Source organism: Lissotriton helveticus, chromosome 3_2 (assembly GCF_964261635.1).
Source record: "Lissotriton helveticus chromosome 3_2, aLisHel1.1, whole genome shotgun sequence".
Classification (NCBI taxonomy): domain Eukaryota; kingdom Metazoa; phylum Chordata; class Amphibia; order Caudata; family Salamandridae; genus Lissotriton; species Lissotriton helveticus.
This window is the reverse complement of record NC_136062.1, coordinates 389971646-390043734: the sequence shown is the minus strand read 5'-3', so window position 1 is coordinate 390043734 and position 72089 is coordinate 389971646.

Sequence of the window (72089 nt, the reverse complement as noted above, 5' to 3'; positions counted from 1 at the left end):
GCACCATCCAGCCCTCAACATCTGCTTTGTTGCAGTTCCCGCCGGAACTCAAGCAACAGAGATCAATGAGATCAAGCTTGCCTGCCTTCTTACAGCTCGATCCACAGTCCCTGCAGAGCTGAGAACCGTGGAGGCGACCGGAAGCGTGGGGCACGCCATCTTATAAAGACCATTAGACGCTGATTGTGCAGCCCACGAGTGACCCTCGAAGCTGTACACCAGGGTTTCAGAAGCCCCAACCCTGAGCCACTCTTGCACCGAAGTTCACCCCTCTACACTCGACGAGTGCTGCGTGGGGCCCTTCTGCTTCTTTTGGCTCAATGCATTCGCCCGGTCACTTGCCAGCCGGCTTGTGGCCCCTGTGCCGATGAAACTTGAAATACGACTTGTGATCCTGGTTGCTCCAGATTTGCACCAGCTCCCCTGAAAAGGAGCCCCCACTCTGACCCTCCTGGTCCGAGTGAGAAGCAATCTCCCAGTTCCGCGTGGATTGCTTTTGCCAAGTGTTGTTTGCTCCAATCTTGCAGCCGACAGCGCCGACGGCGAGAACCTACGTGGGACAGATTGTGACCTGCTCCTTGACGTCGCAGATGCCCCAGAGCCCACGTGACAGTGAAGAGAAGCTCCTCGACAACCACCTGATTGCGCCCGACATTGCCTGCTTCCGTCCTGGTTCCACCCTGGTCACTGCTGAGTGACCCAGACTCTGTCCCCTCTGCTTTCAGGTACTTTTCAACTTGGATCCACTCTTGGATCCTACCGGACACTTCTCCTTCACAACGCCTGCAGCCTCTTCAGCTTCAAGCACCAAGAACCTGCGTGACGAAACCCGACGCCACTTCGACCCTATGCACCCGGTACCTGTGGGTGAGGTAACATTGCAACGCCGGTGTTCCCACACTGGTACACACCTCTAAGGCCTGTGTCTAAAGTTTTGTCTTTCTAGGTTCAGCGGAAGTGTCCTTAAACTCTATTTGTGTAACTTTTACGCACCATTGACTAACATTGGTGCATGCATGCACTTTCAGCGCTGCACCCGAATCCCGCGGGCTTTTCCCGACTTCAGCATTGCTTGTCCCGACTGCTCCCAGCGATTCCCTAGGCCCTAGGCCTAACCACTGTTCCATTGGTATCTCTTATACCACTTGTTTAGTATATGGTCTGAGTGGCCCCTCGCCCTCATCCATATTTGTGCAACTTTGTATGTTATACTGTGCTTTTGATTTAACGCTTGTGCCCCTTTATTCATAAAGAATACTGGGGATTGTTTTTAGTAATAAATACATATATTTTTATAATATATACTTGTGTGGTGTCCTTTCATTTGATATTACAGGACTGTGATTGGTAAAACAGCTCGCTTAACACGACCTCTGGAGTTAAGCCTTTAAGGCTGCTTAGTCTATGCTACCATTAAGATAGCTTGTCTACAAGGTTGACTTACAACCAGACACCATAAGGGGTTATTTGGACTGATACAAGGTGGTTTCAGAATTGGAAACATCATATATCAGGCCAACTTCTCACACAGGGTCCCACAGGGCTCGTCTCTGAGCCTGACTTTGCCAAATGTCTATGTTTTCCCATGGCTAATTTGTTAAAATCAGTTTGGTTCTCACCGGTAACCTATGCAGATGACACCCAGATTATTGTGTCAGTTACCAATGATATACAAAACATAACTAAGGGATTCTGCACCTGTATGAGGGCAGTTAGTGAATGGATGAGCAAGAACTGTTTAAAACTAAATTCAACTAAGACTGAAGTCATGCTATTTGGGAATGATGTGTCTTTTTGGTCCCCAACCTGGTGGCCTCAAGAGATGGGAATCCTGCCCAAGCCAAAAAATAAGGTGAACCATCTGGGTGTGATTGCAGACGATTAACTGATCTTTAAAGAACAAGTCAGCACAGTGAATTTCAACTAACTTTTATACTCTAAAAATAATTAAGATGTTTGCTCTTCTGCTCGCTTTTGATTAGTTAAAGACCATGGTTATGCTCTATTTTTGCCAAGACGAGACTATTGTAATGGTCTTTTTCAAGGGCTCTAAAAAAGATCATTGAAAAAACTTCACACAATGTAAATCCCAACAGCAAGGGTGCTCTTTAACATCCCTAGGCCTGAATCCACATTCTTGGCCCTGGAACAACTACAATGCCTTTCTATTGAAAAACGTATCTCCTACAAGGCTTTATGTCTTGCATATAAAGCGTTGCAAGGAACTGGCTCAGATTACCTAAAAAAGAATCTAAAATGGCATATTTCAGGTCGGTCCTTATGCTCTACTTTTAGAAAACATCTGGTATTTCCGTCCTACAAAAGGATGTTTTTGGGTGGCAGAAGCTTTATCAGAAGCACTGCTATTAACAGGAACAGTCTACCCAAATCATTGAAGTCTATCACCAATCTTCTATCTTTTAGAAAAGCTCTATAAATCTGGCTCTTCACCAACTAAAGAATTTATCCTACTGATCACAGACAGCGCCCAGTTGCCACCAGATATATGTTGCGCTTTATGAATGCATTCAATATCAATCAAATTCAGCTTTATTCTATTTTTCATGCAATAAAAATCATAAAAGCACAGTTAAAAAACATTTCCCATTAAATTTCATGATAAAATAAGGAAAACAATCGGTATGGGTCCGAAGACACAGAAACGACATCATTTTAAAAACTTTACATTGTATTCCTATATCTAATAACAGATTTTAAAAATGAGGAGATAGCCACAATAATCTGTTCATTTTCTAAGAATTGTAACCTCAAAAGAGCTGTACTACATTGTCTTAGGCCAATACTCTTCAAAATGGGAATTATTAACCTTTTCCTAGGAAAGGTGTAGTATTTACAGAATAGGATACAGTGCAACATAGATTGGGTTGGAATGTCGTAATATGGACATGGGAGTAAATTTCTCGACCAATCATTAACTTCTGGAAAAGTAATCATTCTAAAAAAAGACCCAAAGCGAAAGCGAGTTAAAAGCATGCGACTAAAACTTCCCTGAACCTGTACCAAATAAGGTTGTATGCCTGGACATCTTTGCATCAGATGGTTATCCATGACTGTTCTTTATTCTCTTTCAGTGAGCCAACGCTAATTGTCTAGATGGTTCCGGCAATTTGTTTTCAGGGTTTTTCTAGGTATTATTTCCAAACACTCTGGAGTGTCAAAATATTCAGGATGGCCAATGTCAAACAACAATTTTTTTATAACTAATCTATGGTATATTAGCCACCCTATCCAGTTTTAAACAATCTGTAATTACATCCCAGTTAAAACCTGTCTCCATGGTAGCCCAGACCTTACGCCAGAGGAAAAAAGGGTTAATTCTAATGATATCGGAAATGAATGGGATACCAACTTCCCTATGGCAGCTAAAAGTAGCAGTGGAGCTAGGAACCACCAGCATATAACGGATAAAGGCTTTTTCACAGTATTGAATTTGTTGGGCATCATATTCAATATTAATATCAATACATTATAGGCATGGCACATCAGACTGGTGACAAAGTAAACACATTGTTACATTTTTGTCTAAGGTTCGAAAAAAATAACACTCATAAATAATCAATCATTTCAATGTTTTAAATGTATTAACTTTGTTCTAAAATTCGCTCCGACTTTTTAAAAAGGTTTTGATACGTATGCAATGATTTTAATTAAGTTTCTAACCTGCTGTGCAATATGTAAAAAAGAAAAAATGTCATAGCCAATATTTCACATAGGCCAAACCTATTCAGACCCCCAAGGATATAGCGGCATGGATTAGCAAATTTAGCGGCACAAAAATGGAAATTTAGCGGCACAAATATGGAAATTTAGCGGCAATTTTGTGGCATTTTATTTGCCCATTTTTCCTACAACAAACACAGATATCTTAATTTTTTGAGTTATATAACAACATGAAGCTATGTACATTTGGTTTATTTACAATGTAGACACTTTGTTTGGCTTCAAGGCTCCATATAGGACATAAACATGTTAATGAATAAATGCCCCAAAAGCAATACTCCCAGGGCCCGCCACACACTGGGCGTGCAGCGTGCCCACCAAGAAACATTTGTAAAAAACGCATTTATACCAGTGTGACCGGGTGTAGGGGTGAGGGGTTAACCTTAGGACCGAGAATAGGCTCTGGGACAGGTCTGATAGGCAACTCCGGTGTTGAAGCAGAAACTGACTGGACAACAGGTCTTGGGAGTAAGGACGGTTTTATTGGTATAGTACGTTTAGGGTTTGGTTGCAATGTTCTCCTGGTCCTAAACGTAAGTCTCTCCCTAGCAAAGTGACTGGGATCCGTCTTTGAATCGTGGTATTCTCCTTCTCCGGGGTCTTTGGTCTTCCGCTCTTGTCCTCAGGGTCTGGTCAAGGTAGCATCTCGTTGTTCCAGAGCCCATAGAAAGGAAGACCAACAGAGAGGGAACCGTTAGTTCTACAGTCTTTGGGGGACTTGCACCTTGGGGCCGTGTGAAGTGGAGAAAGGTCACCAGTGTCGGATTTACTGTTATGTAGTCGGTGACGTGGGGGGGTACAGAAAGTGAGGGTTAATCGCGGGGTAATGAACACAAGAGGAGAGGGGTACGAGGAAACACAAACGGGGTTTGCTATACACTATTTACACGCACGCCGTCTTCCCACCCACACCGCCATACGGTCCCGTACCTGGGATAGCCACGCTCCTCCCCCGGGAGAGTGGCACGGCGGCTCACAGGGTCGTTGGCCTCCTGGCTCTCCGTGGGGTTCGTCTCTTTCGGCCTGCTCTTCGGAATTCCTTCGGTGTCCTTCTTTTCCGACTTCTCCGCTTCTCTTCAACCGCTCTCTGACGCCGCTCCTCGCCTCCTCCTCCTCCGAGGTGATGTCACACGTTTCTGTCTGTACTTCCTGCTCTTTATCCAATCTGGCCTCGCAGACGAATACAGGAGGAGGGGTCACCACCTCCTCAGAGTACGCCCAATTAAAGGCGCCGCGCTCTTCTTTCACGTCGTCCAGTCCTGTATCCCAGGGGTCAGTCTGTAAGGAAGGAGGTATGACAGGATCAGTAATGGGAGACCACCAGTCCTCGGTAGCGCTCCGCCTCGCATCTTTACAACCAGTCAAGCACATTGCAGTCCCCGGTTTTATCTCCCTGACCCCCCTCCCCCATGCAATTTCCGATTATCTATCTGCGTTACCTGCAGGTGAGAGCGGGAGTCCCCGATTCCAGTCCCGGCACCCCCATTGATATCTAAACTCATCTCCGGCTAGTTTCTGTGTTCTTTGCACCTTTGTTACTCAGCTATCCGGGATATTTAGAAATATGTTTTTGCGAGAGCTCCCCACAGGCAATGCCCTGTGCCAAGGCGTGTGTGTGACTCTCTCCCTGCACTACAGTCCCCAGAGGATTTTTCCAGATAGTCTCAAGGGGAGGGGGAGGGAGGGAGCATGCATGTTAATTTAGTTTTATATGCATGCCTGTCTGTTTAGGGAAATGCCAAGAAAGGAGTAGCATATGGGTGGGTAATCCACTTATCCAAAGTAATACACATCTCATGCATTCCTCATTGGACCTTAGCTAGGGTTAATAATAGCCTCTGAGACACATTTTCAGCTAAATGGGCATGTCTGGATTTCAGCTCACGTTTGTTAAAATTGCAGCATTTTTACAAAAGTGCCGATTTTGCGGCAAACCCCAAAATGCTGGAGGGTCTGTACAATGCCTCAGGCATTAAGAGATGCAGTGGTACAGTTAAATATGCTCAACCTATGCGGTCCCCTAACCCCCTGCAGACTACTGATTCACTCCTGCCAAAATCAAGGTATGCCTTCTACTCTCTATCCCCTCACTCACCCTACCACTATGCTTAAGGACCAATACTACAGGTGACCATATAGCTTTTCTGTCCCCACCATCTCCAGTATTCCCCTCATCACCCTTGCCATCTGCAAAAGAGTGCAGTGTCCTTGCCTTCTCTGCCAGGGATCTACTTGAGGAAGGAGGTGCCCCGTCCTTCTACGCCATCTCTTGCTCCAACTAGACAGCCACACCCTACCGGATATCTAAATTGCTTGTGTTGGGGTACATGTGCCCTTCACAAAAGAATTCTGAATTGTCTGTGTGCCTGGAGGCTCCCTTATTCCTGGGCTGTGCATATGGGTTGTGCATACGGGGGCTCCTGTCTCCACTACTCCCTTCTGCTCCTCTCAGTGGTTTCCACCATCCAACTGGGCCCTCCACTGGTCTGCGGTACAGATACACTCCCTCGGAGCACTCTGTTTCCTCAAAAACCAGCCCCAAGGTCCCTCTACAAGTCCAAGAATGTCTGTGCTCATTCCCTCATGAGTTGTGCCCACTACTGACTCAGAAAGATTTACCTCATGAGCCTGCCACTTCCAATGCCCCCTTTTCCTGTCCTTCTCTGGCTGGTGCTGTTGTCCCTCGCTGGCTACAGTGTGCTCCACCTATCTGAGGGGGTGGCACCGTCTGTGAACTTTTTAGGGGGGGGGGTCCGCAATTCCTGGTCCTTACCTTTTAATGAGGCCTCCAGGGTGGCGCAACTGTGCCTCAACCGCAGACAGGTCTAGAGTGGGGCCCTCTTGTTCCCTGCTTGCAGACTCCTTACTGGCCTGCAGCCTCCAAAGAAAGGGGGTGTGGGGGAGATACCAGGATTGTGGCTGCTATGCTCCTGGGGGATGAAACACAGGCACGGTCTATCACAAAAACACTAGATGAAACATCCCTCCCTCCTTGGCCTACCTGTAGGCTTCGGCTGCTCAGTTAAAGGTGTCTCCGGCATGTTTCCCACCCCTTGCAGCGTTGCGAGGGTGGCCTGCATTACAGTAACAAGTAGAGCAGGTTTTGTTTGCAGCACTTTAGACCTGTTTATTGCCAGTTTTCTTCGTTTTCAGGTCTGAGCACTTTTTAAACTCCTCTAAGAATAATCTGCAGCGTAATTCTGTAAATACCCACATGAGGGCGATATACTACTAAGGAAATAGTATCTATTATGGAAGGAAGACCAAGGGATTACGATCAAATTGTTTCCTCACATGTTGCCATCGAGAACACAGAAATAAATCCAGGCATAGATCACATTTTTCAAATTTCGCGGGCCGTTTTGTAAAAATCGCGGCATTTTTACAAAACGTCCGATTTCGCGATTTTTTTGCAAATCGCGAAATCCTCCAGGTCTGCCAATAGGCAGACCTGGAGGGTCTGCCTATTGGCTTACCCATTGCCTTCTTATTTGGCAGTATCATTCTGCACTTGTAAGTGGATGCGTTTTTCAGTTGTCTTTCTACTGGTATGCTCTGCTCTGTTGCTTTCACCACTTCGTTCCGTGTTCGTTCACTTTTACTTTTCATCATGCCCCATTCTACTTCTTGATGCAGCATAACAACACTAGCAGGCCACATGCTTATAGCATTGCTTTTAACAATAAATTAAAAATAGGGGCGGAGCTCGACTAGCGACCAAGATGGCCGCATAGTCTTGGAGCTCCTCCAGCCAAGGGAGCGCCGATGTTGCTAAAAGACTGCAGGAGTAGTATAACTGAAATACAACTCATGCTGTTGGCCACGTGAGGCGATCCTGACCATGTCGACACACTAAAATGATGGGTTGAGGTCCAGATCTCTGTACTGGGGTGAATATTTGACATTGTTCAACATTCGGTCTTCCAATTGTTCTTTTTGCACTGGTCACCCTGAGTGGGACAGGTATACCCAGACGTGGGTCCCGTGCTTTCCATACTACTGGAGTCAAGCTAGCCTGGCTGATGAGGTGTGTAATCCCGAAACTGGTACCAGCATGTTTGTTTCCAGGCCAGAGAGTACCTGGCCTGGCAGTTTGGACTGGACATGGGGAGCAGGGTCAAGACTGATTTACAAATGGCTGGTTAACTGGAATGGCATGGGGAGCAAAAAACACGATGGATTTAGGCCCTTATCTCTGTACCGGGGTGAATATTTGACATTGTTCAGCATTCTGTCAATCAATTGTTGACTCTAGAGCCCGGCAGATCATCGAATAAGGCTGGTCGGACAGGGCCTAACGCAGGCACAAAAGATGAAAAAATAAATAAATGTCACGCCCAAGGGACCATAACCAACATTAAATGTGTTACAATTGGGATAGGCAGTGCACCTGAAAGACAATTCTGAATAAACTTTGATGACAGATTGATTAAAAAGGTAATTGAGGCTGTCAAAGCGGGTGCTGGATGCAGTGGCCATTTGGTGAATTGAGACTATAGCAGGCAGCTAACTGGAGTCAGGTGGTGGAGGAGCTCAGACAAAAAGGCAAGTGAGTCAGGGTGGCTGCATCTGAACAAGCGAAGTGAGTGCATATTGTAGTAGGATCCAGAGAGCAGTACATTAACACAGCCCTTAGGGCATTACCCTTACACCGCCTCAGTAAACTACTCCCAAAGCGAGTCTGGCAGATGGCGGCCCATTGAAAAGGAGACTCTGGTTGGAATGCAGATAGGCGCAATATGTCGACCTCGAATCTGGGTAACTGGGTGTGAGTATCGGCAATGATGCTGAACATCCAGTGATTCTGGGCAAGTAATGTTATTTCCCTATGACTTACAAAAATGAATGTGCTCTCATGTAACGCAACTGGTGCTATGTAAGGCGCTCTGATACCCAATACCTGCGGGTCAAGTTTGCGCTATATAAAACTCCATAATAAAAAAATGGAAGCTTTGGGAATCTGTGGCCTGGAAGCAGTGACAAAATAATTTACAACAAGGGGTGGTGATGGACAGAGTCTCTGAATTAAGCAGAGTACTCTCACCCAGTCAAGAGATCAGGGCTAGATCCAACACCGTTTTTTAGCTCATTGCACCATCCCAGTTTCAGAACCTGGCTGTATGCAAATTAGTCTGTCCCTGGCCCAGTGCATCATGGGAACAGGGCAGACCAGACTACAAAAGCCAATTCTTACACTGGGAAGGAAACAAGCTTCCGGGGACCGGTTTCTGCCATTTCAGGCGTCTTCGGCCCGGCTTGCTTGAATCCTGATGGTGCAATGAGCAAGGGACTCACATCTGAGCATACCCTTCCACGCTTAGGGTGGACAAAATAATTTACAACAAGGGGTGGTGATGGACAGAGTCTCTGAATTAAGCAGAGTACTCTCACCCAGTCAAGAGATCAGGGCTAGATCCAACACCGTTTTTTAGCTCATTGCACCATCCCAGTTTCAGAACCTGGCTGTATGCAAATTAGTCTGTCCCTGGCCCAGTGCATCATGGGAACAGGGCAGACCAGACTACAAAAGCCAATTCTTACACTGGGAAGGAAACAAGCTTCCGGGGACCGGTTTCTGCCATTTCAGGCGTCTTCGGCCCGGCTTGCTTGAATCCTGATGGTGCAATGAGCAAGGGACTCACATCTGAGCATACCCTTCCACGCTTAGGGTGGACAAAATAATTTACAACAAGGGGTGGTGATGGACAGAGTCTCTGAATTAAGCAGAGTACTCTCACCCAGTCAAGAGATCAGGGCTAGATCCAACACCGTTTTTTAGCTCATTGCACCATCCCAGTTTCAGAACCTGGCTGTATGCAAATTAGTCTGTCCCTGGCCCAGTGCATCATGGGAACAGGGCAGACCAGACTACAAAAGCCAATTCTTACACTGGGAAGGAAACAAGCTTCCGGGGACCGGTTTCTGCCATTTCAGGCGTCTTCGGCCCGGCTTGCTTGAATCCTGATGGTGCAATGAGCAAGGGACTCACATCTGAGCATACCCTTCCACGCTTAGGGTGGACAAAATAATTTACAACAAGGGGTGGTGATGGACAGAGTCTCTGAATTAAGCAGAGTACTCTCACCCAGTCAAGAGATCAGGGCTAGATCCAACACCGTTTTTTAGCTCATTGCACCATCCCAGTTTCAGAACCTGGCTGTATGCAAATTAGTCTGTCCCTGGCCCAGTGCATCATGGGAACAGGGCAGACCAGACTACAAAAGCCAATTCTTACACTGGGAAGGAAACAAGCTTCCGGGGACCGGTTTCTGCCATTTCAGGTGTCTTCGGCCCGGCTTGCTTGAATCCTGATGGTGCAATGAGCAAGGGACTCACATCTGAGCATACCCTTCCACGCTTAGGGTGGACAAAATAATTTACAACAAGGGGTGGTGATGGACAGAGTCTCTGAATTAAGCAGAGTACTCTCACCCAGTCAAGAGATCAGGGCTAGATCCAACACCGTTTTTTAGCTCATTGCACCATCCCAGTTTCAGAACCTGGCTGTATGCAAATTAGTCTGTCCCTGGCCCAGTGCATCATGGGAACAGGGCAGACCAGACTACAAAAGCCAATTCTTACACTGGGAAGGAAACAAGCTTCCGGGGACCGGTTTCTGCCATTTCAGGCGTCTTCGGCCCGGCTTGCTTGAATCCTGATGGTGCAATGAGCAAGGGACTCACATCTGAGCATACCCTTCCACGCTTAGGGTGGACAAAATAATTTACAACAAGGGGTGGTGATGGACAGAGTCTCTGAATTAAGCAGAGTACTCTCACCCAGTCAAGAGATCAGGGCTAGATCCAACACCAATTTTTAGCTCATTGCACCATCCCAGTTTCAGAACCTGGCTGTATGCAAATTAGTCTGTCCCTGGCCCAGTGCATCATGGGAACAGGGCAGACCAGACTACAAAAGCCAATTCTTACACTGGGAAGGAAACAAGCTTCCGGGGGCCGGTTTCTGCCATTTCAGGCGTCTTCGGCCCGGCTTGCTTGAATCCTGATGGTGCAATGAGCAAGGGACTCACATCTGAGCATACCCTTCCACGCTTAGGGTGGACAAAATAATTTACAACAAGGGGTGGTGATGGACAGTGGCAACAACTTTAAAAAGAGCATTTGGTTAACATTTAGATACAACAAGCTAATGACTATAGTTCGGCTATATAATTTGTGGCCTCGGTATACATATATTGCGACACAAACACACAGAATAATAACAATGATGGAGAATAACATTCGCACTGCTCCAGTACTCTAGTAAAACCAAATTGTCAGGTGACTTAGATTACCGTTCTCGATGGCAGGAAATTACTCTAATCCAAATGGTAATCCGTCTAAAATGTTAGATTATTTTCTTAATATCCTGATCCAGCTCAACAAATGCTTCTTCCAATTCTTGAAATGCAATTTACCAAACTAACATGGGCAAATGAAAAGAATTGCCTGGAACACTCTGACTCTTCCATAGGAAGGATGAGGGTTTGCAATCTCAGATATGGAACTGTACTATTTATGCACACAAGCACATTTTGTGAACTCCTGGTTTAATCCCCAGTGCTATAGGGGACATCTTGAGGTGGAGAGGTCTGGTATCTCTCTCAGGACCCGATTTCCCAGCAACCCACAAGGGTAGCCTGGAAACACTGGAGCTGGATTTCTCGGCTGGAGAAAGTACAGCGTCTCTCAGAGCGTCAGCTGGAGGATCGGCTTCCTTCGGCACTTGCTGCAGCAGGGCGCGTCAAGCAAGTAGATAGTCGAACTGCTCCAAACCACAGTGTGTTTGTTTGTACAAGTGTGGGCATATTTATACCTTGAAGGCGCAGAGTTTGACGTAAGGTTGGAAATAATAACATGATTAGAGACTCTGGGGCATGTTATCAACAAATAACGATATTTATCGCTATGTAGGCTTAGCAGCAATTTTTTTATCACCGCGCATCACTGGATTTTATCGCTGAGATAACGTTTATCTCAAAAGCAATAAAATTCCCGGCGATAGCGGCAAAATCCATGAATATCGCTGAGAATACAGCGATATTCACGCATTATCGCTAACAGGGTCTTAGCCATTATATCCACCCATTGGATATAATAGCTAAGAACTGGTCTGAGCAGGCGTTAGTTTTTGGAGATATTCGCACTTAGCACTAGTATTTCCAACGCTACGCCTGTGTTGGTAATAGGCGATAGCGAGGTTAGCGACTGCTTTCAGGCGCAAACAGGTTGGGAACACCCATTTTGCATGTCATTAGCGATAAATATCGCTGACATGCAAAGCGGGCCCCAAACCACTCGCTATTGCCTACAAGCTGTTGCTAACGGCTGTTAGCGACAGCTTGCTAATAGGGCGATAGGATTATCGCCGCTTAGCGGCGATAATTTACTATCACCACCCTTGATAATATGCCCCCTAATTCTCTGAAAACTCCATGAGTTCTTGGATAAATTAATATTCATGCAGGGGGAAGTCCTTGACTACTGAAGGCGGGTTCTTCCAAGAAATCGTTGTAGATTTTCGGAACTAGTGGAAGTAGCCAAGCCGTTTTAGGACTACATGAGTTACGTCTTAATATGGTTATGACTTCTATGCCTATATAAGGATACAGTATTTTATACCTATATAAGGGCATGAATCGGGAGAATTACACTAGGGTCCTAAAACGCTATACACCCACTCCACGTATTATGTCTAATATTACTAAATCTATAAGCATAAAAAAACATAACTAAAGCATGTGTTCATAATCCCACCCAAAATACATGAAATGCCTCAAAACATTATACACATACATGAGTATTTGTCTAGCACGATACCGCATGTTCCGGGGAGCCCGTTCCATTGTAGTCTGGGCATCGCTGGTGACTGGACTTGCCATATCGGAGCAGGAGGAACAAAACTAGAATTCTTGCTACGAGTCCCAAAATGAGAGGCAGACCACCGAACACAGAGTGCACGAAATTTTGAAAAATGCAGAATACTGCTACGAATGGTGCTAACAGTCCCAAAATGATCGTCCTAAATACATGTGCGATGCCACTGGTATCAGACATGTTTAAGATTTGACCTAACATTTCTGCGAAATGTACTGGGTAGTTCGTTGTTAATAATGCATGTATCTCTGCGGAAGTCCTTGCAACCTGCAGATCATACGTTTTTCTAGACGAGGTCAGTGGCACAGTTTTTTGTAAAAGAATGGCTTTCATTCTGCTTAAAGTATTAATTCGTATAGAAGAGATTATCAGTGAAGGCCATAATGCCGTCTCCCTGTCTGTCTTGCTCTTTGGATACAATACTTGCATACAACAAGTGACCCTGGCCGACACACTAACCAGATAGGCTTTTCCTGGCAGCATGCCACAACAGCTGTGTTGAGCATAACATAGCTCCCATTGGAAAGCTGCCTGAAAATAGGGTCTATCACAGCCGCTGGAGTACCGTGCATGTGGCAAGAAAGGTTATTTAAAGAACCTTCGCAGGCTCCATGTAAATTAATATCTACACATAGAAGTGTACCGCTTAGTGAGTTTTTACAGTATTTTGTACCAAGAAATACCTCCTTTCCCCAACTCTAATATTTGTGTGTGTATGGTAAATTCCAGGTTCACTTAATGTATCCTTTACCCAACCTTTCATACAGGCCTGCTGGTACATGCCGTAGACAATACTGAAATTGGAAAATCGTTACTAGTATCGTGATGGTGCCATGTATTATCCATTCTACGACAGGCTTCTCAGAAATCGTTAATAGTAATCTTTCCAGTCTTTCGAAGCTTAGCATCGTATAGTCTGCTCCCCTTTGTGCCAAAGTGATTTGTTTATCTGTAAGGTTAAACCCATTAAACAATGATTAGACACCATGGCACGTAGCCTGAACGGAGATTTTGTAACGTCCAGCCTAGCAGCATTATAGAGCGTAATTGGGACTGGCCATGTTGTCACATTAGCAGATCCTGTTCTATTATGTCAATGGCAGAAGATACAATGCTGTCCAAAGAATAAATTCTGGAGGACAGAGTCGTTAATCCATTGTCCACTACTGAGAGTGCTTTTTCTAAATTAATACGATCAATTTCTCGTATTTTTTCTGCAGTTTCCATTTGCGTTATTTTTCAAGCTTCATTGTAAGCTGCGTATATACCAGGGTATATGAAACGTTTTAGACGTTGTTTACGAGGCCCAAGTAAAAAGTCTCGCTAGTCAACGCCTTCTTTAAGTAAAGTCAAGTGTTGTTTAATTTCTGGAAGTGTGGATTTCTGTAGCCAGTCAAGGCATAGTTTTCCTACACTGTATGTTGTTACTATCCCTGGATGTTGTCCCTGGGAATATCTTGGATCTGGCCTATATATTTTGAACCCTTGTGTTTTGTTCATGAATTTATCTTGACAGTAATTCGTGTCTATGGGCCAGTTTAACCATTTTTTACAATCAGGATTAGTTTTGTTGTGTTTTAAAATCTGTTTTACGTCTACCACCTCATCTGCAGTGCCATTACTGTCAGGTGTGGCCTTAGGTATGGACGGTTTGTTTAATTCTGTTATCATTTTTTTTCTTTTTTTTTGTCCTCATTTACCACCGTAGTTCAGGTGAGGCCGCAGGTGGGGTTGCAGCATGCTGTCACAGTTTTATACAACTGGCAGGGATTGGATAAGGGGGTCAACCAGATCCCTTAGCAATGGCACCTCCTCCATACACAAGCACCAAGAAACCAATGAAAGATAAAGATAAGGTGGAAATTACAGCCAGATGGAACCGGGCTTACAACCGGAGAAAGGCTCTACAAGTGACCTAAACCACAGTAGCATAATCATCGGACCCGGAAAAAACAAAAACAAAAAAAAAACCCGGATATCTCAATGCTCCCAGATCAGCAAATGCCAGAATGCCCTTTTACTTTGACTGCCGGACCTAGCCAGGTCTAGTTTGGAGACCTGCAAGACTGAAGCATACCATTCATTAACCCTTTGCATGCTGATGACGGAACCGCTCCGTCATCAGCTGCGGTGGGGCTGTGCTGATGACGGAGCGGTTCCGTCATGGCGCTGCCGCCGCGCCTGCGGGGCGCGATTCCGCGCCTGCGCTGGGCGTTCTATTGAGTGGGCGGGGCCATGACGGAATTGCTCCGTCATCAGCACAGCTCAACCGCGGCTGGTGACGGAGCGGTTCCGTCACCAGCATGCGGCCGCCGCGCAGCCGCCCCGCCCCCTTAGCACTGCGGTGGAATAGCCGCCGCAGTGAAGGGGTTAACCCAGGGAGATAGAGGTTCTTTCCATTTTTTGCAGATCTCCCTTCTGGCCAGCAAGATGGAATAAAACAACAGACTTTTTGCTAGGCTCTGGACTGCATCGAGCATCCCAAAGATCACTAGAGGGAGCTCGAGAACTAGCTGAAAGCCCAGTGATACAGAAAGGGTGTTACTTATTGCATCTCAAAATGGAATAAGACGGGGACATTCAAAAAACATATGGGCATCTGAGGCAGCTACCAGACCGCACTTAGGACAAGCTACAGAGTTCCCCTCAGAGAATTAATTTTGAAAGTTTGAGAGGGGAATAGTACGCTCTATGCAGGGTATAAAGGTGGTTTCTACTGCAGCCATGCAAGCTTTACGATGTCCCATAAAAGCTTGCACGAGGAAGTTCATAGATCTTGCACGTTATGACTGACAAAGAGAGAACCCCATAGTAAGTCTGGTAACAGAAACTCGCCATCCACTTCTTCCAGGATGAGATTATACCATAAAGAGATCTCCTTCCTGGCAGGTGGGTTGCTACTAGGCGGGATATTAGTTGACTGTGGCCACCAAGTGTGTACTTGTTTCCTCGAGAAGATGACGAAATATATGAATGGGACCAACTGGCAATTTGCATATATTTGAATCTGGCTAAATTCGGGCCAATTTTATTTTTAAGATAGTCCCAGGGGAGCAAATCACGTTCCAAAAAAACATCGCCCCAAACTTCTAGCCCTGCCTCTTTTAATGGAATAGCCAAACAGTCGCCCAACTACTCTGGGCTATCAGGGAGGCCCCAAAGAGGTGTCCTACTGCCAAAGTACCCCAACTTTATAGCTTTTGTCAGTTCTGACCAAATTTTGACCACCCCCTGCAAGGTCTTCAATTTAATCTTTTTTAAAAACTTGGGATTTCCAAACTTAAACAAGAAACCTGATTGACTGATTCCTTCCCCTTTAAGCAGAGCCGAATACAAGGTCCCAACCCCAAAGTCAGAGGGCATCTTTAAATGCATTCGCACATGGGACAGTTGAAACGCCCATGCATACATTCGCAGGTCTGGAGGAGCCAGCCCACCTTTCTCCCTGCGTCGTCTCAATTTCTTCCAAGCAATCCTTGGGAGATGCTTGTTCCAAATAAAGGAAGTGATTTCAGCCTGTAATTTTACTATCAAAGAAGGATCAAAATGTAACAGGATGGTATTAAATAAAAAAGAGATTTTAGGTAAAATCCACATTTTAATCAAATTAGTTCTCCCTACTAGAGATAGAGGAAGATGAGCCCATGCTTGCATAAGTTTGAGACAGTCTTTTGCAACAGTGGAAACATTTGCTGGATGTCTTTCACAATGTTAAGACCCAGATAACGCATGCTAGCTCCAGGCTGTATACTAGTGTCTCTCATCATCGTTCCAGACAATCATCTCGGTTTTTGCGGCATTGATCTCGTACCCAGAGACTCTCACAAATTCCAAGGCCGCTTTTAAGACTGCAGGAAGTGCAGTATGAAACTCAGATGTGAAAATGAGGACGTCGTCCACGTACAGGGCCACTTTCCTCTCCTATCCCCTATACATAAAGTATTTGATTTTGGTATCCTTTCTCAACCGTTGAGCAAAGGGTTCGATATGTAAATCGAATAGGAGAGGGGAGAGTGGGCAGCCCTGCTGCATCCCCCTTGAAATGTTGAAGGGGTCTGATAATTCCCCATTTACCAAAACACGGGCAGTGGGGCTCTGATATAAGAGACTGACAGCCCGACGGAATCCCTCACCAACGTTGACCTTGGTCAAGGCTCCTGACAGGTACAACCAGTTTACCCTGTCGAAGGCCTTGGTTGCATCCAACGTCAGAGCGGCAAAAGGGAGAGCCTCGACCGATGCCATGTCGATGGCCCCTATCAGGTCGTAAGTCAGCTCATATAGTTGACGCCCCTTCACAAACCCCTGCTGGTCGTGATGTAGGATGTCAGGAGCCACCAAGGCCAGCTGCTTTGTGAGAACTGTAGCGAAGATTTTATAGTCTACATTTAAGATTGAAATTGGCCTATAGGGCCCACAGGCCGCGGCTGGTTTCCCCGGTTTCAGAATCAGGGTAATTGAGGCACTGTCCCAAGATGCAGGGGGAGGCTGACCCTCCAATAGAATTTGATTGTACAAAATGGTAAGAAAGGACACTGTTTCTTGTTCTAGAACCCTATAGATTTCAGCTGGGAGCCCATCGGGTCCTGCAGCCTTCCACTTCTTACCATTTTGAATGGCTAACCTGAACTCTTGCTCAGATATATCACTATCCAAAAACAATCGCTGCTCCGCAGAGAGTGCCGGGAGTGAAATTCCACTCAACCAACCATATATCAAATCTGGATCGATTTTATTGTCCTCATGATAGATTGTTTGAAAAAACGCTCTAAAGGCCCATCTGATGTCATCATCTGAGGAAAATGTAGAGTTGTTCACAGTAATTGACCCTATATTATTACGAACCAGATCAGTTTTGGTCTTCCAAGCCAATAGCTTCCCTGCCCCCTTGCCATACTGAAAATGGGCTATCTTACTAGCATCCCATTTCTGCTGGATTCTTTGGCTCAATATTAAGCCCAGTTGACCTTTAAAAGCTAGTAGTTGATTATGAAGCAAATTTGGCACGAAGTCAGGCGAAGAAAGATTGGTGTCTATATCGAGTTGTGCTTTTACTATGTCTGCTTCAATAGAAGCAACTTCATCCTTATACTGTTTCCTACGCTATGACACCTTACCAGTGATTAGACCCCTCAAATAAGCCTTAAAGGAGTCCCACACTACTCCATTGGTCGCCTAACCAATGTTCACACTCATAAAATTGTGGACCTCAGCTTTGAGAAACTGGATATCATCTGGGTGTGAAAGTAAAGAGCGGTCGAATGAAATGAAATGACAATGAAAAAAAAAGTGCCAAAATCCTGCCCTAATCTCCTGGGGGAGATCTTAGTGGACCCCACAAGTTCCATGAAAACTGCTGAATGGTCGGACAGATGTAAAGGGAGATAAATAATGCTCCTAATGGAATCTACCAATCTCTGACTGATTAAAATGTAGTCTATTGTAGGCTGATGATGGTACTTATAGTTCCGGAAGGAGATACCCTGTTGCTGTCCTGACCTTACTCTCCAAATGTCTATATACCCATATTGTTTCATTGACCTAATCAAAAAGGTCCTAGTTTTAGATAGAACTAGGGGACGACTATTAGGAGGTTTATCCAAAACAGGATCCAATACTATATTGAAGTCCCCCGCCATGATGGTTGGTTCAGGAAAGGACAGTAGATGCGAGAAGATAGACTCCAAGGTTGCAGGGTCATCATGATTGGGCCCATAATATCCCAAGATTGTAAATTGTGCTCCAGCTATAACAACGGAAGCAATGGCCTATCTACCACCAGGGTCAACCACTTGAGATACTAGCCTAGCTTTTAACTGTTTTTTAAAAATATCAGCCACACCTCTATTATTCGTGGTTTGAGATGTGGATACCGAAAAGTCGATCTACCTGTTCTTTTTAACCAAAGCAAGCATTTCAGTCTGGGTTAAGAGGGTCTCCTGGAGTATAATGACCTGCGCATCCGAATCTCAAAAGTACTGCATAATTTTATCAGCTCTTGGTTTGGTGCGAAGGCCATTAACATTCCAGGAGATATACTTTAAACTACCCATAAGAACTGACCCCGACTCCAGAAAGCCACCCAAAAGACAATGAAAAAAAAGTGCCAAAATCCTGCCCTAACTGAAAGCTTAAATCTCTAAACTTTACCTGCTTAATACCAACCCCCACTAAACACATTTGGAAAATGAGGACATTTTTAAATTTCTGCCCCAACCCTACCCCCAACTTACCCCAGTGCCTCCCCATCACCCCCCCCACCCTCCCCTTGGGAAACCCTTGCTATATCTAACTGGATCAAGTCCAGTAGATGGCACCCCCCACCGAGCCCCCACCGGGTCGCCCACAACTATAACCCAGATGGCTGTGATTTAATACCTTATACAGAGGGGAAAGGATAAAATGAAGCGCCACCATTGTCATTAGAATATTGAAAAGTAAAGCGAACTCTCCCAGAGACTTGACATAGCCTGGGGGGATAAGCGAGAAAATGCTTAGAAGGTAAGGAGACGCTAATACCTTCTCTGATACATTCCACCCCATTATATATATATGTGTATTTTCTTTCCAATTTCAACCTTTATTTTCCCTTTTTTTTTTCCTTTCCATCCCCCTCTTTTTTTTATATATTCTTTCTTTTCTCACTTTCTTTTAATCCTTTTCTCTCCCCCTTAATTTAGCACCAATCATTTCAAGCACGATAAATAGGCCTATAAGACCAATAAAAGCAGTATTAGCATAGAAAAAATAAGATCTTACTCAGAGAAGCCCTTATTGCCAAGGTCTAATAATAGCTCATCTGCTGCTTGCACAGATCTAATGTTAAACATCTTATTATTGTGCATAATTTTACCGCCTCCCAAACTCCCACTGCTTCTCCAAAGTGACTCTGGAAAGTTCAGATCTGATAAGAAAGGTGAAACCTTTCCCAGCCAAGGATTTTTGTTTCAAGGCCAAGTTAAGAATCTGTTCCTTGAGTACGTACTTGTGGAAGTTTACGAGGATCTTACGGGGTTTAGACCTTTGAGGGTTTCGTCTAAAGGGATCTCTGTGAACCCGTTGAATATCAATTGACAGATTGGGAAAACATGGCCGCAGCCGGCTGAGCTGCCGCGGCACTCCTTGCACTGAGTCTCCGCTAGAGACGCCCCGGCTCCATTCTCATGACCGTCCTGTGGCTTTGAGAATCGGACTGTGTAGGGGTTCAATAGAAGGCTCAATCGGTATTATTTGAACCGAGCGTTGAAAATCATTTTTTCGGAAGGAACGCAGAGTTTTCTTTTACCTGCTTGCTACGGAGTCTGTCTTCGGTGTCCATGTTCGAGAGCTGCTGCTGGTGCACTATGTGGGAGCACCCACATTGTGTTTCCCTCCTGTTGCTGTTGCTGACTCTGCAATTTCAAGTCGGCGAATTTTGCCGCTGGAGGTTCGGTTGTGTCTGTGGTCCGCCGCCGCGCTGGAGCTTCGAAGGGGCAGGAAGGCACGTAGCCTCGTGCATGCCTCCTGTTGCTCCACTGTAGCTGGCGCAATCATCGTGACTCCTGTGACCTGGAGCAATGAGGCATTCCGGAGAGACGCTCAATCGATCAAGGCCGCGACGGTGGAGGGGGTAGAGGTAACCAGTGCATCTGTAAGCGGTACGGAGGTTGATTCTGTATGTCTCTCTGCAGCAGTTGTCTCAACAAAAGCTGTATCGACAGCTTCTGGCTCTCCGCACCTATCTCTTCACCAAAATAAATCTAAAGGCAAACGTGGGCACAAAAAAAAGAGGTGCTGGTTAAAACCGTCCCTCCTGTGGTGAGCCCTCAGGTGACCTTGGTAAATAAGAAGCCTTCTTCATTTCTATCCACCGAGGTAAAATCAAAACGCACAAGGTCCTCTAGAGCTACAAAAAACCTCAAAACAGTACTTGGCTTGGGGTCTAAAATCACTCTATCGCTACGCTCTTACTTTAAAGCAGTTCCGCAGGTGCTAGATCTATCAGAGGATCGTGCTATGTCTATCACTGAGGGCGCTGCCACTGTTTTCTCTGCTGCGCTGTCGGCCTCTCCCTCACCAGCACCAGATGGAGATGTTGTTTCAGCACTGTAACTATCATCCACGGAGCACGCACTGTTGCCTTCCATCTCTGGTGAAATGTTTCCTACGTTAAGGGTGTTGTACCTGTGGTACCCGTTGTATCTGCTGTATCTGTTGTACCTGCTGGCCCGGCTGGGGATATAGCTCACCCATCGCTAAGTCCGACTCCTTCGAGGAGTAAACCTTTTGGGGGTTAAGGAGTCTTCCATTGGGTCCTCCAGTGATTCTACTACTATTGAAGAAGGGCCTATGGTGGATGTAGGAGTTTTCAGTGTAGTTGGGGCAGACGCAGGGGTTGTGGCAGTTGTAGGCGCGGAGGGACCGCTTGACCTAGGGGGTTCTCAGCTTGATAATCTTAACATCCCTCTTAATGCTGCTTTAGAGATTACAGACCCCGGCATGGACTCCGGCATTACTGCCGTCTCCCTTCTAGCCATGTTCTCTTCTCTGTCTCTGGACATAAGGAAATGGTCTAATGAGTCATCTGCAAATCAGGCTGAGATTAGGAGTTATTGTGAATCCTTGGACAATAAGATCGATGGCCTTACGTCAAGGACAGGAATATTGGAGGACACAGTAACTGAACTATCAACTCATTTGGATCAAGCTAGAGAAGATATTGTTAAACTCAGGAAGGAGGACTTGGCCCTGAGCGAAAGGATGGAAACGTTTGAAAACAACGCTAGACGCAGCAATATACGTATCCTCAATGTTCCTGAAGGCTCAGAGGGGTCAGACATTAAACAGTTCATTTCTGCCCTTTTGAAGGAATCTCTATGTTTAGATCACTCAACCGAGGAGCTGTCAATTGATATTTAATTATGTTATTTTAGCTAAGCCAAGACATGATGTTCGTTGAACAGTGTCATTTAAAAATATTATTTGTTCTTGAATAATGCATACTCTGAAGATGGCTTCTAACCCTTGCACCTGCCATTCTTTTGTGCCCCAGACAGTTTTTGTCTTAATATTGTCTTTCTAAAAGTTAAACCCTAATGTAGACAGCTGAGCATAAAAGTTCGCAGAATAAAGGGGCATATTATCAAGGGGGTTTATCTCCGCTTTTTTGGCTTTAAAAGCCAAGAAAGCGGAGATAAAATTATCTGCCCTGAGCAGTTCTTAGCCATGTTATCCAATGGGAGGTGGATAACATGGCTAAGAGCATTAGCTCGGTAATGCATGAATATCGCTGACTTTTCAGCGATATTCATGCATTGCGGCTGTTTTTTATTGCATTTGCGATAAAAATCGCCGCAGCTCAGCGGTAAATTTTTGTCTCTAACCAAGCAATAGCGATAATTATCGCTATTGCTTGGTAATGCCCCAAATTTGTTTAGTATTGGTCAACATGTTTTTCATTCCTGTCTTATTTATATTTTTAAATAAAACGTTTCAGGATTTGTGACATTATAACCTGAAAAGTATGGAAACTTCTCATAAAATGTTTTAGAGCTGCCTTTTGGTGGCGTTGGACAATGTTTCCATTGGTTATAAGAAAAAACATTTCTAGGGTTTGCAGATTTATGCAAATAATGGTGACAATAATGATTATAACAATACAGTTCTTCATAACTTGTGGAACCTTCTAGGTGTTCATGTTTTAGAAATTTTAATGACATTTCTAAATCTGACATCATGTTATTAACAGTTTCAAAGTCCCAATCATCAGAAAAAGTGCTTGATGAAACAAAGTCACTTATAGAAACCTTAAACTGGTGTGGAATTTTCAACAATTCCACCGGGCCATAAATGTCATGCTCAGTTGTGTCCCATGCTATACCACCTGGTATAGGAACGGCTGTGATGTTCACTGATGACAGGTCTCTACGCTCACGATGAGATGATTTGTAGGGTTGCAGGAGCAAGTTGATGTTCTTACTTGCTGTGTCCACTGTACTGTATTTTCCATCTATCATTTGTCCCAAACTCAAAACAAGAATGAGCCGTAGCAGCAGAAAAAGTACACCTAATCCAATCCAAAATTCAACCCATGGTGAAACCAGATATGTTTTCTCAAGTTGATGAAGGAGTTCTGTTATTTTTTCTTTAAAAAGTGTTTTGTTTGGCGTTATTTCTGGTTCACTGGGATCCTCAGAAAAATTATCAAGTTGATAAAATAGCCACAGGCAGTTCTGTCAATAGTTGGTGTCGCAACTGGATTTTTTGAGATCACCGGAGTTGCTTCTTCCTTGACATGTTTGTATAGTCAGATGCTACATCATTGTAGACTGGAGTTTCTTGACAAACTGATATTTGGGTATCAAGAGGGACGAGTTCCATGGCTTTGTTGCAAAGTCCTTCTTTTCTCACTGGAGGTTTATCAAAGGTGATAAGTCTTTCAGTTTGAACCTCTTGGATAGTAGCCAGATTTGGTTGTCTGCTACTTCTTGGAAGTCCACTGGGCCTACTACTTATTATCGGCCACATGATGTGGTTTTACCAGGTCGATGGATACTGTTCTGTTCTCCCTTTTTCCAGCAAGCGGCGGTAGTAACACTGATCTTGTTCCAAGGATTGCTAAGACAGGTACTGCTTTTCTATAAGAAGGACCAAATTCCTTCTTTACCGCAATCTTTTCCCTGACTAGATCCCCGAACTTTGGAATCCAGACAGGTCCTGCTGGGACAGGTATTTTTCTTCAGTGGTCGTTGGGCTTTGTGTTGTGTTACTCAGACTACTTCTTGTTTCATTTAAGTCCTGTAAAACAGCCAAACAGTCTTTGATATCAAACGGTTTCTGTTCCACCACTGAAGTTTGACAATCAAGTACCTGGATGAGCATTCTAGAACCAAATAAAAAAATTAATATGGAGTGATTCCCCCCAGAGAATTTCTTGGCAGATTATTAAGACTACGTTGGACACTATTTAGATGTTTGACCCACCCGTCACCCGAACCTAATACCCTAGCTGTTATACATTGCTTTATGTCACGGTTTTTTCTTTCTACTACTGTATTTCCCTCAAGATGGAAGGGACTCGAAAACCGCAATGCAACAGCCTAGCAGGTCATGGCCTCCTTGTAGGCTCGAGAGCTAAACACAGGATCCTGGTCAGAATGTAGCGTGCCGATTGCGTATGTGCCGATAAAGACTCGCAAATCTTTTATAACAGTTCTGGTGTCAGGCGATTTTGTGCAGGAATCCACTGCGACCATGAAATATGTATAGTTACTGTCCCTTTGTATGGGACCACAGTGGTCCAGGTAAACACACACTAGTGGTTTATCTGAAATCAAAATGGGCATCTGCGCTGGTCGTTTCACTGTAGAAACTTTCATTTTTTGTTAGATTTCACATTCTAGAACATAGTTTCTAGTTTGTTTCCTCATGCGCAGCCACCAGTATCTTTAAATAATAATGATACTTTTGTGGAAACTCCTGCGTGTGCAGAGGCGAGTCCTTCATGTACTGCTAATATTAGTCCTAGCCTATGTTCCATGTTTGGGATTGCCCTATCCCCCACTCCAGGGATACGAGCAAAAAGAACATTGTTTGCATCAGTTATATATGAGTACTTTACTGGAAAGCCTTTCCGGAGTGTCTCACCACTGTCTTTTACTGAAGCAGTGACAGCTTGCTTTATTTCGCTGTCTATTTTTGTTTTTGAACGAGTGATTGCAGCTACGGAAACCGTTTGCACAGCTACCTTCGTGGCCTCATCAGCCATTGAATTCCCTTTAACGTGAACGCCATCATGCTGATGACCCAGTGTATGAATCACGTGAGTCTTTTGTAGTTCTTTTTGCAAAAGAACTACTTGTTCCCATAGCAATTTATGCTTAATTCTGCCACCTTTAGCGTCTTTAAAACCGTTTTGAACCCAGTTTTGCAAATATTCGTTGTAAGATTTGCGCAGTAATACGAATCGCACACTATCAGTGTGGGGAATTCGCGATCGGTATTTTCAAGCGCCATCTTGAAAGCCTGAAGTTCAGCTCGCTGAGCTGTACAGTCTTCGAGAGACTGAGTTTTTGTGACCATAGGCCTAAATTTACCTTCGCGCTAGAGACCTTTCACAATCGTGCACGCAGCACTATAGGCTAGTTTACCCACAATTGCGGGTTGTGCTGAGCCGTCTGTATATATTATAGAGCCGTAATGTTCGAGGGACAGAATTTCAGTCAGCAGAGGACATTCTAATTCATATTGTAGGAATTCTTTTGTTTTTAAAAATGGGTCAAAAACGTATTCAACGTTTGTTGCAGCAAGAGAATTTACCCATTGTATCCATCTTGGATGTAAAGCTTTAGCATTTGGAATGCTTGCCTTTGTCACTGCCTCTAAGACAGGTACAGGTGTAACGATTTTAATGCGTTTACCATGTGCTAGGGCTCTATCCTTTGCTACAGCAGTCTGATCCGCCGTCAGAATCTTTTCTGTTGAAGTGAATTTCATTTCAGCTTGTGTGTACAAGTGTGACTTGTATGCTATTGGTACCGTCTCACCTTCATTAATGGTTAGGTATGTGAATCTGCATCTCTCTGGGATGATTCGGATCACTAGGTTACGCACGTTGTCGCGTGTTTGCAACTGTGTTTTTGCTAACATGTCTGTTTGCACTGAACTCAAAATTTCTGTGTGTTTTTGTGTTCAATTAGTAAGTTTGAAATCAGGTTTGATTAGTTCGTAGAGAGGTTTAACCCTTTTTGCGTAATTTAGAACATAAGTTCTTCCAAAATTCAGGAAACCTAGAATTGACTGTACGTTTTTCAGCGTTTTTGGAGGTTGGAGAAGCCCACATTTCTCTAAAAAGTTTGCTGCCAGACTTTTGTCTACACTTGATAACTCATTTCCCAAAAATAGGACGTTGAGGTGGGCAATTTGAGATTTCTTAAAAATGAATTTATAACCTTCAGAAGCGAACCCTAGTATGATGGTGTTCACTCTTTTCAAGTGTACATCCAAATCATCATCTGTAAGATAGATGTCATCGACATATGACAATGCCTCATCATCGTACGTTTGTAGTAACTCTGTTACTCTGGCTGAAAAATTCTCTAGACTATTCTTGAATTCCTGGGGGAGACGGCAAAATTGTCGCTGTGTCCCCATTATTGAGAAAGCGGTCAAATACCTGCTATCCGGTGCAATGTTTGACAAAAGAAACCATTTGAGATATCTAATGTAGTTTTATATTTTTTGCGCAAGATGTTATTCATCAGTGCTGCACTTTGTGCATTTTGTACTGCAAAGGTTTTACAACAAGAGTTTAGATGTCTGTAATCCAAAACTAAACTATATGAATTGTCTGGTTTGGAGACAGGAAACAAAGGATTGTTCATTGATGAGGTGCATGTTTCAATCACCCCTTGATATTCAAGTTGATTTAAAATCTCCCTGACCTGTTTTTTAGCTTCCTGTTTTACAGGATATTGACTTTGCATTGTTGGTTAAGTTTTCAACTGGTGTTTATGGTGAGGGGAATCCTCATCATATCCTACATGATTTTTGTATAAAGATGGGGCCTGGGCTACAGCCCATTTCCTGGCATAGGTGTATTTTTTATGAATTGGAATGTGATTAGGGAAGGCTGGCATAATTATATCTTTGCCATGTGGGCACTCCCTGACAAATTCAGGTAGCCAGTCTTGTTCAGCTAGAAGGATGTCATAACCCTTAGAGAGTTACTCCCCAAAGAGTTCTCTAATTTTTCTTGGTTTGTCCCCGTCCATCCGGAGTGTTACTTCATATAACTTATGTGGTACACTAACCTGGTATCTGCAGTTTCAACTTGGATGCATTCATTTAAGTCCACTGTCTCCAGATGATCCCTCAGGATCTTGCGAGCTATGGTTACCTCTGCTGCGCTGTCCAGCATTCTTTGGGACCACTCCCCGTGCTTGAGTTGTGTCCTCAAGATCCTCGGCATGTCTGATCTTTAGACTTGCTGCCTTCTTTTTGGTGACATAAGTTTTCTTATTTTTTGGAACGTGTTGTTCGTAATTGGACTTCTTTTTGTTCTGTTCGTACTCTTCTTTCAGATTTCTGCAAGGAAGTCTGAAAGGTACAAGAGGAACGTGTATCATTATCTTGATATCTATCAGGTTTTCTCAAGGTTCTTCCAGAAGAACGAGAAGCGGAGCAAGGTGCACGAGTACGCGCAGAACATATACCTGTTCGGAGTAACCGGGAGAAAAGTAAAAATTAAATCCTTGAAACATCCCGAGACCTTGACCTCGAATTATCCACTGGGCTAACACAAGCTAAATACTATGAGATTGAAGTAGATGGGGAACAGTACTCCATGCTGGCTAAATCATCAAAAAGATTATTTTTAAATACAAGCACTCGCCGGAAGAAAATCAAAAGAGTTCTTAAAACATTTTAATTAAGGTGCATATAATCTATTCATAGAATATCATCCCGAACCTGATATAAACTGCACGTTACTATAAGATATCCTCTCATAGCTAAGAGAAGGAATTGAATATATTAAGAAAAGTGACCCCATAAGAATCACTGTCCTGAAGAAGGTGGTCCCATATTCATTGGCCCTTAACACCGAAACGCATCGACGCATATTTTTTGTATAAAGAATCCAAATAAAGCCTGGGAAGCCTCAGATACCCAGGAATTCTGGTACTGGGGGCTCCATATAAAGTACATAGGGCTATTGGATCTGGGTAAGATCTAGTAAGAGCTTTAGAATTGCTTAACGAAGGGGGTAACTAGAATTAACTGTGATTTTGTTATATATTTTTATGTTGAAAATGTTTTTGCATAAATGTTGTTAATGATGAAATGTAATGGATAAACTGTACCTATGACATGTACTGGATTTTATTTTTGATTATTGATGTAGATATTTTCGGAATATTTTCAGAATTTTAAAGTATGAGAGAAGATAAAACTTTCTTTATAAAAATCTTTGTAAACGCTACATTTTAGTTGGCAAATATATTGGGGACAACAATTTGGTTCTTCAATACGGTGGTATGAAAGACTGAGAGAATGATGTGAATAAGGATCTATTGTGGCTTCCAGGGAGCTGAATTTCTCGGCTGGAGAAAGTACAGCGTCTCTCAGTGCGTCAGCTGGAGGGTCGGCTTCCTTTGGCACTTGCTGCAGCAGGGCACATCGAGCAAGTAGATAGTCGAACTGCTCCAAACCACCGTGTGTTTGTTTGGAGAAGTGTGGGCATATTTATACCTTGAAGGTGCCGAGTTTAACGTAAGGTTGGACATAATAACGTCATTAGAGACTTAATTCTCTGAAACCTCCATGAGTTCCTAGATAAATTGATATTCATGCAGTGGAAGGCCTTGACTGCTGAAGGCAGGTTTTTCCAAGAAATCGTTGTAGATTTTCGGAACTAGTGGAAGTAGTCAAGCAGTATTAGGACTACATGAGTTATGTCTTAACATGGTTATGATTTCTATGCCTATATAAGGATATGGTATTTTATACCTATATAAGGGCATGAGTCTGGAAAATTACACCAGGGTCCTAAAACGCTATACAACACCAGCATTTCTACGTCCTCTAGACCTTGTCTTGACCTGAGTTGTGGTTCTTATACTACTTTCTTAGTATATGGATTGTCCCCCCGAGGCCCACTGTGAATTCTGTGTGATTTACCGTTTTTCTTTGAAAAGTGTTGTGTTGTGTTGTGGGCATTGTGTTTAACTCTGGGTATAAGATGTATAAACATGTTAGAGAGCAATATATAAGTAATAAATACTTACTTACTTATTTTTATAAATACTTTCATATGGTTCCTTTTCACTTAATATCTGCTATGAGATTGCAATCTGGTAAATTAAGCTGCTTTACATTCCTTCTGTACTGAGCCTGTAGGCTGTTCTCTACTGCAACTACTTAGCGAGCTTTCTCAGGTTGTCTAAGACCTCTTAAATCATAATAAGGCTTGTATGGACTGGTGCAGGGTGCCCGCTTACATTAGTGGACATTAAATACCAGGACATGTTCTTACAATATCGCTATAACTTTCAGGCTCTGTCCAACAACGGACCAATATACCTTAGCTTTTATGTCCACCACGCCACCCAGTGAGATCCCTGAGATCTTTGGAGGCCGAGCTTCTCAAAATTAGCCAAATCCAATGCTCAAATCTGAATTCCGGTTCTAAAGTCTGTATTGCCGCATTTTCTCTAAGCCATTCAATTGTCTACATGAGGACCTTGTGGATCTTCATAATATCTCATTTGATTCCATTTTACTCAAGTAGCTGAAAATTTGGCTCTGTAAGTAACATACTTTTCTAGGGCTAGCATGTGGTATTTAGCACCACAAAGCATTTCGCTGGGCAGCTGTCGCACTCTACAAATGTTTTATTTATTAATTCATAACTGAATGGATGGATGAATGGGATGAATGGTAAATGGATGGATAGCATAGTGTCCATGGATACACGGGTAAGTGGAAAGATTCATAGAGTGGTGGGTAGATGGATAAAATGTGAAAGATTAATGTACAGGTGGACTGAAGTACTGCAGAAAGGAGGGGTGGATGGAGGGATGTACAGAAATCTGGCATACCTCCTCCTGCCAGCTAGATAGAACTCCACATTGATAAAAAGTGCTATTTGCCTTACTTTTAGTGCTACATCCAGGGCTATAACAAGAGCTATAACAAGCTGGGGCATATTTACAAGAGAATGACGGAGCCCGGCGTTAAGCTAAAATTTCTAGCGCCGCACTCCGTCATTCTGAGAATGCACGGTGCCGCCATATTCACAAGAATGCGGCACACCCCTGTGTTTCCCCTAGCGCCAGTGCTAAATTGGCAGTCTTGCACCAGAGTGCACGGGTGCCTGTGTTGCGTTGAATGATTGTATATGTGTAGTAAGGTATACATTCCTGCACTTAAACAATCAGTAATGGCAAGATGTAACTTCTATGTGTGCTGCTCGTAGCAGTACACACAGAAGTTGCTACTCGTCATTTTTTAATGCGTGTTTATGTGCAGGAAGGGACAACTTCCTGCACATGAATAATCACTAGTGGTGATTTGCTTTTTCTATATGTGCTGCATTCTACAGCACACATATCAACAGTAAAACTGAGGAGAAATTAATTATTTCCAGGACTAGTTTTTTCCCTGGTCTTATTTTTGTTGCTGCCTTCTAATTACGCCACCTTTGTAAATAGGAGGCAGCGTGAAAAAGCAATAGGTGTTGCAGCAGAACGCCCACCACAACACGCATTGCCTGCCCCTTACACCCTAAGTGCTGCGTGAAAGGGGGCCTTATTCACAAGGTGGCATTAAGGCACGTTACGTGGCTTAACGTCGCCTAGAAAAATACGCTGAAGGGCTTATCACCACAGGAATATCATAAAAAGTGGCATTCCTGTGGCGATAAGCCCTTGTAAATATGCCCAGTTGTGCGATGGAAGCTGAATACATTATCAACACTTTCGCTTGTTTAAATCACTTTCTGTGACTTTGCACCGATGCAAGCTTTGCTAACTATGCACCATAGAATCCCATGAACTTCACCTCCCCCAGTCTATCTTCCATAGTGAAATGCATAATCCCTCGACACACACTATAAGCAGGCTCTGTATATGTGCCAGACATCATGAAGCCAGAGGATGCAAGTTAAGAGGTGCTGCGTTGACTTTACATGGGGAAGCTGGTAGGTAATATCCAGTTGGTATGAACTGCCTCAATCTGTAGATCACGGTACCTCCAGTCAATTGGAGCATAGTCTGGGTTGGGCAGGGACTGCAGTCAACCTCATAAGGAGGGGTGGCCTTGGTTGCCCCCCTGAAGCCAGAGCCCACCTCTGATGTCTCAGAGAATTTGAAACTGGAGTACATCCAGAGAGTTTTCATGGTTGTCGAGGTCATAGCAGAAAACCAGAGAGAGTTATCCATAATAATGTAAATGGGCAGCACATCTCCACAAAGTCATGCTATGAGGTACTGTATCAACAGCAATTGTATGTGAAAATGCTGGTCCTGCATGTTTGTCGTGTTTAAAGGTGAAGCATTCAATCCTGGTGCTAAGAAGAATGGTTTTCAAATGCAAAGTAGCGGTAATATTATATCCTTTTATGTACCAATAGAATTCTTCTTTGTCATCATCTGTTTTCATCTTATTAATTTTCAATGTAGCTTTTTGTTTCATTTCCTTTATCATATTCTTGTTTTCCTCTTTTTCTTCCTTTTTCTTCTTTGTACTCCTTCCTAACACGAGTGTCCTGGCTTTGCAAGCATCTGCAAAAATACCCCAGAAATCCCAACAAAGCTCACCGGACCATCGAGGGCCAGATTTACAAAAAACGAATACATCTCTGCATTTTACCAGAGATGCGTCGATTTAATTGTGTCACACAAAAAAATCCTTGTGCCACCATGGATGTGTCTCATAGTGGCACGAGGCATGAAAGATGAGTCACGCATCTGTTGGCGACATGGAACGAATTGCGCGAGTCATGCCGCACGAATGACGCAACTCCAGCAATACTCAGGGATGCCTATTCCTATTGTGGTGAGTCACTTCTTACGCCTGCTTCAAGATGGTGTAAGGTATTGACGCAGTGGCGTCCTAGAAGTGATGCAGTGAAATCTTGCAGATTTCACAGAGTCACTTTTACAAGGCTTTCCTGTGTCGGAAAGCCCACCCTGCAGACCTTACACAGGTATAATGTGACGCAGGGCTTTACAACGTGACCAATCTCCCTTGATGCTTCACGCACTAAATGTGTAGCAACACGGCGCATTGTTTAGGACGCCGCTGCCTCACAAAAGTGATGCAAAGGCGGCATAAAAGTGTTCCAAGGGGATTGTAAATCTGCCCCTCAGGTTTTAAGTGCTTCTTGAACAACTAGAAGTTTATCTCAAATTGTAGCTTATGGTACAGGACATTCTAGTGCTTAGAAGCCAAGCTTGGTAAATATAGCAACTGTAAGAGCTCTGTAGGAAAGTATAAAAGAGACAATACCTTGTTTGTTGAGAGGACCAGCGAAAGTATTGCATAATTTTCATTAAGAGAACGAATGTCCATCACAACGGTTATGGTGTATTTTTGTGACATATAGCAAGACCGCCTTGTATGATCGTGGATTATGCAAAGAAATATAAAGACGCATCTGCCCTGACGATGCTTCAGGCTCGTTGTGTTCATGGCCCTGTAGATGAAGAGAGCACCTTGACAACAATTATCTTCTGCATCAGAACCCAATGAAGATTGCACAAGTGTTTCCTAGGTCACTTGAGTACATGTCTCACCAGTGCATTTTGGAGGATTTGAAGACAAGTCAGTAGGCCCCGATGGAGTACAGTTCCATAGTCTAATCTAGATATTAATAGACCTTATATGTTGCTTTCCGTATCTTATACAGGAGACCTCTGAAAATCTTCTTTAACATCTTCAAGAGCGCTAAAAAAGTTCTTATTAGCTTGCAGACCTGCTGGAACACTGAGAGTTCCAGGTCTACCAGAACACCTAGGTTATTTATTGCAGAAACAAGTGTACCACACCTCAGTCCAATGGCCACAAACCACTGGGTGTGCAATTCATCTGGTGCCTCAAAAAGAGCACTTTGGTTTTATCCAATTGGGTTGGAGGCAAGTGAAGTGTAACTAAGCACAGTGGTGGCTCCTCCTAAAGGGCAGAGGAGTGTTGGCCCACCTGCTGCCAGTGCTGCAGGTAAACTCAAATTAATAAAACGGTAATTACCATTTAATTATACATTTGCCGCTGGCGCGTGCTGATATAGCGTGAGTGTTCGGTCAGGGAGCAGGGCTAATACCTGCGGATTGTAGGATGACTGCTGCCCCTGTTGATGCGGAGTGCACATGTCAGATTGGCTGTCTGTCTGGCGACGGCCAGCCCCACATGCACACTTCAGACCCAGAAATCTCAATGCTGTTAATTAACCAGGGGATCGCTGATAAAGGCCGATTGCCTCGAAATGAGCAAAGGGTTAGCCTGCTCCAGCCAATTCTGGAGCTGTTCTCTTGCTGAGAGCAGCATGAGTGCAGCTCCAGGATTGGTTGGCTTCACGTTGCACTTGGCAAGAAGGAAGACAATCACTTTCCTGCCCTTTATTGCTCGTCGTCACCCTCAGGATCTTGCCGGGAGAGGAGAGACACACTGGATTAAGTGCCAGCAACATATATGGTTAGTATTTCGGCATCACACTACACCGCGCCGTATCTTATTTCAATGTTACAAACCACCGCGGTCTAAGCAGCAACCTTGGCATGCAACACTGAAAGTTGGATAAAGTTTTAGGAATACACATCAGTAGAGACAGAAAGTATACTTTAAGAAGTGTGGAGCACAGAGCAGAGCCCTAAGGAACCTCGCATAACATGTCTACGGCCTGTGATGTATACGCAGCCAAAAGCACCGCCTTAGATTTGTCTGGCAGAAAGTACGCTAGGCACTTAGGCGCTGGATGGGCTCTCTCATACCAATGGCACACAAGCGCCTAGGAGTACAGAATGGGAGGCGGCGTCAACCATGACAGGTCTAGGAAACTAAGACAGCAGCTGCTGCCCTGTCCTGAGTCATTGTAATGTTGTTCAGAATAACCAAAAGGGCAGTTCTAGGTCTGTGATCAGTCATGTACCTCGATCGGGCACCATCTACAAACTGGTGGGACTTCAAATAGTTATAAAGTTCACTAATAACGATTTTGTTCAGTAGTTTTAGAGGCAGAGGTACTAGAGGGATAGACTGGCATTGAGACACTGTCTTCAGGTTTGCCATGGGTTGTTTTTCGAATTGGGCAAACCTTGGCTTGTTTGAGGGCGAAGCAGAATATCCGCAGTTCACCCTTTCGCTGCACCCGTCGGCCAACGGCCGCAGTGAGCACTACCTCCGTAGTGCTGCGCACGTCCCTTAGACGACGCGGCCCAACCCACTCAATCAAACCGCCGCACCACGGTGGAATTGCCGCCGCAGTTAAGCGGCTAAAAAATACAAAAGATCACATAAGACAGCTAGAGCCCCTGCAGAGGTCCTGGCTGCCATCGCAAAACAGCAGGGAGGCAGCAAGCCAAATATGATTAAAGGCATTAGAGCATCTACTCGGTGCTGAATTTGGAGAAAAATAGGTGCTAGGTCTCGTGTCAGGAGGCAACTGCAGCTTACATCTCCCAATGTCCCTGCCAGCGCTGCAAATGACAGTGCCAACACAACGACTAGCCATCACCCTTCTACCAATGTGAGAATCCAGAATATTTTAGGCCATAAAGCTTTAAGAACGCCTTGGGTGGCAGGTTTTAGTCTTTTTAATTAATACTGAATAAAAAACAAATGTTGTTGTGTTCATTTCTAAATTAGACAAACAGCACCATCAATTGGCAGACTGCTATAAGTGCCAGTGTTGATAGTTAAGTGCTGGTGCTGAGGACTGGATACCACTCTCTTAACCCCTTCCATTCTTGTGACGGAACCACTCCGTCATGAGCCACGGGTTGTGTGTGCTCATAACGTAGTGGTTCCGTCATGCCGTGGCTGCACCGCCCATGTGGCACTGATTCCCCATCTGTGCGGGCGAATTCGTGAGTGGGTGATTCATGACGGAACCACTCCGTCATAAGCACAGCCTGCCCGTGGTTCGTGACGGAGTGTTTCCGTCACAAGCATGGCAGCGCTGTGCGACCCCTCTACCCCCAGCGCCACGGTGGAATTAACGCCAAGGGGTTAAACTAAGCATTGCCTCTACTTCAGTAATCAAAGGTGGTGAAAAAAAGCTTTAAGAGAGGCACCATTCGAGGCCGCCAATAAACAGCTCCATATATTTAGACAAGGAGCTAGCTGTTGGCCCTCAAATAGTTTATACATTTTTCATACATTTTCTCCAAAAAGTAACCCAATAGACTGTTGCATAGCTCTTGAGAGGGTGTTATATTTACCAAAATAGATTTAGGATGTAAAAATGTATTAATAATATTGAACATTTCAGGGCAAGAAGGGTTTGCAGCTGATATTTCATTGGCCAGAGAAGTGTGCAGCGCTGCCCTGATCGACCGAAAATATTGTCCCTTCATTGTAATTGAATATCTTTCTCATATTGATTATGAGTGACGTGCCATTGCATTGCAATTGAATTGAGATCTTTAGAGTTCATCTGTGAATCATGGCTACCGTTAAAACACATAATATCTTTTTTAGTGAAAGACTTTCAAGGTTGAGAAGCCTACAAATAAGAGCACCCCTTAAAACAATTGGGTTTTGACCAATAGGTTAAACAGTAGGCACTTGTGTTATCAATTATAGGGAGCCATGAGGAATATTTTTCGTGCCTTATTTCCAGTTGTATGTCGATCGGGGAACCAGAAAACCCTTAAACATGTATCTCCCTCAGGAACATTCACAGTGTGGTCTGCTCCATCTATTTACAGCCCCTATAAAGTAGGAAACTGCAAGGGAAATAACAAAAGCTCTCCAGAAAGCCAAGGGGAACCATGTACTGGTGAATCTTCTCTTCCACGGCAACCCGGGCAGTGGCCCACCAGATCTTCCCAATTGTGGTAGCTCTCCCCTTGCATCAAGAGAGTAGCCAGAAAATTAAAATGCCCACCACTTCGAATCAAATCTTTTATGATGCTAAGCAAACATAGCGAGTCATCACAATCCTCCCAGAAGAGCTCACTTATCTCTTCCATCCAAGCATCTATCCATTCATTCTTTCATCCACCTGTTGATATCCACCAATTCACTATTACAATTTGTCATCCATTCATTCTATTGTCCATCATTCAGTTTTTCACCATTTCGTCCATCCATCCATTCACCCTCCCTTTCACTCATCCATCTATTCTTTCACAAACCTATCCACTCTTTTATCCATCTATCCACTTTTCCTTTCACTCATCTATCCATGCTTTCACTTTTTCATCCAACCGCCCTTTCATACACGCATCCACCCCCCCTTTTCACTCATCAATCTTTTCTTCCACTGATATATCCTTTCTTTCATCCTTCCTTTCACTCATCCATCTATCTTTTTGTTCTTCCAACCACCCCTTTACTCCAATCATCCACCCTTTACTATATCTATCGGCCCAGCCTCCGTTTCACTCAGCCATCCATCCACCCTTTCATACATCCTTACATACATCCTTTCATTCAACCATCCATCTACTCATCCACCTTTTCACTCATCTATCCATCTACCCTTCTACTCATCCATCCATCCATCCACGCGTTACCTCAGCCGTCAATTCCTTCACAGATCCATCTATTATTTCACTCATCCATCCTTTCACTCATTCATCCATCTACTCGTCTACCCTTTCAGTCATCAATCCATTCACCCTTTCACTCACACACCCATGCATCCATTCTTTCACTCACTCACCACCCACCAAACTTTTCACAGTATTTATGAGCCTTTGTCACTGAGTTGAAAACAGAAGAGGCCCAACAAGGAACTCTAACCTCTGTGCAGTTGCTAAAGAGGGAGGATGATTATGTCAATGCATTGCAGTGTTCTACAGCAACTTTTAGTACTGACTAAGTGAGCTGTGAAGTAACAGCTAATCTTGTTAGCTGATGGGTTGGTAAGTTCCTCCTAATTCCACTTAATTATCAGGCTTACGCCACTACTGTTAAGTGAAAAGCAGTTGGCAGTGGCCGAGTGTCAGAATTGGTGGGTAGGAACCTGCTTATGAGACTACACAACCCTAATACTGATGTAATCACTCAAGGGATTAGTAGCCTTTTGTCTGGGTCAGACACAATCATCCCCTGCTTGCAACAGTTGCCCCTGGTTCATGACTCCCTCATCTGAAGCTACCCGGCCCACCAGTACCAGGATACAGCGCCGCTGTGTGAGTAAATTCATCCTGCCAACATACACATCTACGTCCTGCTATCATCTGGAACTGCATCACCCCAAGAGTCAGCCTCAACTGGGCACCACTACCATGCTCTTCACCTATAGAGACCACAAACTGCACAGATAACAATAGTGTCTGGTGCTCTTTGAATGTGGTCGGTGTTCAGCCCATGTTTTCCAAATTTTGCTATGAGCATTCCCAGTATGTTAAGAATTACCTTCACTGTACCAATGCCGAAATTTTGTTATGGGCACACTATTGTGCCAAGAATTACATAAAATATTTCAGTGCCAGAATTTTTCTAATAAGACAGCCCATATACCATGTGAGGTCCTCATGTCATGTCACTATTTCAGAACCAGCATATTTTTTTGCATATTTTCTTTTAGAAGTACTTGTCAGTTTATAAACAATACATAAAAAAGAGAATAAACAATAAATCAAATTATGGTCAAACAGTAAATTACTATGAAATGTTAACTTCTCAGATTTCTAAACACAAAGAAGATAATACAGATATCAAAAAGATACAATATCTGAGATACTCATAAAACCAGGAAAGGAAGAAATAGGAAAGTCGGACAAGGGAGGAGATGATGTAGACGGTAGACAATATGTAGTAAAGCATATGGGATAAATAGTTTGAATGTAGTAGCAATAATATAATACAAATATAATATTTCAAGTGGAGATATTCCTACTAACTCTACAATTTCCAAAAGGTGAACAGTTAGTTCTAATTCAGATAATTCCGTTAATAACTAAAGCATCAATAGTACTAATGATAAGAGCAACAGCATAAATATAAATAATGATGATAAGGAATTAATAAGGATATCAAATGGGAAGTGATTTCCTTATTGTAGTTCCTAATTATGCATTAGTTAGAAAGGGCTACAAAATTGGGATGACAATTCCAATATTGTCCTGCAATCTATTAATGAGTTTTACTCATGATGCCATTTTATACATTTCGATAAGCTATTCATCATGTGTATGACTTCGTGGTGCTCTCCAATGTCTTAGTATACGGCAGCTATGAAAGACCAATATCCCTTCAAAACTGAAAACATTGAATAAAATAAATATTGTATCGTAGTCCTCCTGTGGGCACCTCCAGCAGGTAGAATGGTGTAGTAAACCTGCTGTCTTGAGTTTTTGTGGTGACCAGTACCAGTTATGAAGAATTTTGACGAGAGCAAATTTAATTCTGGCCTCTCTGATTCCCTTATCCATGTTCATATTTAACATCCGACTATTCTGCATCAGAATAAGCTACAGTAATGAACCCTTGTCAGAGCCAGCATTTTATCATAATTTGATTCCCCCAAATAGCCTCTCAGCCTCAATATGCCATGGCTGCTTTCTCTGAGGTAAATCATTACTTCTAGTATGCCAGCACCAGCTTTTCTTGCCATCAGTGTACCCTTGTCAAGAATTACTTGCAGTATTCCAGGGCCAGCATTTTGCTTTAGATGCTCTTCTTTATACCAATAAATACTACCAATAAATACCTGCATTGTTCCATTGCCAGTATTTTGCCATGGGTGCTCATATTGCCAAGACCAGAATTTATCCACAGGGGCACCCATGACAATTATTACCTCTAATATGTCAAGATCTTCATTTTGCCATGGGTGCCCTTCCATATTCCGAGAATTATCTCAAATAAGCAAGAGGCAGCTATATACCATGGCTACCACCATAAGCTCAGTATTATAAGGAGTATGGTATGGGCAGCGGCAGACACACTCAGAAAACACGCAGACAAATACACTCTTTCTCAGTAATATTCACTCCCTTTCACATTCACTCTCTTTCCCCTCCCTAACTCAAACGTACACTCCCATTGATTCATTCTCACTCATACTCACTGTAACGTACGCACAAAAATACCTATGCTGTTTGATTTACACTCTCAAATACACACTAACCTTTTTACACTCACTAACTCTGGGCCCTCGTACAGCTGCACCTGCTGCACCACTGGTAGCTACAGCCCTAACTCACTTCCATTCCTTTTCACAAACTCCAATCACTCACTCCTAAGGCACTCTCACTTGTTCACTCAGCCCCTCACACTTACTTTCATTGATTCATACACTCTGAAAACTCAGATTCTCACTCACTTTCACTCCCAATGGTCATCTCAATCAGACTGACACAGACACACTCTCACTTAATCTGATTCACTCTGAATCACTTACAAACAGTCGTGGCTTGCTCAGAACAGGAATGGTGAGTCAGGGTTGGATTAAAAACAAATAAAGAATTAAAATAATTGACTTTCTACGCCGCGCCACCAATGCCTCTCCTCGGTCCTCTTCAGGTCTTCTACAGCACCAAAAGCACTAAGGCTTTTTGTGCTCTCCCAACCAATCACGACGCTGCAGGAGCAGTGTTGGAATTGGTCTGAGCATCCTGTTTGGACACTCAGACAGTGCCTGGGGAAGCTGGGCATGTTCTCCATGGGGCTGTACAACACAGCTCAATGTCAAACATGCCAAGTGCCCTAGAGGGCTGGCCAAATTGTCATGTGCACTTAGAGGAGTGCATACCACTACTCCCCTGCTCTGGTGTCTCAGAGCCAGCTGTTGAGTAGTCCTGAGAGTCACTTCTGACGTTTCCTCTTGTAGCTGCAATCTCCCAACTCCCTCAAAGATCAGTCAACACAATCAGGATTTCTACTCTGACTGGATTGACTTTTCCTCCAGGGAAAGGGGAAGTGGACAGAGAAAACTCACAACAGATAAATAAACATTGTCTTCTGCTGTTGTACTTTCAGTTGTTTCTCTAGACAGTGCTCCAGGGCGTTGACCAATTCTTTAGGATGCGGTCTCAGTTTTCACGCAACTCTGAAGGTTCAAAAGACAACTATAAATATAATCTCCTACTTCCTCCTATCACAGAGAAAGATTTTAACACTTCTACTACTGACCATTGGTTAAAGTGCCCCTTGTTCGCACTCTTTGATATTTCGCTGCTCAGCCTCAATTTAAGACTCCTTAAGGTGAAAAACATATGTCAGTTTAAACTTCTCCAATACATGTGTTAGTTAGTTAATGAGTTTAGTGAACTGGAACTATTCCTAACATGCAAGACTCATACCTGAGATTTACAGCGATTCTTCTGTTCAATGAATATCTGCAGTTGGATGATAGAAAAAGAAAGACCACAACTTTTCCTAATAAACTACTGCTTTAGAATCTCTAATCAGATAGCTTCTGAAAACTATAGTTTAGACTCTCACTTCTATAACAATTACATTTTCCTATTTACAACATTAAGCTTCACATGAAGCTTTTGCTTTTCACTCTTGCCTTTGCCAAGGCTTGTTTTCTCCACCTTATAGCTATGCCTTGACCCTTAGCGCTCAGTTCCTACAGAGTCACTCAGAAGTTGCAAAATAAGTCTTAACTCGAATTAATCAAGGTTTGCTTTCTTCCTTATGTCTTTTCACTAACTCTGTTGGCTCTTATTAAACTGCTTGCACTTTAAATGGATTTATAGTTCAGGTTCAGGCAAGGTTATTTAGCGCTAAACTCAGCAAATCATTATTTTCCTCGAAGAATTAATCTTACTGTCCTTCTCTGCTGAGTAGACCGACAGGAGACTCGAACCGCCGGATGAAACAGGGAAGACGTCACTTGACTCCAGCAGACGGCAGACTTCAATGAAATTTCTCGGAGGCTCGGCTTCAGAGAAGCCGCGGAAAGAACAGCTGCGAGATGACAGCTCCTTCGGAAAGCTTGACAGGGGGCGGGAAAGTCAGCCGAGGGTTTCTCAGCTCAGGTTGGGGATTTTCAGGAAGTTTAATGATCGCAACACGATCCTACCGAACCAGGCAGAAGCGCTCACCAGGGGGTTCCAACGAGACGAAGCGCCGACCGTTGGAAGGAAGGTCTATTTATAGACCGCGCCATGTCTCGAGAGCAGCGCGAGCCCTCATCTCTTACCAAGCTCAGTCACGAGAGCCTGCACGAGCCTCTCTCGTTTGAGCGCACAATCTGGGGGTGAATACTCAAGAACATACACAAGGCTGATGAATGACAAACAACAAGCATTGGCTAATACAAAACCCCAACAACCAATTACTAACCTTTAAATAAAAAGATACATACTTAAACAACTACAGGGTCATACTTAAGATATTAAAACAGACGGCCACTTGAAAGAAAAAACATTGACTAAACTATAATTACTCTGCATTACGTAAGACGACCAGTAGCACCCCTAACAGTTCCTCCCCCCAAAGGTCGTCTTACGGGCCTAGGTTTGTCAGGATGTAGGGCATGGAAAATCCTAACAAGTCTGGGGGCATGAACATTCTTCTCAGATTCCCAAGAACGCTCAGAAGGATCATAACCCTTCCAATCAACCAGATAAAACAAGGTACCCCGTATTCTCTTGGAATCTAGAATAGCTTTAACCTCGTACTCGACATGATCACCAACAATTACAGGTGGAGGTGGATTATCAGATCGAGTAGAAGGCTCAAAAGGTTTCAAAAGAGAAACATGAAAAACAGGATGAATAGAATATTCTTCAGGCAAAACTAATTTTACAGACACAGGATTCAGAATCTTTTTAATTTGAAAAGGCCCAATAAATCTAGGTTTCAACTTCCTAGGGCCCTCCAGCTGAATGTTTCTAGTAGATAACCACACTAATTGACCCTCCACATAACTAGGAGAAGGTCTACGATGAGAATCCGCAGTCCTTTTCATAGTTAACTTACTTCTAACCCATTGCTTCCTAGCTTTCTCTTGAATATCTAATAGATGTGTCAACCTATCAGTAACTGCAGGCATGGATAATTGTTCATCAGGCAAGAGTATAGGGAGAGATCTTGGATGTTGACCTGTGAGAAAATAAAAAGGAGAACAACCCAAAGCTGAATGAGTGGTATTATTATAAGAAAATTCCGCCCAAGGCAAAACCTCATCCCAAGGACAAGAAGAAGTTGTCAACAAACATCTTAAACCTTGTTCTACATGTTGGTTAACTCTTTCAGTCTGACCATCAGTCTGGGGATGAAAGGAAGAGGACAAGGCTAACTCAATTCCTAATTGCTTACTGAGTTGAGACCAGAACTTTGAAATGAATTGAGGACCTCTGTCAGAAATAATTTTTGAAGGAAGACCATGGAGTTTTACAATATTAGATAAAAATACAGTACTAAATTCAGCTGCGGATGGAATCTTTTGTAACGGAATAAAATGTCCCATTTTAGACAACAAATCCACCACTACAAGAACCGTGGTATAACCATTCGACTTAGGAAGATCAGTAATAAAATCTAAACTGATAGTATGCCAAGGTTGAGGAGGTATTGTCATTGGACGAAGTAAACCCATTGGAGCTACATGCAAGGCCTTTTGACGTGAGCAAACAGGACAGGCTTTTACAAATTGCTGAATTATAGGAATCATTCTTTCCCACCAGAAATGACGCTGACATAAATCCATGGTTTTGTTAATACCTGGATGAGCAGCAATCGCCAAATCATGATTCCATTGCATAACCATATCCTGTAAAGCTCTAGTGGGAATAAACAACTTATCGTTGTGATAAAAAAAACCATCTCTAATAACATTCCCCTTTTTTGACAACCATTCGTGAACATTAAAGACTCTTAATTCTTTCTTAACAGCATCTAAGAAATTTTCAGAATGTATTTCAGCCGCTATCTTTTCCAAGGGCAAAATACTAGGTGGTTCTTTAGCAGAATTAACATTTTTCTCACACACTAATCGTGAGAGTGTGTCAGATAACAACTGCTTGTTACCAGGCCGATACATAATTAAAAAATCAAATTCACTAAAGAATTGGAGCCACCTCATCTGTCTAGGGGTAAAGGCCTTAACAGTGGAATAGAATTGTAAATTCTTATGGTCGGAATATACAGTGATGGTATGTTTAGCCCCCAGGAGATGATGTCTCCACTCCTGAAAAACATCTTTAATGGCTAACAGTTCTCGCTCAGCAATCGTATAATTCTGTTCAGCTAAGAGTAACTTCCTAGAGAAAAAGGCGATAGGGTGCAAATGACCAGTATTTGAATCCTTTTGAAGCAACACACCACCAATAGCTGTCTGCGAAGCATCAGCCTCCACAAAAAATGGCCTATCAGGGTCTGGATGAACCAAAATGGGAGCAGAGGTAAAAGCCTTTTTCAACAAAGAAAATGCTTGATCAGCCTCTTTAGTCCAAAAGAATGATTTCCCTTTTTTCAAAATTTCGGTAATGGGTGTAACAATTTCTGAAAATTTCGAAATGAATCGCCTATAAAAATTAGCAAATCCAAGAATTCTCTGAGTATCTTTTACCGAAGCAGGAATTGGCCAGGTTAAAATAGCTTCAACCTTCTTAGGATCCATATGAATTCCCTCAGGAGATAAACAATAGCCAAGAAATTCCACTTGGGAGGCATTGAAAACACATTTTTCCAACTTAGCATACAAGGAATGATCCCTCAATCTTTGAAGAACTGACTGCACATGTTGCACATGCTCTTCCACATTTTTAGAATAAATTAGGATGTCGTCAATATAAACAATGCAACAGACATCCAACAAATCGTGCAAGACCTCATTAATAAAATATTGAAAAGCCGCCGGAGCATTGCAGAGACCAAACGGCATTACTGTATACTCAAAAAGACCGAATTTCGTACGAAAAGCGGTCTTCCACTCATCACCTTCTTTGACTCTGATCAAATGATATGCTCCTCTAAGATCTAGTTTGGTGTAAATACTAGAGCCTTTAATTTGATTAAGAAGTACAGGAATTAAAGGTAACGGATATCTATTTTTAATGGTTGCCTTATTAACCGCTCTATAATCAATACAAGCCCTCAAATCCCCAGACTTCTTTGCAACGAAGAAAAGAGGAGACGAAACTGGAGATGTAGAATGACGGATAAAACCTAACTCCAAAAGTTCATCCAGATATTTTCTTAAATAAACATTTTCAGGTTCAGTTAAAGCATAAATTCTACTACAAGGTAAAATAGCACCAGGAACTAAGTCAATCCTGCAATCAAAAATTCTATGCGGTGGTAATTTGGTTGCTTCAACCGGATCAAAAACCTTAGAAAAATTCCTATACTCAACTGGAAGCCCATTATCTTCTGAATTTAAAGTAGCACAAAAAAGAGGCATCACTGGATCCTTGGTTTCTTGATAACAGTGCAACTTACAAAACGAAGACTCTAAGGTAACAGTTCTTTTAATCCAATCAATTTTAGGATTGTGTAACTCCAACCACGGAATGCCCAAGATGACTCCAAAACTTGGAGCATCAATTAAATCAAAAACCACCCTCTCAGTATGGCCATTGTCTGCCACCAAAGTTAATGGTTCAGTATTGAATTGAATCATTCCTGAAGACAAAACCGAACCATCAACAGCCCTCACAGATTCAGGTTCCTCCTTGGCAACAAATTTTAGATTCAATCTATGGGCAAATTCTATGTCGAAAAAATTTCCTGTAGCCCCTGAGTCCAAAAGTACAGGAATACTATGTCTTTGAAGAGTAGTTAAAATAAAAACCATCCGAATAGTAAAATGTTTGGGAATTTGCGTAGTTACATTAGTGACAAATTTGGAGATCTTCAAAGAAGATTTACTCGAGGAAACGATCTCGGCTTTCCTCGAGAGTTTTAGTTTTCCGACGGATTCGTTGGAAGAGTCTCAATAGCTAGAATTTTCTTTTTTGCAGGTTTTACAGTACAATCTTTAGCAAAATGCCCAGGCTTGCCACAGTACAAACATAAATTGCCCTTACGCCTCCGTTCTTTTTCTTCAGAGGTTAAAGGACCCTTGAACCCACCCGACAAAACAGGTTCAACAAAAGCACTTTTAACTTCAGATTCTTTTTTCTCAACTCTAACCAGAGGATTTCTAAAATCACTTCTTGTTTTTTCATTCTTACGTTCCCCTAATCTGTGATCAAGTTTAACCACTAAATCCTGAAATTCTTTAAAGTCATTAGGCAAATTGACAATATGTGCAAGAGAATCTTTCAAATCATCTCTTAAACCTCTATAAAACAAAGAAATTCTCTTTTCCTCAGGCCAATGAGTTTCCGTCAAAAGTCTATTGAAAGTAGTAATATAAGAAATAAGATCCTTAGACCCTTGACGAAGACTCAACAACTCATTGTCAGAAGATTGAATTAAGGTGTGCTTGGCAAATAAGTTAGACATGGCTAATTTAAAATTTTGCAGATTATGAAGCAAAGGGTCATTACTATCAACCAAAGGCATAGCCCAATTCGCCGCCACCCCTCCAAGATAAGAAATAATAAATGCTACCTTAGCTGTGTCAGAAGAAAAAATTTGAGGTTTACACATGAAATGCAATTGACACTGACTAAGAAATGTAGCAAATCTGCTATTGTCTCCAGAAAACCTTTCTGGATTAGCCAAAGGAACAGATGTAGGGGTAACGACTGTTACTTGAACTGGCTGATTATCAGACCGGTCCCCTGAAGTACACGGCTGACCAACGTCAGACCCAAATCTGGTTGGGGCTAGAACTGGTTTTCTCTCTCTGGAGGGTTCTCTCCAAACAGAAAACTCCGCCCTAGTCTCATCCAACTCCAGACGAAGCGATTGATTCTCCAATCGCAGATTTTCCATCTCCACTGTCATTTTCTGAACTAACTGCGACAACTGCGAAACATCCATGAGGTTGGTGAGTTGCAGACCCAAGAGGAAACGATTTAAATTAAGGGAATAGTGGCTTCGTCTACTGTTGAGTAGTCCTGAGAGTCACTTCTGACGTTTCCTCTTGTAGCTGCAATCTCCCAACTCCCTCAAAGATCAGTCAACACAATCAGGATTTCTACTCTGACTGGATTGACTTTTCCTCCAGGGAAAGGGGAAGTGGACAGAGAAAACTCACAACAGATAAATAAACATTGTCTTCTGCTGTTGTACTTTCAGTTGTTTCTCTAGACAGTGCTCCAGGGCGTTGACCAATTCTTTAGGATTCGGTCTCAGTTTTCACGCAACTCTGAAGGTTCAAAAGACAACTATAAATATAATCTCCTACTTCCTCCTATCACAGAGAAAGATTTTAACACTTCTACTACTGACCATTGGTTAAAGTGCCCCTTGTTCGCACTCTTTGATATTTCGCTGCTCAGCCTCAATTTAAGACTCCTTAAGGTGAAAAACATATGTCAGTTTAAACTTCTCCAATACATGTGTTAGTTAGTTAATGAGTTTAGTGAACTGGAACTATTCCTAACATGCAAGACTCATACCTGAGATTTACAGCGATTCTTCTGTTCAATGAATATCTGCAGTTGGATGATAGAAAAAGAAAGACCACAACTTTTCCTAATAAACTACTGCTTTAGAATCTCTAATCAGATAGCTTCTGAAAACTATAGTTTAGACTCTCACTTCTATAACAATTACATTTTCCTATTTACAACATTAAGCTTCACATGAAGCTTTTGCTTTTCACTCTTGCCTTTGCCAAGGCTTGTTTTCTCCACCTTATAGCTATGCCTTGACCCTTAGCGCTCAGTTCCTACAGAGTCACTCAGAAGTTGCAAAATAAGTCTTAACTCGAATTAATCAAGGTTTGCTTTCTTCCTTATGTCTTTTCACTAACTCTGTTGGCTCTTATTAAACTGCTTGCACTTTAAATGGATTTATAGTTCAGGTTCAGGCAAGGTTATTTAGCGCTAAACTCAGCAAATCATTATTTTCCTCGAAGAATTAATCTTACTGTCCTTCTCTGCTGAGTAGACCGACAGGAGACTCGAACCGCCGGATGAAACAGGGAAGACGTCACTTGACTCCAGCAGACGGCAGACTTCAATGAAATTTCTCGGAGGCTCGGCTTCAGAGAAGCCGCGGAAAGAACAGCTGCGAGATGACAGCTCCTTCGGAAAGCTTGACAGGGGGCGGGAAAGTCAGCCGAGGGTTTCTCAGCTCAGGTTGGGGATTTTCAGGAAGTTTAATGATCGCAACACGATCCTACCGAACCAGGCAGAAGCGCTCACCAGGGGGTTCCAACGAGACGAAGCGCCGACCGTTGGAAGGAAGGTCTATTTATAGACCGCGCCATGTCTCGAGAGCAGCGCGAGCCCTCATCTCTTACCAAGCTCAGTCACGAGAGCCTGCACGAGCCTCTCTCGTTTGAGCGCACAATCTGGGGGTGAATACTCAAGAACATACACAAGGCTGATGAATGACAAACAACAAGCATTGGCTAATACAAAACCCCAACAACCAATTACTAACCTTTAAATAAAAAGATACATACTTAAACAACTACAGGGTCATACTTAAGATATTAAAACAGACGGCCACTTGAAAGAAAAAACATTGACTAAACTATAATTACTCTGCATTACGTAAGACGACCAGTAGCACCCCTAACACCAGCCACGCCAGACTCCCTCATAGATTAGGAAATTGATGATAATTGATGATAATGTCCTGTTATAATCATTTTCTTTTTTGCACTGCTGAAATAACAGAGGGTTGACACTCCTCTCCCTTGGTAGAGGAGACAACACTTGCTCACAAACACATACAAACACATGTACAGAGTAACAACACTTTTAATTTTACATACCTTGCTCACTCACTCGTCCATCCATGCTTTAACTAATCAATCCATTCTTTCACCCATCTGTTCATCAATTATTTCATCCATCCATTTTTCTCCCATCCATCTACTATTTCATCATTTGATCTCTTCTTTCACTCACCCATCTCTTCTTTCACTCATTCATCTATCCTTTTCTTCATTCATCCTTCCTTTCGCTCATCCTTCCGTCCTTTGCTCATTTATAAACCATTTCCGTCCATCTTCCCACCCTTTTACTAGATCCACCCGTCCATCCTCCCTTTCACTCATCCATTCATTCTTTCACTCAGCAACCCATCCTTTCCCTCACTCATTCATCCATCTTTTCTGTTATCACCCATCCATCCACCCTTTCACTCATACATTCATCCACCACTTTATCCATCCAACCCCCCTTTAACTCATCTATCCATCAGTCTTTCACTCATCCATCCTTACTACCATGCTTTTACTTATTCATCCATCCATTGACTCACTCATCCATCTACTCATCCAACCATCTTTTCACTCATTCACTCACCTTTGTCTGCCAAGTTGCAGACAGAAGAGGCCCATCAAAAACTCACCCTTGCCTTAGCTGCTAAAGTTGGCGGTTCCTGCAGCCCCAGCACCCATCCTTTCACTGAGCCATCCAGTGCCATGCCTCCTTTGCTGGCAACTCGGAGCTTTATGGAAGCAGCAGAGCATGAATCTGGCGCTGGGCAGTCAAACAAGCAAGCCACGATACCCAACAGAGTCTGATAGAGCAGCAAGGCCAGGATTTTTTAATCAAGTGGTTGAGAGGTATGTTAATTATGAGGACCAATAGTTATAGCTGAAAGGGTCTCAGGTGATAGGGGCTGGCTTTTTATTATAATAAGGGCTCCCGGTTTTATGGTATTTTTTTTAAAAATATTTCTGTCTGTATTTATCCATATTTATTTTTTGGGCATTTTATCTGTATTTATCCATATTTCGTTTTTTGTTTTGTGTATATATGTAGTTGTAAAACTATACATTTCCATATTTATTTAAATGATGGACGTGCACTCATACTTTGATTTCTGCAGTGTTTTAGCTATTTACGTTGCTAAATATTACATAGCAGTACATCCACTAGCTAATAGCATTATACCACACATTTTAAGTTGATACATGCAGTTATTTAAAGAAATGTCATCCTGTTTTTAAATTTCCCATGCTGTCCGTCTGCTCAGCTGTTCGGCTATAATTCATGAAAGACAGCACAATTAGTCACTTAAAAGGAGCACATTTTCTGTATGTATCCACTTTTAAAAATAAATACAGACAGAAAACACATTCTTTTCTCCCTGTATTTATTTGTAAAAATCCATAAAAACGGAAAACAAGGAGCCTTAATTATAATTTGATTTCCCTCGTTTCCCTCTGCTGACTTTCACCACGGTGGTGACGCTCCTCTGCCATAATGTAGGAGCATTGAAAAGAAGACACAAAATTTGACGAGGGCAGACAGTAAAGCAGGGATGACACTAAATTTAGATCCTGAATTGATGACTTCTTATTTAAAACTGGTAAGGACCTAAGGAAAGGCAGAGAGCATTGCCTCAAACAATCCCAAGACAAAGTCTTAGTGATTTTGGTCCCTCTTGCGAGAATTTTGGTCCTTGCCAAGAAGCTTCACTTAAAGGCATACATGTCGATATCAACTTACTCTGTGAGCCATGTCTTTTGGGTTACGCTAACGCTGGCCTATTGGCAGAGCGTGGAACAGCCAAACTTATGAGGATTAATCCTAAACTCTCTGACTTGGCCAACAAAGATCCTAAGGGTGACTCCAATGGTTTACACTTTAGAAAAAACTCCAACAAAACACTGGGAAAGTACATATAAACTTTCTCAGCCTTCAGCAGGGCTCAATCTAACATGAGGTGTATGTTTGGAGGTAGAGTTTTCAGAAGGGCCGGCAGGACAGGACTGGCTGCCAAACGTGGACAAAGGCGGTCCCATTTTGACCAAATTAACCCAAGTAGCTTCGGAAGGCAATACCGTAGGAACAATCCCTTCTTGCCCCAAAGATCCCGAGGTACACAAGCTTGAGGGGGCAGAGGCAGATTAAAAGGAGGTGGAAACCAAGGTAAGAGTCCCAACTAATTTTTGGTTCTTCTCCTTTAATGCTAGGGGGAAGATTACGCCTTTTCAGCAAAATTTGCATTTAATAACAAACCACCAATGGGTACTAAATACTGTAAGACATTTCAAGATAGATTTTACACACATACCACACCTAAAAAAACGACCCAGAGAATTGATCATAGATCTAGAACAGTCTTCCTTAGTGGAACTAGTAGTTATCCTAATGCCACAGAAAGGGGTCTATACTCAAACAATGGTTTCATGAGTATGATATTTGTAGTAAAGAAAAAGGCAAGGGCTGGCAGCCAGTAATACACCTGAAACAACTAAACACATTCTTAGTGTACAGACACTTCATGATGGAGGGTATGCATCTTTTAAGGGACACTTTACAGGAAAAAGATTTGCTTGTGAAATTGGATCTCAAAGATGCTTATTTCACAATCCCTATGGATTACAACTCACAAAAATATTTAAGGTTCTAATGGAAAGGTACAATTTTTTCAATTCTGCTGTCTTCCCATTGACCTCTCATCAGCTCATTGGTGCTTCACCAAGGTTCTGAGACCTGCAGTAGCCTTTCTAAGAAAAAGGGGTTTTCCGATTCTAATTCATCTGGATGATATGTTGATAATGTCACAGAATGAGAAGAAATTACTGATACATATGAGGTGGACAGTAGACCAATTGCAAGGACTAGGAATCATTGTGAACACAGAAAAGTCTTTGACAACTCCTACTGAGATTCTAGAGTTGCTAGGTTTTCAGGTGAATACCATCACAAGCTAATTACAATTACCCCTGTAACAATTGGCAAAAATAAAGAAGGAAGTAACTTATGTCCTTTCAAAAGATTCTCTGAGTCTAAGATCATTATCAAGAGTGGTTGGCCTTCTGTCCCCTTATATCCAGACTGTTTCACAAGGTCCTTTACACTACAGGGCCCTACAAAGTCTAAAATATTTGGGTTTAAGAATGGGACTTTAGTAGTCAGACAAGGTTCCTGTTGTATTCATTGGGGCTTATTCCTGCATTATTAGAATGTGTTGTCATCACATGCATTCTCTATTCTGTATTCTCTTGTGGGTGTTCTATGATGAGCGGTTGGGAGTTGAGACTAGGGAAGATATTGGAGCAGAGTGGTTGTGTAAGCTGTCTTCCACTTATACCTGAATAAACATATTTTATTTTATATGATGTTTGCTTGGAATACATCATAATTATGGTGACGAGGATGGGATTTAGGACAGGACTAAGGACAGCGTTAGCTTTGGCTTCAAGGTATTGTTTTTTTTTATTATTACTGTGCGTGAATGCACCAGCGGCTGGGTGATTTATTGTGCTCTTGATCGCACCAGCGGCTGACTGAGAGGAAGATTTCTCGATTTTTTTTGTTTGGAAACTGTGTTACTTCAAGCGACTTGATGGATAGTGTTTGAATTGCTGTTTAAAGTAGTAGAAACAAATTACTTCTTTGCAAGTTACAGAGTTCCTTGATAATGTTTTATCTCGTGAGGGTTTGCCTTCTGAATTGGTTTCCGATAATGGAACGCAGTTTACCAGCAAGGAGATGGAATTGTTTTTGAAAACTTTTGGGATAGGGCATAAAAGAGTTTCTAATTATAATCCCCAGGCTAATGGTCAAGTTGAGCGCTTTAATAGGGTTATTAAAGAATCTATTCAGCTAGCGGGGGAGAGTAATATTGATTGGCGAAAAGCATTGCGTGCTACTCTACTTACCTATCGTATTTCCCCGAGTGCAGTGACTAGTCACTGTTGAGAAGTCGGAAGCCTGGGTCAAAACTTTTACCTTCATGGTTGAAAGGGAAAGATTCACGTGATGTGGTTTTAGATTTTGCTCAAGTAAGGGAACGTGTCAAGAATTATCACGGAAAAATGAATAAATATAAGTATAAGCATCAATCGCAAGATCAGAGAATCCAGGTTGGTGATTTAGTTTGTGTAAAACTTGGTGGGATCAATAATAGGAAATGGTCCAGGTAGTCTGATCCTATTGAGGTTATTGAAGTATTTACCAAAGCGGTAAGGGTCAAGGATGGAAAAATATGGAATTTCAGACGAGTGTCTATGTACAAAAATAGGTCTACTTTTGGGAAACCACAGTTATCTGTGAAGCATTCAAAGGATCTGGTTGATGATAATTTTCAGAATTTCTTTGATAGTTTTGGTGTTCCAGAGCCCATATTGGATGGTAATATTGGGAGTGTTCCTGAGCAAATCTTTTTTCCTGTTGAAGAACAGAGCAATGTAGTTGAACAGAGGGGAGCTGCTGCTGGAACTGGACAATTGGGGGGTGCTACTAGAACGTCTTAATTTGTTGACAAATTTGTGTGTGAACCTAGACGAAGCTGTCTCTGTTTGAAAGGTTCCGCTAAAAATGAAAGATTTTGTAGGATATTGAATTTTTTTTGTTGATATTGAAGATTTATTGTTATGCTATTATCATTATTTTTTTATTTTTATTTAATTTTGTTTTCTAAAGGGGGAGGTGTGTTGTATTCATTGGGGACTAATTCCTGCATTATTAGAATATGTTGTCATCACATGTATTCTCTATTCTGTATTCTCTTGTGGGTGTTCTATGATGAGTGGTTGTGTAAGCTGTGTTCCACTTATACCTGAATAAACATGTTTTATTTTAAACTATATGATGTTTGCTTGGATTACATCAGTTCCCTTGCCTCAAGAAGCACAAGAGGATATCCTGTGGTGGTGGAACAATCTGGACAGTTGGAATGGGAAGGCAATCTTCAGGAAAGTCCCAGATTACATAGTGGAATCAGAAGCAAGCAACTTAGGATGGGTTGCAATACTAGCAATGAAAGAGGACGTCTACTTCACATATTTGTCTAGAGATAATGGCTGGCTTGAACGCACTGATGAGTTTCAAGTCATCCAAAAAAACAACATAGTACTCTTGAGACTAGACAGCTTTACAGCCATGTCCTATATGAATCGCCTAGGGGGCGCAAGGTCAAAAACATTTGCAGACATCGCCAAGGAAATTCGGTATTTTTGCTGGACCCAGAAAATTTTACTGAAAGCAGAATTCATTCCTGGTCACCAGAACATGAGAGGAGATTGGAACGCAAGGTTTTTAAGGGACTCAAGCGCCTGGAAACTGAAACCAGAAATCTTAAAAAAAAATTCAGAACCTTTGGGAGCCCATTGAGGTGGAATTTGTCCGCCAGCAGATTAACATATCAAGTAGACCACTACTTCAGCTGGAGACCAAATCACAAAGCTATGGGAGTATATGCTTTACTGCAGCCCTGGGATTAGAAGAACTGTTATGCTTTTTCAACCCTTCCACTCTAATACAGAGAGGATTGCTGAAAATCCGGAAAGAGAAATACAACATAATATTGGTAACTTCCTTTTGGGTCAAAGGTATGGTATGGTTTCCCGGGATCCTGGAACTAGCAATAGACATCCCATGTTTAATTACAGAGAATTTAAATCTTCTACTAGAACAAGAAGGGGTGCAACATCCTCTCTTACAAGTAGGATATATGAACTTTCTCGTTTGGTAGATTTCAGGCAATCAAGCAGATACACAGGCCTTTCAGGAGAAAGATTTGGATCCTGTGGATGCTCCAATAATTAATATATAATAATTAATATTGCCAATTTCCTGGCAGAGGTATTTAGATAAGGGCTATGCTATTGAACTGTGAACTGCTATTGATCAGGGAATTTGGCAGGTTACTCACTAATAAACAAGTTTGATGTTGGTAGCGATCCTTTGATCCGCAGAGTAATGAAAAGGATAAGACTTAAGAGGCCCTCCCAAGGCTAAATGTCAATCCTTATGGAACGTCATTCTTATCTTATTTATGTCCTGGCCTGATAACCCTTTCTTCTCAAAAAACAGTTGTCTATGAAATTAGCTACTCTACTCTGCCTTATATATTTCAGAAGAGTATCTGACATTAGAGCATTAGAAATCTGCAACTGATACTATTCCCCAGACGGAGTCCATTTTGATATTTCTAAAAGAACCAAAACAATGTCTGAGAGTATTGTTTACCCTTAATTTAATGATTGTAAAAAACATTTTTGTGTTGTAAGGTGTTTGAAAGCCTACAAAAGTGGTACGTATGTTGTTAGAATAGTTGGTGAAAATCAATTACTAATATCCTTTGTGAAAACATATAATGCTATATCTACAGCTACTATCTTCAGGTGGGTGCGTACGATTATGTTAGCAGCTGGAGTGGATTTAACAAAATTTGGAGCACACTCTTCCAGAGGTGCAATGGCCAGCAAAGTATGTTGGGCTGGATGTACGCTTTCAGATATACTAATTGTGGCAGACAGGTCCAGTGCTTCTACCTTTGCAAATTTCTACCTAAAACTGGTGGAGCACGTTGTGCAGGTAGGCCTCAGCAAGGCCTACTAGTGCTTGGAGCTCGCCCTTCTCTGCACACAAGTCCTCAGACCAGTAAATAGTAGTTGGCACAGTAGCTGAAAGAGCAAAGATATTTTATTACACCTTATGTGGTGGAACTACATTCACACAACACCCTTCAGCAATGTATGTTGTAGCACAAGGAGTAGAAGAACCATGGGTCTTTTATACCCACACAGGAACTCAAAAGAAGGCGGTACAAGCACACATAGGAAGAGTTACATACATAGATGGTCATACAGAGAATGCACAGTCAACAGAGAAGGAGAGGCCATGGATTGCCGACCTCAGTTAAAACAGCCTGACAGTAATGAACTAGAGCAGGTGCATGGGCGGCTACAGGCTCTTCTGACGTTGTTCAGAGTAGCAAGGGCTAAGTATAGCCAGTTGATTAGCAAAGCACAAGGGCAAGCGACAGTGAAGAAGGAAAGAGCACATGGCGAGCACATGGTCAACAAGATGGCTGCCGGAAACAAGATGGCTTCAGCTAAATGCTAACAGCGATCTCTGTCAAATTTATATAACGTGAGCAGTATGGGTGTTAAATAGCTTTATACTTCAATAATGGTAGCCTTCAGTCTTGTAATGAAATGGCGATTCTCCAATTAACATATAGAGAGAATCTTGATTTCATTAAGGACAACAGAGGCTAACATTATCCCACCCTTGACACCCACGTGGAGTAGAGTAAAAAGTATATAGTTAAACAGTTCTTAAATGTATATCTTTTATGTTTCTTTATACCATTCTTACTGGTACATTTTATTGCCTTTGCAATGTTAATTTTACTTGATAACTCCATTTTCTTTTATTTAAAGTGGTTATGACTCTTTTTTTCTATCTTTTCAAGACAATTCATCATTATGTAGTTGCTTTTATCATCAAACAGTACCATCAATACTACAAGATTATTCCAATGAGATTTACTTTTTCATCGCAGCCTTAAGAGGATGATACTTAGTTACACTGTTACTATGTTATTTTTCTAAAAGTTCTATGGAATTTTTTACTTATGATGTAATACATGTTCTTTAAAGGGCTGCATGTTGAGGCAGCAATAAAAGCTATTGCATAATGTTAGCCTCCATTGTCCTTATAGAAATCAAGATGGAATATTATCAACAAGTAGCGATATTTAACGCTAACTAAGCTTAGCGAAAAAATTTTAATCGCCATGCTTCGCCGGATTTTATCGCAGAGATAACATGCTATTAGCAACGTTTATCTCAAATGCGATAAAATTTCAGGCATTAGTGGTGAAATGCGTGAATATCGCTGGTAATCCAGCGATATTCACGCATTATCGCCAATGGGGACTTAGCTAGAATATCCACCTCCCATTGGATATAATGTTTAAGAACTGGTCTGAGTAGGCGTTCGTTTACAGCGATATTCGCACTTTGGACACATTTTTTTATCGCTACGCCTTGCTAATAGGCGATAGCGATGTTAGCAACTACTTTCAGTCGCTAACAGGTTGGCTACGCCCACTTTGCATGTCATTAGCGATAAATATTGCTGACATGCAAAGCAGGCCCCAAACCACTCGCTATCGCCTACAAACTGTCGCTAACTGCTGTTAGCGACAGCTTGCTAATAGGGCGATGAAATTGTCGCCGCTTAGCAGCCAAAAACGGCCGCTAAAGCGGCGATAATTTCATATCGCCCGCCTTGATAACATGCCCCTAGATTCTGTCTGTATGTTAATTGGAGAATCACCATTCTCTTTCTAAACCTCTATCCTCTCTACCTCCTTCTATCTCTGACTGTCTCTCTACTCAATGTCATCTTAAGGATTTTTGTGGTATAAGGCAAAACCTATTTCAGCTGTTTCTTGTGACCCTGTCAACTTGACAAACAGATGCTTTTTTTTCTAAAAGCGTCCTATACAGTGCTTTCACTTTAATGGTGGCTGTGCTCCTTTCTTAAGAGGCCGCTTGTCTACAGGAAGGGGCAAGGGCCAAATTGACATAAAAACACGGCATAATAGGCGATTTTAAAGTTACATTTGCAATGCAATAGATCTCGCATTTGCAAGAGGTTTAGCTATTGGCTATTTCATATAAAAAACCAATAGCTCAAACTCTCGAAAATGTGGGAGTTATTTAATTGTAAATTCTTGTTATTTGGTTTGTCGAGAACCGCTCTTCTGGTGCTGTTGCCTGTGGGCGGGACTGCTGAGGCAGGAGTGCCCTATCCCCTGCTTGCTCCATCTCACTTGCCATACTCCCATAGGCTGTTCTCTCTGTGCCTGGGGTAATATTAATTATGACTTTACATTTGTAGATGGAAAATATATCACCACTAAGGGCATTAAGGTGCTGGGTGGCCGTCGAGGAGATGAAGTGAGTTATTGCCCAGAGTCACTTGGTGCTGTGCTGAGCTCAGCTGCTGGGAGCGCTGGAGATCGTACTGTGCGGCCCTTAATCGGGAGTCAGTTGCTCTGGCCACTGGTAGTTGTGGAATTGTTATTATGTGGTATGGTGAATAGATTGAAAGAAATATAGGGATATGTTGTTCGTGTATAAAGTTGTGAATGAAATGTAAATGGAGTAGAAGAAATAGTATGTGAGAAAGAGATAAAATAGGGGAGAGAAGGTTATAGATGCTCATAGCGGTTGTGTTTCTGAATGCAGAAGAAACTGAGTAAAGAAGAGGAAAGGGTGTGTGTCATGTTGCTTTATTATGCGTCACGCTTGTCATGTGGAATGTTTACTTTTAATTCTGTTGTATCATGAGGATTCCTATTCCTTGTTCTGTGAGAACAGTTGCTGGGAAAGAAGTCCTGTGTAGGCTGCGTCCTACCATGCTCCTGTGCTTCTTTATTATTAAACCTTCTACTACTCAACTACTTGAAGTGTCCAACTTTACAATTGGCGACGAGGATGGGATTTTCTAGATGGCCTAGCATCATTATTGTAAATGAAATTGACTCAGCCAATGTTTTATGAAAATCACCTATGGGTCTCAAGATGTCAATAGAAACAGTGTGTCATAAAGACCATTGTGGTATAGTGAAAACTAAGCAAAATTTCAAGAAATGGTATTGGTGGCCAGGAGTTGATTTATCTGCTGAAAGGATTGTTCGTGATTGTGTTACTTGTGCTAATTCTGACAAAGTACTTAACACTTTAAGACCTGATATGAGTGAACCGATCATTCCTGATGGTCCGTGGCACACTGTTTCTATTGACATCATGGGACCCATAGGTGATTTTCATAAATATATAATATCCATTATTGATGTTTTTTCTAGATGGCCTAGCATCATTATTGTAAATAAAGTTGACTCAGCCAATGTTTTGGAGTTTCTAGACAAAGTTTTCATGGAGGAAGGTCTTCCTGTTCAGATCAGAAGTGACAATGGTGTGCAATTCATGTCTAAACTGGAGAAGTCTTATTTTGAGAGAACTGGCATTACTCACAGAACTACCTCTTTATACAATCCTAGTGGAAATGGTCTTTGTGAGAGATTTAATAAAGTGGTCAAAAATGCTATTCAAATAGCAGGTGTGAAGAGTGAGAATTGGGAAACACAAGCTTACAAGGCTGTTTGGTCTTATAGAACTAATATTCATGCTTTAGAAATGTCACCTTTTGAGATCATGAGAGGCCGCACTGCTAGGACAAAATGTAATCCTAATTGGTTGAATAAAAGTTTGTGTTTGGATATTTGCATGAACAAGGTTAAAAATAATTTTTTAGAGCAGCAACTTCAATATAAACGGAATTTTGATAAATAAATTTGGGGATGGTTCAGTGGACATCAAAGCTGGCATGTGGGTTAAAGTTAAAAAACCATGGAAAGTCAGGAAAGGTGAATCACAGTTTTCTGAGCCTTTATTGATTAAGAAGGTTTTACGGAATGCTGTACTTTTGAGTGATGGGAAGGTATGGAATCTTAGAAGGATTGCTATTTACAAGGGCACGAACAATTTAAAGAATGACTCAGTTGTTTCTTCTTTTACTGATTCTTCTAATGCTTGTCATTTCCGACCTTCTCAAATGGAGGATCATGGTGGCATCATTGTGTCAGAAAGTGCTATTTCCTCCAATAGGTTGGGGTTAAAGATGTTGATCCACCATGTTTACTTTTAAGTCTGTTGTATAATGACTATTCCTATTCCTGGTTCTGTGAGAACAGTTACTGGGAAAGAAGTCCTCTGTAGGCTGCGTCCTACTTTGCTCCTGTGCTTCTTTTTTAATAAACCTTCTGCTATTCAACTACGTGAAGTGTCCAACTTTACAGTGTATTTGTGGTTTGTTTGTTTTGAAACTTTATGGTAAAGAAACTGTGCTTAAAGACTTGAAGTGAAGTGGGAGGGGCACTCAGGGGGAGGTGAGAGGTGTCTTTGTACCGAGTATGAGGACATTTATGAAGGTAGAATGTGTGAGGAGGTAGTTAAGGGAAGAGATAGGGAGTGTAACGAGGGTTGTGTGGGGGTACTGGAATTGTGAGATGAGAGGAGATCTTGGAGACGCAAGTACGGCTGGGGAGAGGTCACCCTGCAGTAGAGCTCTGGTTCTAAGGATGCTTATTTTGTGGGCGTTGCGAAGATTTGTGGGAAAAGATGAGGGGACGAAGCTTGTGCTTGTTTAGAATTTGTTATAGTTCCAGGCCTCACGTATGTCCGCTGGGCTGAGGAGAGGTCACCTTGTAGCAAACCTTTAGACTGCTACTAACGTTTACCTTGAGGGCTTGATGATGTATGTTATGTTATGTTCATTTGGATTTGTTAAGAGCTTAATACCAGAAGGTCTCTAAGCGTATGGCAGAGAATGAGGGGAGGAGGCCTGCCCTATAGTAGCGTGCTTACAGGTGCAGGCCTGAGATATGTGTCGTATACCGCTGCATCAGCTTATCAGGGAACACGCGGGACACCAGGTATGGTTTCAGTGTTCTTTATTTCTATACATGCTCAGGGTGCCTCAGCACGTCTGTCCTCGTCGTCGTCCTACTCTGGAGTGTCCTCTTCCTGTCCGTCCACAGGAAGTCGTGTCCAGTGACCTGGACACTGCCCTGTGGCCCACAGGGTCCTAGTGCCCTGCGTTGGTGGTCAGGTCACTACATCTCCCCCTTTGTCACAAACAGAACGTCTTTGTCACATGTACAAGTCCTTGGCACAGTACCTCATGACGATGAGATAATAGACCGATGGTGATAGAGAGAGAGAGAGAGAGAGAGAGAGAGGGAGAGAGAGAGAGAGAGAGAGAGAGAGAGAGAGAGAAAGTCTCTACATTCCTTCTAGTAGTCTTCTTGTCTTCTTGCACAGTCTCTACATTTCTTCTAGTAGTCTTCTTGTCTTCTTGCACTCCCTTTTTGGTCTTTGTTCTCTGCTCTGTTCTTGTCCTCCGTTTTCCTCTTTTAGTGGTGTTGTCTCTCTTGTTGTTCCTTGCTCTCTTTCTTCTGTTGTTGTTACACGTTCTTCCTCTTCCACTTTGAATTCCTTGAAATGGGAACTGTTTCTTGTTATTCTTCTGTTGTCAGAAGCTGCAGTCACCATTGACCCTTTTACGTCAGTCACAACCAGCGGGTCTCTTAAAAATGGGCTGTCTGACTTTCTTTGTTGTTTCTGTCGCACTACCACCAGATCCCCTTCAGTCAGCTGGTGTTCAGTTGCATTTCTCCTTTTGTTTTGCTTGGTGATCTCTTTCTGCAATGTCACTTCTGTTCGTACTTTTAGTTGCATCTATCTGAGGTATCCTTGTTTTGCTTGATCTCCCTAGCACCAGCTCTGCTGGGCACCTGCCAGTGGAGCTGTGAGGGGTATTCCTGTAGTCTCTGAGCACTTGACAAAGCGCTTGTCCAATTGATATCTGTGTCAATTTTGCCCGCTGGATGGCTTTCTTGATAGTCCCCATGAATCGTTCTGCCATTCCGTTGGCCTGTGGCCACAGAGGAGTTATTTTCCGATGCTTGATCCCCAGATATTCCAGGAATCTACGGAATTCCTCTCCAGAAAATGGAGGACCATTATCTGTTTTCAGTGTCTGTGGTGAGCCCCAGGCAGCAAATACGTCGTCTAGCACTGGTAGTGTAGCACTTGCCGACGTCGACGATACTTCTCTCACTATTGATATTGATATGTATTTATTGAGCGCTCGTACGCCCGGGGGCTTCATGGCGCTATAGACAGGGACGCAACGCGCCAATCAAAGATAGAAATAGGGAGCTCAAAACGCATGGGAAAATAGCCAGGTTTTAAGAGAATGTCTGAAACTAAGGATGTTGTCACAAAGTTTTAAATGAAGAGGAAGAGAGTTCCAGAAGGTAGCTGCAAGATGGTCAAAGCAGCAACCTCCGAGACGTTTCTTCTTGTAAGAGGGGACAACCAAAAGATATTTGTGTATGGACCGGAGATTGCGGGAAGGATTGTATCTTTTAAACAAATCTCCAATGAATAGAGGGCCAGTATTATGTAGAGACTTAAATAGAATACACCCGGTTTTAAAAGCTACCCGCTGCTCGACAGGCAGCCAGTGTAGCTGTTTTAGCCCTGATCTAACAGACTGCCTTTTCGATAGTTTAAGAATGAGTCTGGCCGCCTGGTTCTGAACCAGCTGGAGACGCTTTAGCTCTCCAGCCTGGAGCCCAAGATAGAGACTATTGGAAAAGTCCAATCTAGACAGGATCAGGGAAATGACGATCAGTGTTAGGGCTTCCAGGGAGAAAAAGCAGGCAATCTTCTTAATTTTCTTCAGCTGAAAAAAGCTGGATGACACAACTGCGCCAACCTGCCTTTTCAAGGAGAGATCCTCACTGATAAAAATTCCTAAGCTCTTGACTGAAGATGACTTAGACGGAGGAGCTCCCATGCTGGGTGGCCAGAAGCTAGGATTCCAACTAAGTGCGCTCTGCCCGGGCAAGACCAATTCAGTCTTGCCCGGGTTAAGTTTCAGGTGATTGCAGCTCATCCAACTCAGGATATGAGACATGGTGTTTTGAAACTCTTCCACTGAGTCCTTGGTGTTTAAGGGAAAGATGAGCTGCAAATCATCTGCATAGTTGAAGATGGTAACTCTAGCTTTCCTAAGAGAATTAGAAGCACAGGTGCACCATAAAATGACCAGTTTTTCAACAATCACTTAGCAAGTATAAATGTCCAGAAAGTCCGTTTTGTTTAGATGATTTATTTTTCCACAAAGTGCAAAATAGGACAGCCGACGCGTTTCGTCCCTGCCTGGACTTCTTCAGGGCTGTGTTTACAAAAGACAAAAAATATAAACATACAATTAAAAGATGGTACATTGCAACATCCAGCCGAGTATACAATGGTCCCATACATTAAAAAAGTGAGTCTACACTAAACAGTGAATCTACACTTCTAAGACGGATAACCTAACATTGCTACATTCCTGGAGTTTAACCAGTAATCGATACCCCAAGTAAACATAGTATAAAAGAGACATATATATATGATGATATGCAGTTTGTTTACGGGTGAGGCCTCACCCGTAAACAAACTGCATATCATCATATATTGTAATTGTATATTTTCACCCTGCAACTAAGAGTTCCCAATGGATTTTTCAAAAAAACAATATATGTCCTATTTTGCACTTTGTGGAAAAATAAATCATCTAAACAAAACGGACTTTCTGGACATTTATACTTGCTAAGTGATTGTTGAAAAACTGGTCATTTTATGGTGCACCTGTGCTTCTAATTAACTCATGTTATAGTTCTTTCTGAACTGGCATTGTGTTGGCGGGTGTCGTATCAGTGTGCACATGATCCCCACCCAAGGGTATAGATAAGGGGAATTCTTTCACATAAGTGGTTAAATTTTTGTATCAGGTGCATTAGCTTCAAGGTTCCGCCATCCACCTTGCTTCAAAACTTTCCTAAGAGAATATAGAAGGGGGCGAAGGTACAAATTAAAAAGCAAAGGTGACAAAGATGAGCCCTGAGGTACTCCACAGATGGTAGATATAGTGGGAGCTGTGAAAGTGCCCAATCTAACAGATTGAGTGCGGCCAGTGATAAATGAGCGAATCCAGCTCAGCGCGGGGCCCCTAAGACCTGCCTGCTCGACACGGTTGACCAAGATGGTGTAGTCAACCGTGTCGAACGCAGCCTAAAGGTCCAGTAACACCAGAGCCTGATGGATCCCCTCATCAGCATTCCGCCTTAGAGTATTCTGCACTGAGAGAATAACAGCTTCAGTTGAGTGGCAAGGGCGGAAGCACGCCTGATTGGGTGCAAGATATTTCGATTCTTCCACAAATTTGGAGATACTGTCACAGACATGAGCCTCCAATATTTTGGCACAATAAGGCAGCAATGAAATGGGCCTATAATTAAGTGAGTCCAGCGGGTTAGCTCCAGTTTTTTTTATGAGGGGAATAAGGAGGGCTTTTTTAAAATTGTCCGGAACTCTACCCTGTGAGAGAGATCAGTTCAGCATGGGGAGCATGCCATCAGGAATGGTAGTTCCCACTTCTCTCATGATGTGTGGGGGACAGATGTCATCAGGGGAGCCAGATTTGACCTTAACCAACAATTTAGATAGGCTGGCATCATCAATGGGGGGAAAAAATTCCAGGGTCAAAGGGTTGTAATGAGTATCAGCCAGAGGGAGAGGAGACAGAGTGGGGAGGATACTTTGTTTTATGGTGCAAATTTTATTAAAGAAAAAAGCGTTTAATGAATTACAAAGCTCCTGGGTGGGGGCCACCGATGGAGAAGTTCTATCACTGCCGCTAAGACTTTCCACGATGTTAAACAGTTCTCTTGATTTGTTATGTGAGTGAAGAATTTTTTCCGAAAAGTAGTCAGTTTTATGTTTCTGAATGAGTTTCTGATACTCCTTACGAACCCTGCGGTAATTTACTTTATCCAGTTCTGAGTACGCTGTGCGCCATTTCCGCTCCTTTTGACGAACTTCAAGCTTGACAGCTTTCAGGTGAGATGTAAACCACCTGTGAGCGTCGTTGGTGCGGGAGCGGGGAAAGTTGGAACAAGGTGCATGTACGTCGGCTGCCTGGAGTAGCCAGCTAGAAAAGGCTCCTTCAATCCCTTCAATATCCTGATCTAATAGGGGGAGGGTTGAGGTTAAGGTGTCAAGGAAGGCAGAGGTGTCAACATTTTTCCAAATTCTAACTTTCCCTCCTTTCTGAAACGGCTGCTTTCTGCTCCTGGTGATGGTAATAGAGAAATAAATCAAGAAATGGTCCGACCAAATGCAGGAGGTAATGGAATTCATTGCCAGAGGAATGTTCTGTGACCAAATTTGGTCGAGGCTGTGCCCTTTTTCATGAGTGGGAAGATGTATGTGTTGGATAAGGTTCATATCTAAAAGAGTCTCCTTCAGTGCAGCTGCTTGGGCATCCAACTCGGTAGAGTTCAGCCAAAGATTAAAATCGCCCAGCAACACAATTTTCTTGTGGTTAATTATTAGAGGGGCTAGATGTTCTGCTAAAGATGCCGCGAAGGTGGGCATGCTTTGAGGGGGGCGGTAAATGAGGACCATAAATAAAGATCCACTGCTATTGGAAACCTTGAAAATTCGTCGATGACCACTAGCAGGTATTTTCCACTCTCCAGTGGCCCATAAAAGTCTGCTGCAAGCTCTGTCCATGATGCAGGTGGCAGTTCCGACATTTTCAATGGTGTCGGTTTGGCAGGAGGTCCTGTTATTTGACAGGTGTGACAGTGCGATATCTCTTCCTCCACCATGTTGTCCAATCCCGGGAACCACACATTTTCTCTCAACATCTTCTTTGTCGCTACAATGCCTCGATGCGACTCGTGTGCTAGTTCAACTGTTCTCTTTCTTAGCCGACGTGGTATTACAATTCTTGAGCCCCTCATCAGAATTCCCTTTTCTGTTTCAGACAGCTCTTCGCTTATCTTTTTGAATGCCAGTAGTTCCTCTTTATTGACTCCTTCTTCTGTGATGGTGTTGCTGTTGATGTGTCTCCATCTCTGCTGCCGTACCACCATTCCGATGGCCTTCATTGTCGGGTCTCCTATTGTTTCTCGCTCTAGTTCTTCATTTGTTATTGATGCCGGAGTGTTCTGTCTCACGATGAAGTTTAGATATTCTTCTGCCATTGTGGGGCCACCTTTTTGATAGGGAAGCGGGTGCCGTGACATGTAGTCCGCTGGATTTTGATCTTTCCCTGGTTTGTGGACAATCGTGAAGTTGTAGTCCATCAGCCTAATCCCCCACCGTTCAATTCTTGGGGGTATCTTTGCGTTTGGGTTTCCGTATATTGTTACTAGGGCTTGATGATCTGTTATTATCGTGAACGGTTTTCCGTATATGAACATGTGATAGTGCTCACATGCCCATACTACCGCCAAACTCTCCTTTTCTGGTTGAGAGTATGCCCTCTCAATGTCCGACAAGCTCTTGCTTCCGTAGGCCACTATCTGTCGAGGTGAGTCTTTTCCGGGCTTATGTTGTGCTAGTATCGCGCCAAGGCCTACCGGGCTGGCATCTACTGTCAATTCGGTGCATAGGCTCGGGTCAAAATAGGCTAGGTGGTCCACTGCCGTTACTGATGCCCTTATTTCTTCGAACGCCCTTTGGCACTCTGTGGTCCATTCGAATGTTTGGCCCTGCTTCGTCAATTCTCTCAGTGGCGTGCTCACTGTCGCGAAGTCCTTTATGTATCTCGCGCAGTAGCTGGCAAGGCCGAGGAATGAGCGCACGTCAGCGACATCTTTTGGTTCTTTTGTTTTTTCAAGGGTGTCTATTTTGCCACGATCTGGTCTCATCCCTCTCTTCGAAAAGATGTGTCCGAAGAATACTAGTTCTTCTCTGCCCAGTTCGCATTTCTTCTCATTTACTGTTAGGCCCACCTCTACTAGCTGTGAACACACTTCTCTCAGAGCCTTATCGTGTTCCTCATCACATTTTCCAAACACCAGGATATCATCACTATAGTTCAGACTGTTTTTGATCGGTCTGATGATCTGCCTGATCGTTTCCTGGAGTATCTCTGCTGCTGACGATATTCCGAAGCTTAACCTCTTGTAGCGAAATAATCCGAGGTGCGTTGAGAAGGTCGTTATGTATCTGGACTGCTGGTCCAGCTCCAGTTGGTGGTACCCTTTGCATAAGTCGAGCTTGGAGAATTTCCTCATTCCGGTCAGGCAACTTATCATGTCATCTAGATGCGGCCCTGGGTGTCGTTCTCGTTCGATGGCTGTGTTGGGTATTCTCATATCCACATATATTCTAATTTGTGCGGCGTCCTTTTTTGGTACCGCCACTATTGGGGACACCCATGGCGTTGGCCCCTCTGCTGGCTCAATGATGTCCTGTTCTAGTAGTGCCTTTATTTCTTCCTCCACCTGAGGTTCTAGATGAATGGGCACCCTTCGGTGATGCTGGGCCACTGGCCTGACTGATTCATTTATGTGTAAAGTTATTTGTCTTCCTTTCAGCTTTCCAAGTCCGTTTGTTAGCTTTGGGTACTCTTGTAATATGTTCTCTCTGTCCGACATGTGATACATCATCTTTAGTAGGCCCATGATCTTCGCCGTTACGTTGCTCAGTAGACATGGTGCGGGAATGTCTCCTCGTAGCACATGTATTTCTTCTGTGACAGTCTTGCCCTTGTGCGTCATGGTGTCCGTGAATTTTCCCATGTTCGTTACAGACCGCATCTGTAGCATTGAGAACCTTCTTTCCTTGTCCCTTGTTCCTTTGATCCTTTCTTCCAGTTGCCCGTCTTTCGTGTATCTGTCATTCGGTGTATCTGTTCTCCTCTCCGGTCCATCTGCCTGGCTTGCACCATTGCCCTTGCTTCCGCTCTCGCTAAATCTAGAATTTTTTCTACAGTGATAGGTTCTTTAAGTAGTCTCATGCGAAATTCTGTGTCGCGACAGCCTTCTATCAGTCTTAGGCGAAGGGCCTGTTCATTGTCATATTTTTCAAATTCACAGTGAGCCACTAGCTTTCTCAGCCTTGTTGCGAAATCATCCATTGACTCATCCAGCTGTTGAAATGCTATGTTGAAGTTATATCTTTCAAAATCGACGTTCCTTTGGGGGTCGAACTTGGTCGTTAGACATTTTATCAATTTGTCGTATGTTTTTATTTCGCTCGGGGGCAGTGTTATGAGGAGGTCCTCCACCTCATCCCCCGCTAGGTTTAGGAATAGTCCTAGTTTCTTTCCGTCCACTACATCAGTCGCCTCCACGTATCGCTCGAATTTCACAATCCACTTCTCCCATCGTATTCCCACTTGTGGCTCTGATACACTGAACGGCAGTGGTGTGCGATACTGCGCACTTTGTTTTGTTTCTGGCATTTTCTCTTTTCTTGTTCCTTTTGTTGCCTTTGTACTTTTATTTATTTTCCTTGCCTTTCTCCTGGCTGCCCTTTGTTCCCTCTTGTAATTTCCTTTGTAATTTCTTTGCCCCTTTACTTTCCTTCTTCTTTGACCTCTTTTCCACTTATTTCGGAGCTTTTATCCCTTATTTGTGCCTTTCTCGACTTTTTGCCTGCTTCTAAGATGGCCGCTCGTTTTTCTGCTCTTCCTATTGGCCCGGTCGCCTGCCCTAAGATGGCCGCCAAATCTCGCGATCTTTCGTGCCCAATCCTTGTTTGCCTGACTTCAAGATGGCCGCTCCGCTTTGCTGCGCTCCTATTGGTCCAGACCGCCTGACCCCAAAATGGCCGCCGAGACTCTCGCGAGAGCTCGCGCCGATTTCTTCTCCTTCGCGCGCTTCTCCCCAGCGCTTACCCGATCAGGTGGGGGCTCAGATGGCGATCTTGCTCCCAGTCCGCTGTCAGTCGGGGTGGGCTCCTGCGTCGCCGCACTTTATCGAGGGGCTGCTCTTCCTTCTTTTTCCTGCGATGCAGGGCGTGCTCCTGTTTTTCAGTGATTCTTTCACGAGGGACACACACGCGCGGAGTCGTCAAGTACCTTCGTCGCCAGTTGTCGTATACCACTGCATCAGCTTATAAGGGAACACGCGGGACACCAGGTATGGTTTCAGTGTTCTTTATTTCTATACATGCTCAGGGTGCCTCAGCACGTCTGTCCTCGTCGTCGTCCTACTCTGGAGTGTCCTCTTCCTGTCCGTCCACAGGAAGTCGTGTCCAGTGACCTGGACACTGCCCTGTGGCCCACAGGGTCCTAGTGCCCTGCGTTGGTGGTCAGGTCACTACAATATGCAAGGTGGGCTGAGGAGAGGACACCCTGCAGTAGAGCTCTGCAGTGCCAAGGTCATATTTTATAATGAAAAAAATAAGATATGACCGTTGCTTAAATTGTAAACCAACAAAAAATCACAATGTCTTAAAAAACAGATTTTCTAATTAACTATCACCAAATGAAGGAAATAGTTAGTTGTTTTAATTTTAAACCAATTTAAACCTCCACGGTCGTAGCAGCATCAATGCGATTATAATGTAAAAATATCACAGAGACTAAAGGTGTTTGAATGGTCTGTTTACGTGTTGCATTAGGCAGGGAATCCCAATAAAGCTGGATGGGTTTATGCGTTAATGTACTTATGGGTAAGTTTTTTTTATTGTTTTGTACTTAAGCGCCCCAACGCAAGCTGAATATAAATCAGTGCTGCACGTTTTGAAAAATGAAATGGCGTATAAAGAAAATCCCTTCTATTATGTATAATGAGGTGTGAACACCCCATAGTAAAGTGTGTGTAACATATATAAAAGTCCGGCTGCCATATAATGTTTGGCTGCAGCTTTGTACTACACACCCTGTGGCCCATTTACAAAAAGTAAAAGTTTGGTTTTTGAAGGTGATGTTTGTATTTGTAAACACACCAAGGAAGCACGAATACAATAGAAAGGTAAAAAGATCACAGCCACTGGGTAAGTTAAAAAAAAACGAACATAAAGTAAAATTGTGAGAATAAATATCCCAGTGTGAAATGCCCACATCCTTTTTTGTATGTGTTTAACTGTAGTTACGATTAATTGTGATACACACACCCGCCTTATAGGCGTCTAGAATCCAATAGGTAAAAGTCTTATTAACTGATAAAAGAAATATTGTTTTTCTACTAAGCATTTATTTATATAACAGTGGTCAAAAATGAAATACATATCGCTGTTTTAAACTCCGTAAATATGAATTTGTAAACCAAACAAAAAGTAAGTACGAGTTGGAGAGAAAGAGCTCGAGAGATGTGAGTGGGCTGGGAAGAGGTCACTTTGTAAAAAGAGCTCTGGACTGCTAAGGACACTTATTTTGTGGTATTCTGAGGATATGTGGGATTGGGTGAGGATAGGAACCTTGTGCTATAGTAAGTATTTGAAGGTAGAGGCCAGAAACACGTGATGATATAGCATTGACTAAAGCAATGACATTTAAATTATACTGTACAATGATAAAAACTAACGGCCACATCACAATATTAGATTTATTCAGAGACAACTTGGCCCAACCATATCTCCAAAACTTGCTCGAATTGAAGGGGGCAGCACCTCGCCTCATAGACTGGACTTTCTAGTTGCGCACACCACAGTCCACATCTCGCCGCAATATCGCAAGGGTCGGAGTACTAGGAGATGCCCAACGTGCTGCGATATCTCGTTTGGCGACCAGAAAGGTCATACCGAGAAATAACCTTGTGCCCCTAGCACCATCGAAGACACCAAGTAGTTTCAGTAAAGGAGAAAGGGGGACTTTCCATCCTAGGACTTCTGTTAAGTCCTGGGCAGGTCCAAATCAAGTGGTAAAAATCTGCAGGATTCATCCCGCAATAGGGGTACGAAGGATTTGGACGCAGTTTCACCCAATGCAATTATGCTGGAGAGATACAGGCATAGTAAAGACATTACGTTTGGAACAGCCAAAGTCTAGTAGAGATAGCGAGCATTCTAGGGGTCATCAATGCGCCTCTCCAATCTTCATCTACGGTAGGGCCCATCTATCCCTCCCACTGGGTTTTGAGATGGCCCAACGTACCAGGGGCATTAATTATCAAGGTGCGATGAATCTGGGAAATTCCACCACTGCCCAAGTTATCCATTAGGAGCTTAACCTCAAGCAAACTAAATTCTGTCAGGGTGTCAATATCTTGGATGTATGTGCAGTGCATGATAGATTTGGAGGTATTTCTAAAGTTGGGTATGGGCAAGGGTGTAAGTGGTTTGAAGAGTTTGAAAGGAGCGTATGTGTGTACCTGACCATACGTCACCCAAGTAGGTAATACCAATAAGGTCCCAAGTCTTAAAACCTTGCAGTGCCGCAACCTCCCCTCGCCATGTGCCATGCCAGTGGGATGTTTGCTGTGTGAGTTTGGCTTCCCATTGTACATGCCTGAGAGTAGCCCTCCAGGCTAGGAAAACCATTCTGGTCACCTGAGGCATGGAATTGGGGATTGGAGAGCCGTAGAAAATGGCCTGTGAGTGAAGGAATCCCATCAAGGGGAACTACGACTGATAAGCTGATAAGCAGGGTCCAAGAATCCCAAAGTAGGATCTGGTACTATGGGTACCCCTACTATTTGCCTGGTGCTAACCTGTATTTGACTAGCCTGACTGGGATCCTGCTAATGACCCCAGTCTATATGCTTTGTCCCTAAATTGTCTTGTTGAGTACTTAGGCTCACCCCAGATTAAATACTGGGGTAACATTATGAGTTCCTAGTATATGGTACCCATGTACCCAGGGCATAGGTAATCCAGACAACTCCCATGGGGTGAAGCATGTATTAGCACCAAGTACAGACCAATTAAAATGGTAATAGAGGCCTGCCATTGCAGCCTGTGTAGGTTGGTGTTTGTATCACTTACTAAAGATATAGGTTTCCTATATCTAGGGTCACTGCACTTAAAACCTATAAGTCACCCCTCTAGTTGCCCACTGCAATCCTGAAGGCAGGGTGCTAGGTTCTGAGTGAGAGAGTGCCCTGCATAAGCAGGACACCCCTACAGCCTACTGAGTCCATTCTCTCGGGTTGTCAGTGAAGCAGCCATATACTATATAGAGGAGCACCCCGTAATTACGCGATGACCATCTCGAAACTGGCAGCAACGAAACCTATCATGTTTGGTATCAAACATGTAGGAATTATACCCCCATCGTAAACCCTGTAGAATGTATGATTCTAGGCCCTGGACGAGCACTCCATAAGGCTCTCAGTGTTCCAGGTATTAGCCTTCTTGACCCGGACAGCATAAAATGATTGTTGCTGACCAGCGACACAATTCTATCCTCCCGCTCCTGTACCAACCTTGAGCAGGGAAAGGCAGAGCAATAGGCATCCTCCCAGACAGGTTGTAGTGTATTGGGGTAGGGTAGGTGTGCTTTGCCAAGCACCACTCAGTCTGCGTGAGGGCACATTTGGTGTCCCGTGCATAATCCAGTTCAAACCAGTCCAGGCTCCTGTTCTGGCATGAAACTGGAACAAGGATATCAGAGTAACCTCCCCTCTGTTGGCCCTCCCCTGGGAGAGTCACCTGAATCATCCCAACCCTTTCTTTAGGGTACTTAGGGCTTTACCTGGGCATAGGTCCCTACACTCATCGTGGGACAGTATCCAGATCACACACAACTTCTTCTTCTGCAGTCTTGGCACTCTGGACTTTGCTGGATTTCGTTTGGGCTCAACTTTGTTCTCATTTTAGTTGCTGGATTGTCTGTGCACCATAAAGGAACCTTCCAAGGCCTGTGGGCATCAATGACACCTGAAGTGACAAGAATCTTCAGCCATACCGCATGGTGTGTATGTGGCCTGCATCTTTTGGTGAGCTGTTCGAGGTCCTCTTGCCACTCCAGTCCCTCTGTCCTGTGGGTTATTTTGAGGTCTACCTCAGCACAGCTTAGTTCTCACAGCTGAAGAGTCATTGTCATCATCACCTGAGGGAGGTAAATTTTTGTTTGCCAATCAAAGGCTTCTCTGGATGGAGCCAGGGGAACAAATACTGGCTGTGAGGGATTCTTTTTCATAAATGATGCATTCTCAAAGCGTCGCAACAGGTGGAGACATCGGGGACCACTCCTCTTAGGTTCCGCTAGATAAAGAAGGACACGATCTGCATAGGTGGGGAGATTGGGGACCGCTCCTGGCGAGGCCTGCTAGATAAAGAGGGACATCATCTGCATATAAAGCAAAACGGTTCTCTGACCGCTGCACCACTTCTATCCACTAAACTGAGGATTGGTATTCTCATCTTGGGCTAAGAGCTCAATTGAAATTACCAAAACGAGTGGAGAAAGGGGGCAGCCCTGTTTGGTTCCCCATCCTATAGGAAAGGTTGTAAAAAGGACAGCAACAATGTGAACCTGGGGCAGTAGGGTTGGAGTAGAGAGCTCGAACCATGCCACAGAAGCAAGGCCTGATCGCCCCAGTTTAGCACTAATTGGAGGTATCCCCAGTCCTCTGTGTAATAGGCCTTTTAATATTTTACAGTGTAAACAGTAATATAAAATAATACTATAATAGCATTGTATGTTGCTATGACATACATAAAAATACATACATAAGTAACACAGGTAAAAATACTCAACTGGTGCTTCTAAAATACGCTTACCCCAGTGTACCTAACCTAGGTCTTGTACGAGGGAAGAAGTAGGTGCTGTTTTAGCTATAGTGTAGTTTTGCCAAGAATCTGCCAAAGGTTTCTCTAGGTTCTAATCAGCTCCATGCCTTAGAATGAGAGAGGTTGGTATCTCTTTCCCTGGACTCGATTTCCCAACACCCCGCAAGTCAGAAACATGGGAGGTGGATTCTCGGCAGGAGGATGACAGCGTCTAGTCAGTGCGTCAGCTGGAGAGTTGGCTACCTTCGGGACTTCTGTGGTAAGCTGCGTCATGCAAGTAGGTAGCCGAACTGCACCGAACCACACTATGCCACAGGAAGTGAAGGTATATTTATACCTTGAAGTTGTTTAGGAATGCCAGTATTGACGTAAAGCTGGGCATATGAACATCACGAATGAACCCCTAAGGAATAGATGTTCATGTGATGCAGCGCTACTCCAAAAATAATCTCTGAAACCATATCACTTATCCCTGAAAACACCGAAACATTCATTTACTCACCAGTGGGGCCCATATCACTGTGAGCTATACACACACTCTTCTAATTCACTCTAGGGATCAGTAAATTTCAATGGAGAGCTGCTGTATCATTAGCGAAATGTCTAAAATAAAACTAAACGTTTATACTATTTACATCTGCAGTTTAGAGTGTTTACCATGGTTTTATCATCAGAAAATATACATATAAACATATCGCCATCAGGGTCAATGGGTCTGCTAGTAAAGAATTAGGTGTAGCAAAACTCAAGACCAGCTTAATTCTCCATTTATCTAATTTTTATTAAATCAAATTTTAACATGTCTAAAAGTTTCTTTTCTTTTATTCCTTTATTAATCTTCAAACGACATTAAAATTTAGAATTTAGTTCAAACAGTTAATTTAATTTATTTTAGAGAAATCAGAAATAAACGTTAGCATTTTAAGTTCAGAACGCAAGTATTAGCAAAAGACAGATAGTTCCCATAGTCCATTCTCCTAATTTCCCTAACTAAAATCCCTCAC